Source organism: Gopherus evgoodei, chromosome 5, assembly GCF_007399415.2.
Source record: "Gopherus evgoodei ecotype Sinaloan lineage chromosome 5, rGopEvg1_v1.p, whole genome shotgun sequence".
Classification (NCBI taxonomy): Eukaryota; Metazoa; Chordata; order Testudines; family Testudinidae; genus Gopherus; species Gopherus evgoodei.
Genome location: NC_044326.1, coordinates 115,266,371 through 115,338,459, shown reverse-complemented (window position 1 = coordinate 115,338,459; position 72,089 = coordinate 115,266,371). Strand labels below are relative to the sequence as shown.

Sequence of the window (72,089 nt, the reverse complement as noted above, 5' to 3'; positions counted from 1 at the left end):
GCCCATAGAACTTAGGGACCTGCTAGAAGACAGAGCGATCTGGTTTTATCTCCTTGAAAGAGAATTCCCCAAATGCTGGCTGCCTGCACAATGCTCTCTGGGCAGGGTGTCTATATTGCTGAGGAAGGAGGTGAATGAGTAATTGCAGACTCTGTTTGCCATAATTTATGCTCTTTGCCCTGTGGCCTTCAGGTTTGTATATGGAGAATGTGCTCAAGAGGCTCTTACCTCACTTTCAAACTGCAAATTTGGAGTCCTTTTTATAAGACTTATCTTCACAAATCCTCTGTTCAAAACCTTCATCTTCAGGGATGGTGCTGGTGATGCAGCACTAGAATTGTTTTTACAACTTCTAAGCTGTAATAGCAGCTCTGGAGGAGCTGCAGTGGTGCTCCATGGTGGGAGCTTGACCGCTACAGAAAACCTCTGTTCAAGGCCTGTTTATTTTTTATTATTATTAGTGTGGTAATTGTGCCCCAAGGGCCTGATAGAGGCTGGTTCTCCATTGTGCTAAGCAATCTACAAACACAAGGTCAGAGAGCCCTAGCTGGAATAGTTCATAGTTTAACCAGGCAAGACTGATTATTGGAGGGGAAACAGAGTTGAAGAGAAAGTGACATGCCCAAGGTGACACAGAAGGTCAGTGGCAGAACTAGGACTAGCCCTCAGTTCTCCTAGCTGCTGCCCTATGAGGTCTTTGTAAAGGGTTCTAGGCTCCGGTCTTTAGAAATGTGTATGCTACTAGCTGCAATACAACTATAAAAATGACAAACTACATGTAATACCCTGATTCAATTAATAGAATGAACATTCTGATATTAGGGGCCAGTTCTGTAGAACTACTGATTTGAATGGGACTACTTCTGTGATGAAAGTTTGCTGGACTGGACCCTTGTTTTAAAAATATTTGTTTCAATAAAGCATAACTATTATGAAGTCCATGTTTTTACACTCAGAAAGGGATGGTTCCTGAACATAATCTTGGTATAACAGAGAATAATGAACTCACTTTTTAAAAGTTTGTGTGTATATAGAGTAACATTTTGTCACAGCTGCTACATTTTGAAAGAGGAAAAACCTGAGAGAACCATTAACTCTATGGCACATCAGCAATCTGAGATATCTTTGTCCTCTGCTAAATGATTAGCTCAAAGCAATGCCTATTCTTGCATTTCCATCCCAAGCAAACCCTACAGACAAACACTCTAATAGCTATTATAAAATAAAGAGTCCTTCATACATAACAATTTTACAACAGTGGAAAATCACTCATCTTTATTACCCACAAGAACAATGTTTATTTTTCATTCATTTTTTAAATGTTTTTATGGCAACATTTACCAAACAGTTGAAAGTAGTAGTGGAAGAGGGCATAAATCAGAGGAGAAAAGGAGTCAGAATACCTGAATTCTGTTCTTGCTCTGCCACTTATTTCCTTTATGATCTTAGGCATGAGGTTTAACAGCTCTGGGCCTCAGCTTACCCATGTGTAAAATGGCTATAATTCTTAACTCTCAGAGGAATGGATTCCCCCCCCCCCCCAAACAGCCATAGAAATCACATTGGGAGGAGCTCATGGGAAGGAATCTCCTTCTGATGACCTTACCATGTGGTTCCACTATGGGGCTTTTTCCCATCTATGATTCAGAATTAGACTCTGAGGCATTCCCACAAACCTGGAGAATGCCAAGGGATCAATAAAAAGCACAGTGTCTTCTACCTGGGGACCTGTGCTTCCATAGTTGTGTGGTCCCTGCAAGGCCCTTGCCCTTCCTTAACAGCACAGCTCGATTGGAGCTGCACTCCCAGGGCCTCTCCTGGTCATGGCTGCCCAGGTACTCTGTACAAATAAGTTCCTAGGTGTCTTGAATTGCACACCCAAAATTAGTGGAAACTTTTGACCTTAATCTCTTTTTGCCTCAGTTCTCCATCTTGTAATGAGGCTACTACCCCCTCCATTGACAAGGGTGTTGAGAAAATAAATCAATTTCATCTTTGTGAAATACTCTGATATGGTAGTGATAAGCACTGCAGTGTGCAGTAAAGGAGGTCTAATGCCACGCACTGAACATGAGGATAATGAGCAATTATTCAATATTTTGCTGTAAGTGAGCTCCATCCATTGTTGGCACTGAATGAGGCTGTGGTCCTGTAGGAAAAAAATAGTAATTAAAGACTATATCCTAATGCATATGCATAAGGGAGCTGAATTAAGATTGAACAGGCAACTTTAATTCTGGAATTTCCTAACTTTGTAAGTGTTTGTCTTTGTAACAATGTTCTTTTAACATAGTTGTTTTAATGTAATATATATGGGCTTTGAGAGGCCTGTTGATTTATGAAGTGCCAACAGTGTGGTCGGCATCTCATAAGAAAATATAGTTGCGGACCAAAAGAATTGATTTTAAGTTCAAATTAGAACTGGTCAAAATAAATTTCATTTTTCTTCATTTTTTGTAATGAAGGTTTTGGAAACAAAGGATTTGTTTATTCAGCATTTTTATGTGATTAAAAAAATCCTAAACCAAAATCTCCCAGTTCTTATGTTTTCTCCCTTCCTATCCTTCCCCCCACCTCCTGTGCTTTCTCCATTTCTCCTTATTCATTCATTTATCCACCAATTTTGCACTGAAAAGAGGAGGAGAAAACACAAAAAATCTTGGAAAAAACTGATTTTTTTTCTCATTTCTTCAAAAAATTCCTGAAAATGTTGAAAACCACTTTTCAAATTTATTAAAAAGCCTCTTTTTAATATAAAAGACTTTCAAACAAATTTTTGACTAGCTCTTGTTCAGCTTCAGATGTGAATACTACAAGCTGTACCAAACAGAGCTGTAGGTCACGCAAAAATATAGCAATGGTTATTTTTTTTTTAAAAAAAAAGGCTTTGTAGAGGTAGTGTGATTGAAGGAGCAGAGGTAGCTTGCTTGATCCATGAGAAGGGACATGATAAATAAAGTACAACCCCACTTAGCTGAACTGTTTCTGGATATCCAAAATATCCAGGGGAGCAGGAGAAATGTTGAATAAGTGCTGCACAGCAAATGTAACTAGGATTCAGATGAGATGGACTTCCAGATACATGGGGTTTTATAGTATAACATGTTTCAAATGAATACATTCAAGAAGGCACAAGTGTGTTAGCTTGGCACTTGACTTATTTTTAAACACTTATCTAGTCAGCCTGCGGAGTTTTCAGACGTGAGCTCAAACAAAATTCTTAAGCCCTGTACTTTATAACCGCAAAATATCTGTCTTTCTTGCGAAACATATTCATTAGGCCTTGCCTACACACAACAGTAGTACTGCTTTAACTACACTGTGAAAGTGGTACAACCTCCCTGTGGAGGCAGTTGTATTAGGATAGCTAATTTATCTACTGGAAGAGGAATAACTTGTATTATTATAAGTGTCTTTATACAGGGATGACTGCATCCACACTGGGAGTTGTGCTAGTATAACTATTTCAGGAAAAGTATTACAACCCTGACCAACATCGTTATACACTTACAAAAACTGCGTGCAGCCCAAGATGAAGTGGTCTATGGGTCTTTGTCCTTTTTTTAATCCAGTGGGATTAATACATGCAAACTGCGAATACATTCGGCCAAGGACAAAGGGCTCTCTAAACAGTCCTCTGCTCACACACAGTCTGAATCCTTCAGACCTGCACTATAGGCTTCCTATAAATACAAGCTGGTTATGCAAACTAGATGCATTTTTATATGGTGAATGTGAAAGATTTTTTATGTATACTTTTGAAGAGATGAGATACAGCCATTTTTCTTTATGGCCTATGATTTTATAAATACATTATCTGGATATACTGAACATCTTAAAGCAACTGAAAGGAGGATTCTATTAGCTTTTGTATAAACTCTTGGATGCAGGGAGGCACTTCTAAAAGCTCTAGCTGACAGGTTTTAACAGGATGGGGGGGTAAAGCCGTACTGTAAGCTCTTTGGGCCGGGGACTGTCTTCTTGGTCTGTTGTACAGCACCTAGCATGATGGCACCCAGGTATATAATGGGGGATCCTAGTCATTACTACAGTAATAACCCCAACTGAAATGCTAACATTACTTTGCCTACACTGTATCTTATACTAAATACAAAACTAGATCAGATCAAATTTCCCAGCTGAATTTGAACTGACAGAAATTTGGAATCGGGCTGTTTCTATTGTCTCAGTTTCCCTTGTTGTGCCACAGTACTGAAGCAGCTAACGTACTATGCATGCTGTTCTATGTGCTAGCATTTAGGGCCTGTTCCAAATCTCATTCAGATCAAGGGGATTCTTTCCATCAACTTCCGTGTGCTTTCGGTCAAGTCCATAGATAATACAAGAATTGATGCCACAAAAACACCTAAAATAGACAGAAAGATGTACATAAGAGGCTGGTAGAGCATGGACAGTTGAAAGTGACCTGAAGAGGAAAGATTGGGTTTGTTCCCTTTTTTTGATTCTTAATGATGCACAGAGAGCACCTGAGAGGGTTTATATATATATTTTTTTTAAAATCTCCCTTACTATTTAGTGTTCTCCTTCTTGCTGGCTGTATTTCTTGGAGCAACCCAGTGATATGGATCGGGAGCTTTCTCAGCACTTAACTGAAGGAGGAAATGTTTTGAATTTGTAACCAGACCCTGATTCAGCAAGGTACTTAGTTATGTGCTTAACTATGAGCACACAAATAATTCCATTGAAATCAATAGCACGACTCATGTATTTTAAGTTACGCTTGTGCTTGATTATCTTGCTCAAATGGGGGCTCCAAAGGGCTTTTCTTCCAACTATTTGTTCAGCAAATGAATTACGCAGATGTTTACAAAAAGTCTGATGTGGGCTGAATAAAAATTACATCCCCTCTCAATTTACTAGGTTTCAGTTCCTTGGTCTCTGTTGTCACAAACCTAGTAATTGTCCAGTCTCCATAGAGTCATCCAGAAAAAAATTGGGTGCCAATACCTCAACTTCATATATAAAATACAGACAATCTCAGGCCTTCTTTGTATATAACAGCAGAGAGCACAAATCCATTCTCTCCCCCTTTACCTTTAAGAACAGAGTGGATGCCTTAAATCTGCATTCCCTTGGGTTTGCTGCACATTTAAAATTCTTCCATAGTAGCAAAGAAAAGACCTTCACTCCAATTGGTAACAGCGTTAACTATTGCACTGCTGTCCTTTTCTTCTTTCCTTTCAGATGATTATATTTCAGTCCACGTCCACCTGTGATTAATGGCACTAAGTCCCAAGACACTGATACCACAGCTATGTATCTGTGAAGTACAATTTCCTGGATCTGACACAGTATATTCAATGAGCCCAGAAACAAGAAACATTATAGCCGTTCATACAATCAGTGTAATACCTTCTGAGGGGTAACAGGCATTTTGTACCAGCCCATCCTGTGGAGATGTAATATCAAAAAGTTCAATAACAATATTAAAAAGCTCTGATTTCTGTTCATACAGAGTATGCAGGCAACAACAAAACCAACAGCTGCTATGACTACTACCAACAATTATAAGTTAGCTCTTCTAAAATACCACATGCTCTGAAGAGATTATGTTAATATGTGTATAAAACATTAACTTTTCTGGGCTCTGATCCTGATCCTGCAAGCAGTTGCACATGGGTGGGGCCACATGGAGTCCCACTGATGTCAGTGGGGCTCTGTGTGAATGTAAGGATCTGCCTGTATCGGTTAGATTGCAGGACTGGGACCTTGCAGCCTTATTCAGACCCCATCGAAGTAAATGGAAAGACTCCCTTTGGCTTCAGTGAGCTTTGGCTCAGGTCTTTAATGAGCAGATAACCTGACAATTTCAGATCTTTAAAGGGCCTGGTTCACAATAATATTATTTGTAAGGCATTAGAACCTGGAGTCCTTGGTCTGGATCAGGACCCCACTGTGCCAGGTGCTGTACAAACGCAGAACAAAATAGCACTGAATATCTCTTTGAATAAAAGTTCCCATGTACTGTTTTGACTCATAATAGTTTTAAAAGACACTTTTTTTTAATTTTGAAAAGTAAATAAGCAACCATTCTTTTGAGCTGGGACCTTAAGTATCAAGGGGCAGCCACAAATGAGTGTTTATTGTTGAGTCATGAACTCTTACCATTAAATAGAGAGTTTATAATGAAAATGTTGACAGACCCTGAGCTCTGGTATCACTTCTAAGCATCTTGCCTGATACATCTTGGAATTTATTTCCATTTACAGCCTAAATGGGGGGGGGAAACAAATAATGTGTGGGTGTGTGTATGCACATGTGTGCACTTGTGCACATAAATCTGTGTTTTAAATAAAGATCAAACTTCCTGTCAAGTTTCAGCAGAGTGAATTTTTGTAGCAGTTTTGGAGTTTCTAATGGAAATAAGGACACATCTATGAACTGCATAAGTCTTAACAGGCCAGGAACACACACAATAATTTTCTTATTTTGTAAGTTCCTTTTCTATTTATAAGCAATTGTTTTAAAAGTTCTGAAATGTTTCTGACTAATGCTGCATTCACTGAGAGATTCCCTGTGTGCTGTTTGTCTTCCCCTAAGATGCGTGTTTGCCTTAGAAAGGTCTTCTGATGTTTGTCTCATCAGTCCCCTTGCTAAGCGTTGAGCTAAAACTGGTTAATATTTCAAAATAAATTGCTCCCTCTAGTGAGATTACAACAGTACTGATGTCCGGCAGCCATGATTAAACTGCTTGTGTTTTGCTATATGAGCTGATTACGTATTTTACTTGCTATGGACACAATCCTGCACACCTTATTCAGACAAAACTCACCGTGATTTCAATGAGAGTTTTGCTCAAGCAAGAAGTGTTTTTTTTATACATTTAAGATCATGCTATTTACAAGGCTTATTCCTCTCACCTAATCTCAATACATTAGGGCTTGTTTGAAACACCACTATAACCTTCCCTTAAATAACATGTCAATTAATTAGCAGACCTTTGAAGAACCGTAATAGCTCACACAGTGCTAAAGGCTTTGCTATGGATAAACTTCACAGTAGATATAAACAGCACAGTCATTAATATCCACTTTATTTCTTTTATCGCAGAGAAAAGTTAAAAAAATGTTTAGTTAGAATCTGGTCAAATTTAAGAGAAAATATGGTCTATACTTCCCATTCCTTTCTCTGCCCTTAATTTTTTTTAAAATAGAAAACTAATCTAGAATAATTATTTAAAAAATGTCCGAGCAAGACATTTAAATTAATCAGAACTACTACAACAACAAAATCAATTCGGTTTAGGTCCTTATTCCATACTCAGCATAGTGATATAAGAGTGCCTTCAGAATTAGGACACTTAACAAGGCAACTAATATCTATTATAATTTTAATAGTGTGTTGCCCTTTTGATTAGGCAGCACTAATCTGGAAATTCTCAGCAGCAGCTCTTAAATGCAAAAATGAGGGAGCTAGGCCTTTTGTCTGCCAATTCTTGTAAATGAATAATTAGCAGTATTGTTGGGCATAGAGTTGGGCATACAGTCAGTTATGGATGACATATAATCCCCTTCTCATGCAACCCTAACATAAGAGGCTACCTAGAGAGAGCCCCCTGAATGGGTGTCTCTTTGCTAAGAATCAGAGGGGTATCCATGTTAGGCTGGATCTGTAAAAGCAGCAAAGAATCCTGTGGCACCTTATAGACTAACAGACGTTTTGGAACATGAGCTTTCGTGGGTGAATACATGCATCTGACGAAGTGGGTATTCACCCACGAAAGCTCATGCTCCAAAACGTCTGTTAGTCTATAAGGTACCACAGGATTCTTTGCTGCTCTTTGCTAAGAGAACATGCAGATAACTCCCAGAGCTCCAGACTGTAAGGTGCAGGACTTCACCAGGGAAGGACAGTAATTACAAACTCACTGGCACTGATAACACCTCCCCCTCCTTCTTAATAGATCAGCTGCTCCGTGATTCTGGGTTCTGAAGGCTCTCCTTGCTTTCTAATTCAGGGCTTGAATGTGCACCATTTAAGTGAATGTTGAGCAGAATCAGACCCTTAGACTTCTCCTTGGCTAAAGCTGGCATTTTTCTCCTTGATTTCACCTCCTTTCTGCTGCTCCAGCCAGCCAGCACAGACCATTCTCAGCATGCAGGAGGAGAAAGGCATGTCTTTGTGAAGATATTTAGGTGATGTTCTGCTTAGCACTGTAAGGCCTGAATCCCATTTCTCCAGAAGTGACCCAAGCCTCAGGTGTGGACTGTGGAAAAGGGAGTCTGCTTCTCTGAGGAAGAGAGGATGAGGAAAAGGGGAACTAAGAGGGGATTTGGGGATGTGGAGAGGCAGCAATAAAGAGCCCAATAAGGGAAGTGGACCTGGGGTAGTTACTGGGAAAGGAGAGGGGGAAGGCAGGGAGGAGCCAGGAGAAGAAGGGAGTTAGAGGGACATGGAACCAGGGGGTGGGGAAGACAAAAGGGGATATTTGGAACAAGGAAATAATTCTATTTACATGTGTTTCTGGCGGGATAAACCTGTTTTTTTCTCTTTTTGTAGGTTGAATGGCTCATGAAGAGCAACTCGCATGATTTCATTGGGGAAAGGTCTCCCTCCTGTGTCATTCTCCACACCAGATGACACAGATGTGATGGCACTTGTGAAGCCACATCTCCAAAGACGATATGTGAAGAGCTGAAAATCAAAACTACCACCCTGTATTTTATCTGAGTACCATTTAAGGTTAGTGAGCATCATTGTAACTCTCTTTTTGCACATGTGTTAAAATCCTAGCTTCAGATGAGAGTGCTGAACAAGCTCTGCTCACCCTTTAACGTCTAACACAATATATGCATGATTCAATGATCATCTTATGTCAACCTTACTGCAGCTGGGCTAAAACTGACACCAGAAACTGTTGCTTCTTCCGTCCCCCGAGTTATTACCAGTCAGATCCCTGGATGTCAGGAGGAGGATAGTGCAACATTAAGGGGTTTCCCCAAATGGACTGTGGTCTGCTAAAAGCAGCAAAGAGTCCTGTGGCACCTTATAGACTAACAGACATTTTAGAGCACGAGAAGACGGTTACTCACCTTTGTAACTGTTGTTCTTCTTCGAGTGATTGCTCACATCCATTCCAGGTAGGCGTGCGCGCCGCGCGTGCACGTTCGTCGGAAACTTTTTACCCTAGCAACTCCAGTGGGCCGGCAGGTCGCCCCCTGGAGTGGCGCCGCCATGGTGCTCCATATATACCCCTGCCGGCCCACCCGCTCCTCAGTTCCTTCTTACCGCCGTGTTGGTCGTTGGAACTGTGGAGCGCGGCGTAGCTGTCCTCCACGTCCCTAGCTCTCCTTGTTAACTCTCGTTAATTGTTATAGTTGTTAGTCAGATTGTTAAGTGTAGTTAGTGAGTAATTAAGTGTCAGTAGTGTTGTAGATAGTTATTCGCCGGGGGCTGTAGCCCTTTCCGGCACCCGGCACCGGGCTCATGCCTGGTTCGCCGGGCTTCAAGCAGTGTGCGGCCTGTAGGAAGCCTATACCTACTAGCGACCCCCACGACGCGTGCCTGAAGTGCCTGGGGGAATCGCACAGATCGGACAAGTGCCGCATCTGCAAGGCTTTCAAGCCCAGGACAAAAAAGGAGAGGGATCAAAGACTTAGGACTCTCCTTATGGAAGCGGCACTTGACCCGGCGGCTTCGCAGGCCGTGATCTCGGCGCCGGCACCGGATCGCACCGGCACCGGGAAGACTCCCCGGCACCGACCTTCTCCGGCACCGGGTACAGAGCCGAGACAGTCAGCGTCTGCTACTCCAGCCAGGCAGACCCGACTGGAACGCCCTTGTGGTCTGCTAGGGTACCTAAAAGCTCCATTTAAACACTAATTGTAAAATTACAATGGTATCATTAGAGTTTAAGTTATGCCTGGATCCCATATCGCCTTATGCATGTGCTTAACGTTGTTTCCGTGAGTAGTCCTTCTAAGCAAATCATGTGTGTTTGCAGGATAGAGGCCATGGTTAGCAATGGGCTGAATTACCTGCCTACCTGATTGGGCACTGCAGGCAAAGTAGACACTCCTCTGCCTATTTTCTCCTTGTTTTTGGATCACATCAGGGGTTAGGTGAGGACACCTACAGTAAGGTAGCAGTATGTATGCCCAGAGGCAGAAACATAGGCCTCTAGGGAGCTTTTCTCATGAACATTTAGTTGTTTGAGTGTGGTTAGGCACCTACAGGGTTTGGCAGCAGCCAAGCGGGAGTTTTGTGGCTCACAGTGAAGCTTAAAACTGGGACTGAAGTGCCTAAGTACCTTTGAGGATATGAGCCTTAGGTGCTGTTTATAAAACCCACACGGCAGATATGTCTAGGACATTTTTTATCCTAAACATTTGAAGAAATATTAATACATAAACACAGGCAAATATAATTAACTGTAATGACTTCCGCTTGTCACTAGAGGCTGCTCTTAATACACAATGATGAAACATTAATAGGCGACAGTTCATTCTGCTTTTTTCATCACAAATATAGATTACTTACAATTTACTGAACATATTCTGATAAGAAGTTAGCAAAGTTTATTTGTATTTCCAAGATGCACTTGTGTGGTTATCTCTACTTATTTCCATTCCTCAAATCAGATCCATTCAGTATCTGTTGTAACTCTTAACTCCGATGGGACTATCAGTATCATAGGAAGTGATCCCATTTTCCAGACTAACATGCACACTTTTCTATAAGGCTTAAAATAAAATGGATCCTAATGTTCAAAATGCTGTGTAAGTGGTGGCTTCTCTGTTTTATCAGTAGCTGGGTGATATTTCCTCTAATTTACGGTGGGCAATGCAGTGCATTGTTACAAATTGTAGATATGCATTTCTGTTACTGAAAACTTAAATATACCAGTCATTTTTGCCATCTCCTTCTTCCATGTCACCCCCTGTTCCTGGAATCCTTTCCAAAATCTATTCAGTCCTCCACTCTAACATTTTGCAAGGAACGCCAGAGGATCACTTCTGTAGCATTGTTGACCAAAAAAAAGTGTGTGTTTATTTTTCAGCTGTGACTATTTGAGGTAGTTGCTGCGTATCTCTTCCCCCTGGTGATCTGATTTTTGAGTTAACTAGCTGTCATGGTACAATTCCCCACTCTGAACCTTAGCATCCAAGAGATGGGGTACCAGCATGAATTCCTCTAAGCTCAATTACCAGCTTAGAACCTGTAGTGCTGCCACCGACCAGGAATTCCAGTGCCTGGTACACTCTGGTCCCCCCAAAACCTTGCCCAGGGACCCCCAAGACCCAGACCCTCTGGATCTTAACACAAGGAAAGTAAACCCTTTCCCTCACTGTTGCCTCTCCCAGGCTTCCCCTCCCTGGGTTACCCTGGAAGATCACTGTGTGATTCAAACTCCTTGAATCACAAAACAGAGAGGACAATTCACCTTCCTCCCTCCTTCTCTTTCCCCCTCCCAGACTCTTCCTGAGAGAAAGTAATCCTGGCATAGAGAGAAATCAGCCTCTCTTTCCCTCTTCCCTCCTTTCTCCCCACCAATTCCCTGGTGAATCCAGACCCAGTCCCCTGGGGTCTCACCAGAATAAAAAAACAATCAGGTTCTTAAACAAGAAAAGCTTTTAATTAAAGAAAGAAAAAACAGTAAAAATTAGCTTTGTAAATTTTAAAAAATGGAATAGGTACAGGGTCTTTCAGCTATAGACACTGGGAACACTCTCCCAGCCTAAGTACACAAGTACAAATTAAAATCTTTTCAGCAAAATACCAATTTGAACTCCTTTCAGCCAAATGCACTTTTGATCTTCTTCCAACCAAATACACATTTGCAAATAAAGAAAACAACCATAATCCTACTTGCTTTATCTACCTAGTACTCACTATTCTGAATCTATAAGAACCTGTATCAGGGAGATTGGAGAGAAACCTGGTTGCACATCTGGTCACTCTGAGCTCCCAGAGTGAACAACAACCAAAACTAACAGCACACACAGAAAACTCCCTCCCTCAAGATTTGAAAGTATCCTGTCTCCTGATTGGTCCTCTGGTCAGGTGACAGCCAGGCTTACTGAACTTGTTAACCCTTTATAGTCAAAGAGATATAAAGTACTTCTGTGCTATTAACTTTTCTTATCTGTTTATTACACTAGCCTTTCCTCTAGTTATGTCAGGTTATGTTAGTTGTTTCACTTTTATTTTACTTCAGTCCCACTGCAAAGTCATGTTGTTGTCTGTGTTTCACCCCTGTGTCTATGGAGATGCACAAAGGCATAGCCTCAGCTCCCTGCACTAAGCCTGGCTTTCCCCTGTGGGACCCTGTGCCTGCAGCCTGCAGAGGGACTCCCTCTGCTGCCTTCTCTGGTGTGCAGCCAGCAGTTTTCTTCAGTTTCCCACAGCTGATCCCCGCCCCACGCATCCCCCTCTCCAGCATACTGTCACCATCATTCATTTGACTTAAAATGAGTTAATAATTTTAAGCACAGATCTGCACCTCTTGCAATTTACACCAGAATCTTAGTGTCTTCAAGAAAAGGACACTCACACAATATGCAGCCACCTGCAGCTTCTGGGTCTTGTGCTCCCCAGCCCATCCAAGCCTACTGAGAACATATAACTCATACGTTCCAGAGTCCTACAGGTGGGGTGAGACCTGCCCATTGACAGAACATAACCTCTTTCTATCCTGGGAGGCTGCTTCACTGGGCTCTATGGTTCCCTGAGTAAAGTGTGAGAGCAGCTGCCAGCATGAAATACAGGAGAGGAACTCTGCAGACACACTGACCTCTCGCCTTGCTTTGGTTGATACCCACCTTGGAGGAAACTATTTGGATGACTAGCCCTCCAGCCAATGACCATCAAACTCCTCTGTGCAAGTGGTAGAGTGGCTTCTAGTCCATGGGGGCGGCTTTCCCCTGGCTGCAGGTGACTGTAATATGCATAGGTGTAGCATGCCTTCCACATTGACTTACAACTCTTCACAAGTAGAGCAGTGTGAATTTTTTTCCAAACAGACCCCTTTTGGGTGGGGTGGGGGGGCTGTCAAGGGTATGATTCCCCACTCTGAACCTTAGCGTCCAAAAGATGGGGTACCTGCATGAACCCCTCTAAGTTTAATTACTAGCTTAGAAATGATAGAGCTGCCACCACCCAAAAATATAGTGTTTTGGGACACTTTCTGGCCCCCAAACCCTTCCCTGGGGACCCCAAGACCCAAAACCCCTTGGGTCTCACAACAAAGGGAAATAAACCATTCCCCTTCCTTTCTTCCTCCCAGATTCTCCCCTCCCTGGGTAACACTGGGAGATCCCTGTGATTCAACTCCTTGAATCTTAAAACAGAGAGGAAATTCACCTTCCCCCCTTCCCTCCCCCTCCCAGACTCTCCCTGAGAGAGAGACAGTGATCCTAACACAGAGAGAAATCAGGCTTTTCCTCCCCCCTTCTCTCCTTTCTCCCACCAATTCCCTGATGAGTGCAGACCTGCTCCCCTTGGGTCTTACACAAGAAATTAAAAAAAAAGAAACAATCAGGTTCTTAAAAAGAAAAGCTTTTAATAAAAGAAAGAAAAAAAGTAAAAATTGTCTCTGTAAAATCAAGATGGAAAATGTTACAGGGTCTTTCAGCTTATAGACACTAGAGAGGATCCTCCCCCAGCATAAATACAAGTTGCAGCAAACAGAGATACAATCCTTCCAGCAAAATACACATTTGCAAATAAAACAATCAAAAGACTAAACTGCCTTTCTAACTGGTCCTTACTAAATTGAACAAAAGAGGCTGTTTCAAAAAATTTGAGAGTTTGTATACATCTCTGGTCCCTCTCAAAACCCAGAGAGAACAAAGAACAGGACACAAAGCACAAAACAAAGACTTCCCTCCGCTGATATTTGAAAGTGTCTTGTCTCCTGATTGGTCCTCTGGTCAGGTGTTCCAGGTTTACTGAGCTAGTTAACTCTTTACAAGTAAAAGAGACATTAACCCTTAACCATCTGTTTATGACAGGGGCAAAAAAAGAAGATTCAGCAACACCAAAACATTTTGTGATTTTGTGTTTATTTTTGCCAAATGATTTCAGTCAAAGCACTTTAAAATTCAGAAAAAATCAAACTTGAAATTTCATTTCAAGACACTTGCAAAAGTTTCACTTTTTTTAATGCTGAATGGCTTTTTGTTCAGAAATTTCCTTTACTTTTATTTGAAAATACTTTCAAAAAGTAAAAATTCTCAACCTTAAAATACAACGTTTTGTTTGACCCTGAACAACTATTTTTGACTTTTTGATTCACTAAATATTTTTTTTAATTGTTTTCAGTTTGAGCTGAAATTTTGCTTTTTTGTGGGTGGGAGGAGGCAATTGTCAGCAAACAGAAAAATTGTTATTCACCCAGCTCTCCTTATGTGCTTTAAGGAGACTTCTGCTGTGCCCTGTAAATCCTGTTGTGGGGATGTGTTCACTTTTTTCACAGCCCTGAGACCAGTGGACCTTTTCTTGTCTGTCCTGAGCCTGAGATAGTCGCCAGTGTTATGTAGTCCCGTTGCAATACCAACTAGCCATAAACTGCTGTCAGGGGAATCTCTGTCTCTGGCATCCATCTGTAAATAAATGTGTGGTCAGTTAAGAAGGGAAAGGTGATGTAGGGCAGTTTTCTGGGGGCGAGGCATCATCGGCAGCAGTTTGTAGGTGCTACCTGTACACACCAGTGCTGCCTTTTTGATATATCATGGTGGGCATATTTTGCAAGCCACCCGCATCTCCCCTGCAACTTTGGGGCTAGAAACTAGAACTTCAGTGATGGTTACAGCCTCTTGTGTGGTTTTTTTTACTTTGTTTTTAAAATTAGGTACATTTCAGATACTTTTTTTATTTTTTTTTAAATAAATTAGACTGCAGTAACCCAGGGAGACTTATATCCAGACCACTTCCCACTAAGTCTCAGACACATCAACAGCAATGTGCTCCTGTGGCTGCTTCAGTGCTATTTTTTTTTACGGGGTGTGGGGGGGAATGTTTTTACACTTGTATCATATTTTTATACCATTTTTTTACCTCTTGGGACAGTTTCTTATCTTATGTATGTGGATGTAAATCTGGAGTAACTCCTGTAACTCCAGTGGGGAATGTAAAGTGGGGCCCTGTTACTGTTTCCCAATTAAAATATAACCTTCGCTTGGTTAATGTTTTCATAACCCAAAATGTACAATGGCTTTAAAGCCAAGACATAAACTGAGAGTGAGAGCTTGGTCCCTGTATACTTAACAGGAATTTTGCCATTGATTTCAATAGGGGTAGATTTAATCATTAGTACCTCTTTCCAATATATCTAGTACAACCTGTTGATATTTTTACCAATAACTGGTTAGCTTCTCCCATTTCACCCTGAGGCCAATGAGCTGTTACTGTACCGTTAGAAGACACAATATTCTAGGATAGTGGCAATTGCCAGTTAAGTTTTCATGCATGACCTATTTTAACATTGGGATCCTCTACTGGTGCAATTTTTAACTGCTTTGCAGTTCACTTCTCCAGTGCTGCTTCTGTTGTTTCAGCATCTGACTCAAGAACACTTACACAGCTGAGGTGCTATTCATTTCTTGTTCTCTTCTTCAGAGTAATATTTCCAATTGGCCCTTCAGCAGCAGCAGGAAGAGAAAGCATCTTCATATGCCTATATTTTCTGCAGCCTTCTGGGCCTGAAGTGTTCTCATTCTATGAGCACTCGCATCTGTGTTTAATATGAAAATTTCTCAGGCAAGAATAAGGCAACATTGAAACAGTCCCAAGTGCCTGTTTTAACTCCGCAAATGCCAAAGTACACTATGGTGATTACTCTAGGCATTTCTCTTACTCTTTGTATGCAATAGCTTTTCCTCTATTGGCAACCCAGAAAATGAACCTGGCGTAATAGGAACAGCAGAGTCCTAAAAAGCTTCATAGAGCTAAAAAGCCAGCCAGTTCTGCACTCCTTCACTTTATCAGTGGAAATTCCTTCCTCGCTGATCAAATGGTCAAGGGAAAATTATCTCTTTTTAAAACAGCTCACATTTCTTCGGATTTGGTTTCAAATTGTCATTCTTAACCTTATCACAGACTATTTATAAATGCACCAGTTCCTGACCAAAAGATTTAGCATGTACCAGATTTGTTATCCATGTATGACAAACAGTCTGAAAGAGGTGCATGCCACAGAGTACATTCTCCATGAGCTGTTTAAAGGTTCCAAGAGCATTGCATAATCTAAAAGACCTTACTTGAAATTGCCAGAGCCTTTATCCTGCTGTAAAAGCAGCCTTCTTCCTGGGTTTTTGGATCCATTTCCACCTTTGTAAAGCCAATTAAGATCAACATGGAAACCAAACGTACTCTATTACAGCACTAAATGTATCTGTTTCTGACCAAGGACAGAAATCCTCTGTGACTGTAACAGAGTAGCTGGCCCTTTAAATGAAATTGGGCTCATCACTCCTTTTCCAGTCCAGGTGTTCCCTAGTTTGGTGTAATGAACAGAGCTGGTCTGCCCTTGAGCATTATAAATGGGAGTTCAGAAGGGGCAGTTCAGAACTCCAGAGTCATCGAAGAGAGCTTAGAGGGTGAGCTTAGAAAGAGCGAACCCCCCCCCCCCCAGCACTGATAATAAAGAGAGCTCAGAGAAAGGGCAGAGCTGAACTCAGAGCTTCAGGGAGGGATCCCACTGAAGGGTGGGGTGGTAAGAAATCCCTGGCTGAGCAGTGGAGCCACAACAAGCTGATGAAAGCAGAAGCTAGGAAGGCAGTCAGAGAGTCCCCTGCAAACTTCTCCAGGCTGGAGAGCTAAGCATGGCCAGAGATAACTGGAGAGGTCTGAAGGCTCAGAGCAGCAGAGAGAAATACCTGCTGGCTCTCTGAGCTGGTGGGCAAGAGAAGGCTGAAAGCTGGGGAATAGATAGGGCTGAGCCCTCTGATGTCTCCAGGCAATAACTGGAACCATACTTGGGAAGGAAATAAGGCAGAGAAACACTCTAGTGAGAGGACCTGGCTTAGGCCTGGTGAGAGAGGCCAGAGCCGTACCTGGGAGCTGAGCTGGAGCCTGGTGAGAGACGCTGGAGCCATACTTGGGATTGGATGGTTAGGGACGAATGTACTGTCTGGACTGCTCTGGGGACAGGGGATTTTGGGTAATAAATTAAAACCACAAAAAGGGCTATTAAACTCACTGCACCCTTCAGAGTATTTAATCTGAGGAATTGAAAAGGAAACTGAGGCAAAGGACCACTTGCTGGGCTGCCATGGGGGGGCTCCCAGTGACCATTTAATTTTCTATCATCCACACAAAATCTGGTATCAATCATCCTTTTTCTCAACCAGAAAGTATGGCTGATGCTAGAGGTTCAATGATCTCTTCCTAACATTTCATTACTCGTCTGTAAAACTCTTCTCTGTCAGAAAATGAGAGTCAGTGAGGTACTTGCTTGAAAAACGTGCTTCTCCTAGTGTCTATCTTGGTATATTTACTAATGCAATAAAACTCTTTATTTTGGTTGATTGAGGGAATAAATTCAACCAGAAACACTTGTCAAACCTTGCTGCTGCTGCTGCTGCTTGTAAAAGTGTCCACTAGTGCACTGGCTCAAATGTAGTTAGAACTTTAGAAACTCATCATGTCCCCTCTTTTCCTGCTAAATGAGCTGCCTCACATTTTCTCATTATTGTTTTATTAATTAAAACATAAAAGTCTGTATCTTTTTCAGACTGATTTCACAAACTACCTAGAATGCCTGTCTTGAAGCTAATAGAGCTGAACCATCTTGTAAAAATACTTCTCTTCTCTTTTTGATAGGTGTGAATGTAAGCCATTTCTCAGTATATGAAATGGGTATTACTCTATGGCTGATCTACAGAGGATATGGATCTATTGCAATTCTCAGCTTGAGAGGTTGTCCCTTTAACTCATGCTTTTCACGGTAGAGGTCTCTGATTCAGTCCCAGATGAGACCTCACTTATGGGATAGCTGGTACACAAGGGATTGAATTGAGTACCTCCAAAGCTAAAAGAACAAAGTGGAGCTAAAATGCTCAGCTCTTAAGGTGAGAGCTGTAATAGAGCTCTATCTCTTTTGGCTCAGGTACAGAGGGGAATACATAGTAGGTATTGGCCAGATAGGATCAAAAACATTTGGCTAAAAATAGGCAGTGTGACTCTGAGGGGGGAAAACAGCCTGTGCCAGTGAGTATTACTATGTATTCTATATTCCAGGGGGCTAACATAAAATCAGCTCACAGGAGAAGAGCCACCATATTGATTTGCTTTATTCACCATATTGATTTGCTTTATTCAGTCATACAAATCTTTAAAGGTACAAACAAAAAATGATGGGGTCTAAGACACGTGATATGTACTTGTCCAGACAAGGGCTCATTATAAATACAGAATCATAGAATATTAGGGTTGGAAGAAATCTCAGGAGGTCATCTAGTCCAAACTGCTGCTCAAAGCAGGACCAACACCAACTAAATCATCCCAGCCAAGGCTTTGTCAAGCCGGGCCTTAAAAACCTCTAAGGATGGAGATTCCACCACAATATGAAATAGTTCTTCATACTGGGGGGAAAGTGAAAGATTTTCTTCAGGGTCTGTGCATATTTTGGTTCTGTACAATTGCCTCACTTTCATTGCTGGGCAAAGGTGAGAGCACTGAAGAAGTCACTTGGCTCTTTGCCATAGTCCCATCACAATTGGAAGCATATAACAGCAGTACGTTGTAACCATTTGCGGCATGCTGGCTGACACTTTTCTTTCACGTAGCAATTGACTAGCGATCACTAGAATTCTCTGACCTCAAGTAGAAGCTACCTGCACATCCTAGGGTGAATTTGGCCTGAAACATGTGTAAGGGGTCAATAGTGCATGAGGAAGCATCAGTTCTGATTCTCAAATCTCTGAAAGTGAAGAAACTGCTTATTTCTTTCACACTGGATCCAGAGTCACAGTTGTTCTGCATCCCCTTTTTGCACCCGCTAAGGTGGAACAAATGGGCTGGAGGAGTGGCATAAGGCAGGAGTAGCTGCACAGGAGCCACATGTTCCTAGGATATTTCTCTATTCCTGGTGCACAGCCAGCTCTGTGCCATCTCTTTAGCAGCCTCACACACCCTCTTGGCTGCTGACGGACATTCCAGGGCAAAAGGAGATGTGCTTTTACTCCCCATTGATTCTGCATTCCTGCAGTGGCCCATTGAAATAGTGGATAAGTTTGGCCAACTCTCAGTTCTACTCAGTAGCCTGCACTGGGAGGCAAACTGGCCCCCAGTTGTTCCTGGATAAAGGATGCACAATCTGTTTTCCCCATGTTCCTGGGCCAGCCGTAGCTCCAGCACAGGGATGAATTTGCCCCTCCTAGGGCTGGAGGTCTCAAAGTGATTGTCATATCTGAAATTCTTAAGAAGCAGTGGTTGATGTTTTTTCAAAAAGGCAGAGGTGGCCAATCTTTTATTTCCTAGTTAAGAATGAGCGTTTCCTAGTTCTTGTTTGTTTGTTTTGTTTTGTTTTTGCTCTTCTTATGGAAAGAGAGGAAACAGGTACCCATTTCCTTGTCTAAAATATACAGTGACTTCTATCCCTGGTGCTGGTTACACAGTGGTTTCCAAACTGAGGTTCATGAACACCTGGGGGTGTTCTTGGGAAAAAATTCCCTAATGGCAGACAGAGTTGTTCCTTAGGACCCTGGGCAGCACAGGGCCAGCAGCCCAGAGCCCCTAGACTTCTAAGTGCTAAGCAGATCAAAGCAAGCATATCTATCACACCGAGGAGATTTAAACTTCAAGACTCCTTATAAGAAATAGAAGGGGAGGTGGATATTTTTTGCTGTTTTTAAAATTAAATAGGCAGCTAGTATTGTTTTTTAAATTATTATGAAGAACAAGTTTAAGCTTTGTTGTAACGTGCGTTGTTTGCCTGGACTGCTCAAGACCTGAATGTTTGTGTAGGAGGAACTCTGAGTTGGCTTCTTAAATACCTTCATGCTGTTTCACATCTGATACTCCTTGATGAAACATAGGAGCCTTGTCTTATAACAGGCTTATTCAAAGTGATACAAGCTATGAAAGTGAGATCTTGGAAGAGTGTTGCCATTTGCATAACATAAAAATACTGTAATAATTAATACTAAATAGTGTGTAATAAGCATGTCACAAAAACCAATTTTATATTTCCAAGATCACTGCTTTAATAATTTATACTCAGGTGAAGGAGAAAATCCCTGGAAATATTCATTTTTAAGAGAGGGGTTCACATGACTTGACATTTTAGTGAAAGGGGTTCACAGGTTGTTAAAGTTTGAGAGCCACTGCTTTGACAGGATTTAGAGAGAGAAACAAAATATGAAAGTTACAGAATCCCAAATAATAAACTTAAACAGTAGGTTGATAATATTGATCCCTTGAATACCAGTAGTTACACTTTTAAAGAATCAATCAAGAAACAAAATTAACTGACATTTCTTTAGTACTAGTACTTTAGTAGGCAAAGCTAAATCCCACATGATGTCTTTTACAAGTATAAATATATACAATGATTTTAAAACAAGTTCAAATTACTGCTTAATTCCCTTGAAATAGACCACCTGTAAAATACAGTTGGAAGGGTATCCCTGAGTGTTTTAAATATTCTTAAATTGGTTTCTTTCTACATAAACAAAGGGGTACATTTTTCAAGGCAGAAGGTGAGAGGTACAAACAGAGCCCAATCCTGCAATTGCTTATAACATGAGGAACTTTACTCTTACAGGTAGTCTTGTTTATCTTACATGAGTAAAGTTATTCAAGTGCACAAGTGTTTGTGGGATTCAGAGACAGCATTTGTAAATGGATTCCCAAATCTTCATGGAAAAACAGTAAGTGCATAAAATTAAGACAATATGTTTTTAATTCTTTGTTACTTTGAAGTAAAATATTAGGTTGTTAGCCATGCTTCTATCTCTCCCTTGTTTTGTTTTAGCCATTCAATATTGTTCTTCACTGTTTCAAGAGCCTGTTTCCTGGGTGTTTCTCCTGCTCCAGCATTAGGGTATTTTTCAAAGAAATTTTCCATCTTGAAAAGAGAAAAAGAAAATGAATTCACAGGCAGCAAGTACTTCTGTTGTATTTAACATCAAGTAATTTTTATAAGGCCCAATTCTATGTTCTTGAAATCAGGGAAAGTTTTACTTGAGAAAGGACTTCAGGATTGGACTGGTGGTACTTGAATAATTATTTTATAGCATTCAAAATTGTGTCAGGCATCTTAGAGAATAAAAGGTCAAGTTTCCAGCAGAGGAAGATCTTATAACTTAGTGGCTTAAAATGACTCTAGGCATCATCTCCATACCTGCCAAAGCTGAAGGTCAGTGTTGAATGTTTGGGTTATTGATACTATTCGACCAAGATATCTATCATTGATAGTGTATCTGAAAAAAACAAATAGTAGTTGATTTAAAAATAATATTGCTTTTTTTGGAGTGTTTGTTCCTTTATTGTTAAACTATTTTAGTTTTTAATCTTTTAGCATCACGAAATAGATGTTGCCCCAGATTTCAATATATTACCAGAAATATTTGAAAAAGCATATTGTATGATTTTTGTACTATTCTGTAGTTTAGCTATACCTGGTGAGATCTCTGATGTAAACATATTCAAAGAATGGTGTCTTCTGCCTGGAATCAAGCCAACCCTTGAGAGAAATTTCCATTACAACGCCCTCTCATGTCTTTGTCCCTCTGTGGAGCTAAAATTTGTGTATGGCCAGAGGACCTCTGTAAATTGGCAGCCTTATTGTGATTCTATGCCCTCATGTGAGTTTCAATTAGATTCCCTTCCTAATGTCCTACTCTAGTAGTAGGAGTGAAAGAGCACCTCAGGAATCAGTGTGAATAGACAGGAGCAAAGCCGGAAGCTGATTACATTGTTATTACAAGAGGGTATAAGAAAATTACAAGACCCCTCATTGTAGATTGCTGTGAATAAAGAGAATATTCTGTATTAGGCCAGATTGGGAATTGACCACTGCAGACTCCATAGAAGAACATTCCCATAACTCTATGGAACTTGCTACAGTTCTCTCTTGGCATTGGCTGCTAATGATCATTTAGGGATAGAAATATACCTTGTAGAATAAGTCTTAACTGCTTTATCTACATCTTTTTATTCCTCAAATTCATATTGCAATTCTTTACCACACAGATATATGGTTCGTAAAGCCCAAACCATAATATAGCACACCTCTAGGAAACTGTCCTGTATTTTCTCTCTCCTTTTTCTAGAAAAATACTTGGCTTTTTATGAGTAAATATTAAAGCAAAAAGCTTCCTGACTGATTCTTCTGGTGCTGTCACAACTTAGTGTGGGAGAGATCACAATTCACTAAGGGTGACCATCAATATGTCTGCAGAAAACCAGAATGGGCAGTGTCTATGTGGGTGAAATGACTGGAAATTCTTTTTTGGAGGGATGGGCGGGGGGAGGGGAGGGGAATGCAAAATCTTCCTAGGGCACTGGGCTACAATGTATTTTCTCTGTAGCTGTTCAAGCCTATTGGTTGTCCCACCAGGTGCAGCCCTTTCAGACCACTTGCATGGGTGTTAATCACTGAATCCATGGAATTATTGCTAGCCTCTGCAACAGTTTCTGATGAGCTGGCGTGCCAGCTCCCTCTGAAGTTTGTTTAGTTATTCCACCAGTAGCTTAAGTGGTGTGGAGGGCCTTATATAGCCTTTAGTCTGCAAGGAGCTGAGTGTTGTGAAAGCTGTGGCAGATTAGGGTGCTCAGTATCTCTCAGGATCAAATGTTAATGGCTGGAGTCTCAGAAAAGCTGGTCTCCCATAAACCAATGGGATTATTCACATGCTAAAAACCTGCCTGACTTTAAAGTAACTTGCTGAACTAAGGCCATAAATGTGCTTCCTATGTTATGCAGTGTTTCAAAGATCTGACAGGTAGCTACTTCGTCCAAAAGAGAGGCAGGTAACTAACAATCAAACTGCACTGTGCTACTTAGCTCTCAGAAAGTTTTGATTCAGACTGGAACTTTAGTATAGGATTTTCAAGTTGGCAGAAACTCATTTTTTTTCACCACAGGCTGCAATAATATTTAAAACATTTTCAGCTCTCTCTGTCCAAAGGAGTTGCTTCTTAGAGCCGTTTGCTTCCACGGAAATGGGTAAACCCAAAGATATTTGCAAGTTTTGCTTCACATTAGGAGAAATGGATTAATGTATTTCTGCACCTAATGGTGACTGTGTGGAGAGACTAAAGTGAGGTGAGATAAGAAAATAAAGAGCAGGAGACTTGGAATTAAGTGTAAAACGTTCAAAGGATGTTAACATACCTGCTGACTAAGTATTCCCAGTTGAGCCGTATCCAGTCCCAAGCCATGGTTTTGCCATAGCTGTTATAGGAGATGTATGTCAGGACAGTGAATACATCCTGACTTTTAATAAGACTGGTGTTGTAAATATATTTTAGATACCTAGGAGAAACCATATGGGAAACAATTAAATAGACTTTTAAAAATCTTTCATTAAAGACTGTGAAAAGTGAGTTGTAAAGTAACTATTCAAGTTGCTAAGACCAACCTAAACCATCTGCAGAAATATTTGTATTTTACTATGGAAAATCTAATAGTAGAGGCTTATTTTTTCTAGACCATTTTAAGGATGAAATAGACTGGTCTAAAATGTGATTACCTAGTAAGAATAAGATTTTTTTCAAAAGCAACTGGCATGTAGACATTGCCAGTGTTTCCATTTTTTTTTAAAGGTGCCTGGGCTCAAGTAATAACTATGGCATCTTCCACATATTATGACCTTGTATGCACCATATTTGCAAAGTCATGCCTGGCACATATGCCTACCAGAAGAGATGCTGGAGCTGAGCCCCAGCATAAAGTAAGTCCCAGGCTTCTCACTGAAAATTAGCAGGGTTTACTACCCAGATCCTCGACGATATTGAGGCATCTACTTCCCATTGATTTCCTAGTTCACTTGAAAATTTTACCCTAAATCTGTCCGTTTTCTATCCCAGTGAGTGAGGTCAAAGTTCCTTTATCTAATAGGATGAAATCTTGTGAACTATAGAAGGTCTATAATGTGGTAGGTCAGGGGTGTGACCAATAGGTCCATAAAATGGGTGGACTCACTGTCACATAGACACGTTTAAGGACAATATTAGGAAGCTACTCCTAGCTGCAATGTACAGTAGCAGCTACTATAACTTGAGGCTGAAGGTTCTGTTCTTCAGCTCCATAAACAAGTGGCTGAGTGCACAGCCAGCTTTCTCAGTGGTGTGCGTTCTTTTTTTCCTTTATTTCACTAATAAAGTTGGTTCTGAGAAGGGCCAAAATCCACCTGTGAGTGCACCTACAGTGCAGATTTGTTGTCGTTGTTGTTGTTTTTTGCTCTGCAGATTTGGGTTTGTCTGAATAATCCATGTTTTAGTCATAGAAGCAATGACTGTGTAGGGTTAGTTACGAAATGACCTTAAATGATGTGTACCTGTGACGTTATACACAATGCTAACCTCGGTCACCACATATCCATATTACTGTTTCCTTCATCCCCTCTCTTCTAGTTCTTCCTATTGTTAATTACGCTCATTTGTTTAATCTTGTCCCCAATTGTAAACTTCTTGGGGCAAGGACTGTCATTTTATGTGCTAGGACAATAGTGCCCAGATCCCAACTGGGACCTTGGAGGATACTGCCCTGATAGAAGTAGTAATTATTAGGGTAGTTCTATGCTTGCAAGAACTATAAAAACCATCACCTGACCATATTCCTTCAAGCAAGAGAACAATCACTTTGCCTAGTTACTGGCAGTATAATTTCAGGGAGGGCTACTCAAGAGTGACAGCATTTGACAATCTGCTGTGTTCTATATCATACTTTATATATGCCAACAATGATAATGTGGGCGGGTGTATGGGGGAAGGAAAATAACTCTTTCAGCATATTTTCAGCAACCTGTCCAAAAGGGTGATGTTCTTCACTGATGCAAGACCATAGAGCAACTTTTCTTTTTCTTGAGCTAATGAAGTACTTTGGTATTTCTGAAACATATAGTTCCATGATGTCTCATTGCCGGAGTTCTGCATCCCATAGCGATATACCAAGAGCCGGAGATTTACAGGTGGACTAAGAAACATAAAAAAATATATTATGGTTGTCACCTTTTTTTGAGTTGCATTATAATACCATACACAGTACTTTTAACTCAATGCAAAAACCATGAATATTCACCTTGCTCCATTTAACCAGGAATCAAATAAGCTAGATGCATTGTTCAAAGCTTCCTGGTCATCCATGCTGCATGCAAATCCTAAAACAGCTGTACGAAGAAGCCTTTTAAAAAAAAAAAGAGAGAGACAGAGGGAGTTTTTCCTAGTGTTCTACAATCTCAGTCTATATATAATAAATTCTTACACAATAAATTCTTAACCTCGTCACATGGCTTCCAGTTTCATCATCGTTCCAACCCAGCTGACTTGCAATGGGTTTAACCAGACTGCGAAAGTATGCCTGAAATAAAGAGATTTTCTGATTACCCTTATGGGTTTCATGATGTAACAAGGTTTTCATCTTCATAGTTTGCCTTTTTTTTTAAATTCCAGTAACAACATACCCCCGAAAAAAAAACTTTCAGCAAAGTCACCTTGTCATGAAAGGATGTAAACATCATACTGCACCTTTGCTTTGCACTGTTATGATGCACTGACACAACATGAAGATGTCCCATCAGCCTCAAGCCTTGTCTACACTACGATAACATAACCACCAGTGTAAATTAGGACACGCTCTGCTCAACTTGGTTCCCTGACATAATGCTGACTACAGTTCGTGCTTATCTGTGCTGACTATTGAAGTATGTTCAACCCCCAGTCAGATATCATGATTGCTGACAACCTGACTGAGACACGGTTACCTTTCACGGTGTAGGTAAGGCATCAAAAGTTTTGCTATCTTCAACAATCCTGCTTATAATACACAGACAGCCCTGGCACAAAAATAACTGTACAGTGAGCAATCAAAATAGGTGGCAACTATAACTGGGAATACTCCAATTTTATTTCCAGTATATAGTCCCAGTCTGTGGATCTGTATAATTCATGGGGCTATATAAATCAGCTCGCAAAATATATGTTGAGTATTATAAATAATATACATCTTTTAAAGTTGAAATTAACTAAAACAGCTTCAGCAACTTTGAAAGTCACTCAGCCTTCAATCCTATCATTGTTATAGCCCTGAACTGGATTAATAGATTATAAGCAAGACTTTCATTGGTTGCGTCACCTTAAACCTGGGGTAGAGCTGTGTATCATCTCCAAGCATGTCTCTGAGGTAAGATACAGCTGATATAACTCTATGCCAAGGTAAATAGTCTCCTTCATCCTGTAGATATTTTGTTAGATTCAGTGGAACATCATAATTCAAAAGTTCAGCCCTAAAGAAGGATGAGAGACAATTGACACAACATTACACGTCCTGCCTCATTTGTAACTAGAACACACAGAGAAGTCTAATGTCCTGCGTGTTAATTGTAACCACTTTCCATGGCTGCATCATTCTTGTGAGAAGCTCTTTTCAAAAGGAATTCATTGTATGCAATTTTAAAACTTGCTTGTATATTTTGGAAATGGTCTAGTTTTTTTGAGGACGATGTACTGGTTCCATTGTACAATCTGTAGGAAGCAGAGGGACTTTCTTCAGGAGCATGTGCCTCTCTAGAAGCAAATTTGTTCAAATCTAAATTTCAGAAGAGTCAAGTTAGACATCAGCCTTCTACTTTTTTCAGTGTCTGTTTACCTTAGTTTAATTTCTTCTTCCCTCTCCATCAATCACTTTCCCTGCTCTCTCTCTGTCCTCTAAATCACTTATCATTTATTCCTCAATCATATACTACACCCAGTCTACCTCTTCTCTGATAGGAAGAGAGAAGGATGGGGAGTGGGCCCCCAAACAAGCAATGTCCTCTTTTCCAGTTTCTGTGAAAATGGTTGGGAGAAGTTTCCTTGTCTCCCTCTTCTCCCCACTGCCATGCTGACATGGGATAGGGCTGATTAGGGGTTCTGGAGAGCCAACCAACTGATCTCCTCTAGGAAGGAACAGGGGCAACATTTCCTCTCTCCTCCCCAAACAGTAGGAGTTGGGGGCTGCTGTGGCTTTCTTATTCCTTTCCTCCCTGGGAATGTGCTATATTATGGAACAGGCACTGGTCTAAAAATAGACTAGGCAGAGCAAGCACACCACCATTCAGCATGGTGCTGTTGGGAGAGCAGCAATTGTTCAGTTCATAAGGGGGTTAGACATCAGACAAATTCATTTCCGGTTGACCAGATTGATGCTTCAGACTTTTTTTCCAATCAAAACAATTTGGCAAATTCAGGTGAGCTGAAACATTTTGTGAATTCAGGTTGAATCTATTCCCTCTCCCCCCAGCACTGGAAAAAGTTTCTGTGAAAAAATAATTTCACTCAGCTTTAGTGATAACCTGATTGACTTCATAACCTATTCTGGAGAACCATCTCTCCCTCCCTATTACATGGTGAAACTGTCCAGGCCTGTATAAAAGTTTGCTTCTGTACACCTTCTTTTAATGTAGACTCTCGATTTTCCCCCCTCTCCTGCACTAGCATGTATTGGAGATTTTATGTTATGATGGGACAGCTGAAAATCACACACTTTTTTAATTGTATTGCAGTCATGGAAGTGTTGTAAATTTCATCCACAGTGCTGTGGGGCATATGTCCCAGCGGCACAATGGATACATAGCTCATCTAAGGATTAGCTTTCTCTGCTCAAAGTATTTGGCTATAGATTTATCAATTTACAGTAAAATGCAGAAGATCTGCTGAATATATTCTGAGTATGTGTTACTAGAGGAGGTTGTTTCAAATCAGAAAGTAATTACAATAATACCTAGGGCTAACAGTGCTTTTCATCAGTAAATCTCAACGTACTTTAAAAAAAGTCAGTAGCATTATCTACATATTGCAGCTGGAGAAACTGAGGCATAGAGTGGTTAAAGTCACTTGCCCAAGGTTAATCAGAAGGCTAGTGGCAGATCCAGGAATACAGACTGGCTTGCAAATCTTTTTATGACACAGAAATAAACACTGAAGATCTAAACATGGGGAAATAATTTTAATATTGGGGAAAAATCCAATGAGTTCAGTGGGACTGCTTTTGTAACTGTTCACCAGTGGGAGTAAGGGATTCATACTCTGGCTGTAAGTTTGTATTTGCCCAAGCAATGGGTATCTAGTGGTCTGATCACATGACTGAGAGCCAGAAAGCCATAAATTCTAATAGCATCAATTCACTGTTTGGTCTTTAGCAAATCCCTTAACACTTGTGTATCTCAGTTTCCTTATCTGCAAAATGGGGATGTTAATCCTTACCCACTTTAAAGGGTTGTTGTGAAGATAGCTAGTATTTGTAATGCAGAATATTAGTGACATAGAATATTTGGTAATGTGAGTCTCACAGAAGGGACAAACTAGCTCTAAATATCTAACTTATAAGATTTCATGATTATTAAACATACATGTTATGGGGGGGGGTTGTATTGTACATGGTATTGAACGTGAAGGGTTTGATTTTTAAACAAATTAGGTGTACAATTTGTGCACACTTGCTGTGACTATGTGTGCAATTCAGTCATGTGGGAACAAGTGATCATAAATAATCCCTTGCATGCACAATTGCAATAACTACAAGTAAATTGAATGCAAAATTGTGCATATATTTTGCTTATGCAATTGCATTCTTAATAGGTTTAGTAACCAGGCCCAAACCATCTCTATTTTCCTGACTTTTTATGGAACTCTGTTATCAACAGTCCTTCCAGTTCTCACAGTGTTTATCTCTTTTTATACACAGCTACTCAACTGCACTCCCACAAGAGCCCTTTACTTCATCCCAAGGCAAAACGAATTGTCTGTATTGTGTGATAGCAGCAATTAAAGTGCTAAAGAGATTATTATATCACCGTGCTCTTTAAAAGGGCTCAGATAATATACTTGGGGGAAAAGTTATGGAACATACACAGGAGGCACTTTCCAAAGAAAGTTCTGAAGGCTTATTATGATTAGATGTCACATACAAGAGCAGAGCAGCTCTGAAGGAGCTCTCATTACCATTCTAGGGCAATCAACATTGTGTAGTTACTTGCTTTTATTCACCAAATATATCTGGAAAAGGTACACGTAGTTGTGTGACCAAAAAAGAAGTTACGCCTCATTAACTGTCCTAATTCAAGATTCAGAAAGAAATCTGGTGGATTCTGGGATATCTGTGGAGACATATACACAGAGGGACACACTCTCTGTGACTCTCCTTAGACACCTGGTTTCTTCTGGGAACATGGCTTCAGCTGGAACACTTCGGTCATTGCCTTGCCATCCACACCCAGCTCAAAATACCAAGAATTCTGCAGGCAGAGAGAGAAAATAAATCCTTCTCCCATTGAAGTGAATGGCAAAACTCCCACTAACTTCAGTGATTCAGGATCAGACCCTAATACTGGACAGGTCAGGCCAACTCTAACTGGTATCAATAAGAGCTGTACACACATTTGAATTTGCTCCTTATAGAGGAAAATGTAAGAGAAGAAAAGGCTACTAAAGACAAACCAAGGCCTAATTCTTTCTGTAGTTTAGTTTAAAAATTCTCATTCTTACCATCCAAACCCAGAGAATGCCAATATAATAAGCAGTGTGAAGACATGAAAGCTATTTTGAAATGTCTATAAGGGGTGGGCAAACTTTTTGGCCCAAGGGCCACATCTGGGTATGGAAATTGTATGGTGGGCCATGAATGCCCATGAAATTGCAGTTGGGGTATAGGAGGCGGAGAGGGCTCTGGCTGTGGGTGCGGGAGGGGACGCCAGGCTGAAGCAGGGGTGTGGGAGGGATAAGGGTTCTGGCTGTAGGTGCGGGCTCTGGGGTGGGACTGGGGATGAGGGATTTGGAGTGTAGGAGGGTGCTTCAGGCTGGGACCAAGGGGTTCAGAGGGCCAGAGAGGGATCAGGGCTTGGGGTGGGGCCCGGGGGTGGCAGTGGGGGCTCTGGCTGGGGTGGCGGGCTCTGGAGAGGAGCCAGAAATTAGGAGTTCAGGGTGCAGGAGGGGGATCCAGGTTGGGGCAAGGGGTTGAGGTGTGTGTGGGGGATGCTCTGGGCTGGGATCAAGGGGTTCAGAGGGCGGGAGAGGGTTCAGGGCTGGCGCAGGGGATTGGGGCACAGGAGGGGCTCAGGGATGCAGGCTCTGGGCAGTGCTTACCTCAAGCAGCTCCCGGATGCAGCGGCATGTCTATCCTCTGGCTCCTACATGGAGGCGTGGCCAACAGAAGCTGTTGGAGCAGTGCTTGGGGCAGGGGCAGTATGCGGAGCTCCCCGGCTGCCTCTAAACGTAGGAGCCGAAGAGAGGACATGCCGCTGTTTCCGTGAGCCATGTGGAGCGGCCCCTAACCCCACTCCTTGGCTGGAGTGTGGGAGCAGGGCAAGCTCCAGACCCTGCTCCCCAGCAGGAGCTCAAGTGCTGGATTAAATTGACTGGTGGCCTGCGGGCCATAGTTTGCCTACCCCGGTCTATTATGTGCTAGTTTCACTATAAAACCTACCTTGCCAAAGAAAACGCATCATCCAGAAGGCCAGCACGATCAGTGGAAGAAAAAGACTGCACGAGGGGAGGAAGAAAAAGAGAGCAAAAAAAGTTTATATTTTGTAGAAGAAACAATTGTCAGTAGATCCCAGAAACCAACCAGTTTACAACCAAATCCAATTAATTTCATCAGACTCACCGTATGGTTGATAGCCAATAAGCTGCTTATGTCGTTCCAAGTTTGTGTTTCATAATTTACACGATAAAACCCAATGTGGTCTGGATTTATTTTCAGTAAAGAATCAGGGTTGCTGGGTGTTATAGTAATTCCTGTGGTTGTAAACAAATACTAATGAAAAATGTATGTGCATATAAATACATGCCTGGCGGGGGTGGGGGAGCGTGCTCATTGGAAATACATTCACTCCAAAAGTCATGTTTGATTTTTAACTCATATCCACAAAGGACCCGAAGCTTAATTCTAGGTTGGTTGCACTAAAATGGCAGAGAGTAAAGATATTGATGCAGCTGTTAGTTTAGAATAGGAAATAATTGTGGTAACAGTGTGAAATCTGTAGGCAAATGTTCATTATTAAGTGGAAACTACTGTACTTAGAATAAGCATAAAGGAAATAATTCTTTTTGAAGCAAACACTTAATCATAAAAATATTCCTATTAATATTTATTCCAAAAGTTTCTATCAGTTCTCAGTGTTATGGTTTGTATTAATCTGACTTTATATTTTACCTATTTATTCTCTGCATGTTTTTTCCATTTTATATCCATGCATCTCTTTTCCCTTCCTCTTTCTTGACTCAGTTCCTATAACTACAGATTAATTAAATCACAAAATAAACCAAACCCTTACTCAAATCTTGAGGTTCGTGGAAACTCAGAATGAAGCCTAACCCTTGAGGAGGAGGATCCATTCTCAAAAGTTAAACTTCTCCCACTGTGGTCAGCAGTTTTGAAAGTTCACTTAGTGCCTGTTCCAGTATCTGAAGCAGAAGCCTTTTACTTCAATGCGTATTGACTTAGCCCTTAGTAAATAGTATTTCTGACTATGGATGAACCGTGCAAGGTATTTCAAAAGACTGTTCTAATTCATTGGGACAACTCTCAGCCTCCTGCGTTGTGATGGGGAGAGTGGTGAGAGAAAATTCTTTCATGCAATTTTCTGTTATGCATCATAATATAATGGGTAGGTTTAATTTTCATCCTAGACTCTGATGCAAGTAAATTAAACACAAACTTTAAAGTAATTTAAAAAAAACTAAACTAAAAGGGGGAGGCAAGTGCTAAATGCAAAAAGAGAATAGAAGAGCTGGTGATATACTTCTGAATTTTGAAATTTTGTTGAGCAGTAGAAATTTTTTTTGAATTTTTGGGAAAAAAACCAAAACTTTCATGGACATCTCTTTGGATTTTTTGAGCAGCAAATAGCTTCAGCCAACTCCAAAATAACAGGGTACTGCAGCTCCCTCCACCTAAACTAAGTGAGTCCAGACTGCCACCTATCACAGCAAAAGATGTATTTATCAGCATACAGATCCAGCTTCTTCCTTAGGTTGAAATTCAGGAAAGCACATACTTAAGTCCCATTGCTATCAATGGGACAGCATGCTTAGAAAAGCACCTGCATGTGCTTAGCTATGAGTAGGGATGAATTTAAGCATATCTTAAATGTTTGAATATGCAGGCCTTGCACATACACATGCTATCATTAAAATTAAATGGAAATCTTTGTTTTGATGTGCCCAAAATTCCTCTAAACCAAGTGACCAATTTTATAATAGGCTGAGTGTCATATTGTGTGAATAAATAAAAATAGAGTTTACTTATAGGACTTAATTAGCATAATCCTATTTATGGGAGGGGCTTATTCTCATTCCAGGGAAGGACCTTAACTCCTTTATTCTCAAGCAGTGTGTTTCGAGCACTGAAGCGCATAAAAGTTAATTACTTTTCAGTTCTTACTAAGGATATTTTTAAAGCTTTGCGTGATTGTCACATTGAGCCTACTGTTATTCTTAAATGAAACATTACTGAAGTTTACCTGCAGATTCTGACTTATTGTAGAATGTGACATCTACTTCGGTCCCAGCACGCCATTTCACCGGGATATTCCATGTGTAACTGAAATGATTTTAAATGAAAATATAAACAACTTTTGAAAGAGAACCTAAAATACCACATTTAAAACATTTTATCAATTATTATTATGATTAATAAATACATGTACTGTGGCACCTATGGACTCCAGCTTTATTGTGCTAGGCACTGTGTAAACTTACTACTTCATAGTCAATTTATGAATATATACGTACTTGTGTAGCTATATCCAGACATCCACTAATATATGACTAAATACCCCAGATAACAAATTTTGGTCTTTTACCGACAGCTTGATTATTTAAATATATTAAAAACTTTTTAGTATATCTTCCTGGTAAAACCAGTTTATAAAAATTTTGGATACAGGCAAGGTAAAATAGATACTTGGTTATTTTTACTGGACAAATACTGCATATATGACAATATTCTGTTTCTAAGTTAAAATAAAAGGTTTGAAGTACCTGATAGCATTCCTTTTTTCAATATGGAGAATAGCAGCAGTTAGTCCCTAAAACTATGAAATATACATAATTTCTGCCATGACTCTGGCAGACTGAGCACAGGACTGGGAGCTATGAACTACTGAGTTTTTGTCATTGGCATTGACTGTGTGTGGTATTAAGCAAGTAACTTATGACTTGATTTAGCAAGGTATTTAGTCACATGCCAAACTTTAGCCATATGAATAGTTCCATTGACCACGCTATTTTTCAGAAATCCACGGAAGGAGTCACATGCTTGAAGTTAATATGTGCTTAAATATCTTTCTGAATGAGGGCCTTAATGTCTCTGTGCCTTGGTTTCCCCATCTATCAAATGGGAATGATATTTACCTAATATCAGAGGAGTGTTGTGTGGACTAGCTAAGTTCTGTGTACCATTATATACTGCAAATATGTTTATTGTAATTATACACAGTTGGAAATATATTCTTGTCAAGTAGTATTTCTGTATCATATCATGTTAATCTAGTAGATCACAAGGCATTTAATTTAATGAAGCATGATTATATGTGGATGGGTGACCTTAGCATTAATGTAGAGGTTTACATGTTCAAAGTTTTGTACAGACATTAACCAATTAACCTTCACAACACCCCTGTGTGGTAAATTGCTAAAGATTACTATGCCTGTTTTACAGATAAGGAAAACTGAAATAGAAAGTGTTTCTTTGAGGGCTATACAACGAATCTGTGTCAGAGGCAGAATTAGAATTCAGGACCTCTTGATTGTTCCAATCCTGTGTTTCTTCTCTTAGACCATATTGATTCGTCCCTCCCTCCCTCCCTGAGTGCCAGATTGTGATATACCTTTACCCACACTGAGTAGTATCTTACTCCTTGATAAGTCTAATTGAAATCAATGGGAGCAGTTGGGAAGTAAGGTACTATATAATGCAAGGGTATCAATATCCAGCCCAGAGATGTTTTTCTATCATCTTAGTTACCATGGCAACAAACACTATACAAAAACGCGTCATTCTTCTGACTCTACTGCATTAGAACCCAGAATCAAAGGAACAACAACTTCATTCTAGCAAGTAAGAAAATGAAGGAAGTCATATCTCTTTGCTACCTACCAGGAGAAAGGTCAGCTCTTGTTTTATATTTTTAAATAAAAATATTTTAACAGATTTGTACATTTCTTACTTTTATTAGCTATCTTTTGGAGAATTATTGTGATGGAGTTTAAAAGGGTTATTGCTTGGCCAAAAGCCTGGATGTTGCATTTCTCCAGGAGAAAGCTGATAAAAGAGTTTTTAATATTTGTTTTGTAAATGCACTTAGTGGAGTGATATTCCTTTAGTGTTTTTATATGTTCCTGAGATCATGTACCATACTTCCTTGGGCATTAAGTACAATGTCCATATCCTATTGAGGATGTGTTCCTGACATGCTATATTGCAGCCACATACTTGCCTAGCAGCACTATTTAAAAAACATGAGTTCTTGAAGTTGTATTTCTCTTTTGAGTGTTAATATCCAGGACAGGACTTTGTCAGAACAAGGGCACTGTAGCCATCTAGGGAGACATCCCTGCAGGCTTCAGAGAAAAAAACTTTTATTAGACTCTCTGTTTCACAGCTTAGTCACAACCCCAGACCTGGAGCTGAGCTGTCAAAGTTCCACTGGGGGGCGCAAGGCCCTAGTAGTCTCCTCTCCCACATCAATGCTGGCTGGGGGAGGGAGTACAGTTTTGCAGTACAGTACAGAGTGCGCTTGGATCTTTTGCAAGGGATAAAACCTATTCCAATGAAGATAATATCAGGGTTTTATTATATAAGTGCATTTTATCCCTAAGCACTTGATAAGTAAAATTTTATGTAGAACTAATTTCCCCCACCACTGAGATGCAACTGTTTCTGGAATGACTGGAGCAGTTCACTATGTACATGGCTGATTAGGGCAGGACTTGCTTTAGGATTTACATTAAAAGCATGAATAACACCAAGAACGTGGTGCTCTAATTCCTTTGATTATCTGAGGAAAGCTGGGTTGCTGGATTCACCCCCTTCTGAGCATAATGCAATGAGCCAACGTTGTGAACAGTAAGGAGCTGTTAATTGAATACCATCTTCTATATGGCACAGAGGTAGAATTTGCAAAAATGAATTTTTTTTTTCCGTTCAAATCCAGACCAGGTCACTAGTGACCATAAGTGGTTTTTCTGGTTGATGGCTGTTTGATCTGTGTGAAATTAGTTGGTGGCCAATGTCCAAGCCCCAGTGGTGCCCACTTCACAAAACCACCATCACAGTTGACACTGTTTGGCAGCCTTGTTGGCAGTCTCAAGCAGAAAAGGCAAGAATTGTATGGACATGGGGACAGAACTGCTCTTTTGCCTTTACTGATGGTGTTCTGGGGATTATTGTTGAGACACACTTGCGGGGCAGCATGGGGAAGGTTGCATTGTTCTGTCCGTGGTTGTACCTGTTTTGGTGGCTAAAGTCTCCAGGGCTGTAAATAGGGCATCTTCCACCATTATGAAATTCACTCAGAAATATTGAAAAAATATCCATATATAACTGAAACTGCTGTGATCTCCGTTATGCCCAGTCCTCCATATCATTTGTCCTCCCTTCCTCTTCTTCCTTTTGAATTTAGATATTTGGTGTTCTACACTGAGACACACATAGCTAATGCAGTAGTTGTCCTGGGTGTAGGGAGTTATTATACAGCATCTTGTTAAGTTTTCTTGTAATTTACTGGTTGTTGGGTTTCCCCTGAGACCTCTTCCACTTGGTCTCCCAAGAACTCAGTTCATTTCCAGTCTTGTCTGTTACTCAGATTACTTTATTTGGCATAAAGCAAAGTTATGCAGAGTTGATTAGACTCAAGCATGGGGTGGGTGGTGTGTACCACGCATCCAAAGTTACACCACATACCTCTTCCTTTAGACGTTACATTTACTATATGTTGCATTACATGTTTTGGGAGGTAACTGTAAATTCAAGATAGGGAGAAGTGTGTGTGTGTGTGTGTGAGAGAGAGAGAGAGAGAGAATCCATATGAGCATATCTATCTACAGCATCTCTCTTTCTGCTGTTTTTCTACAGGACAGGCATATACAGTAAAACCTTACCCTAGTGAAGAGGTCGGTTCAGAAGAATTTGCTGAGGGGTCCAACAGAAAACGTCTCTGTGTGACGTTCGAATTAGCTTCCACACTCAATACAGGGTATCCCATCTGCCTGGTCCAGGTGTCCATCACTTCCTTCACTGGCTTATCACTTGCCTAAGAATAATAGCAGATGGTCACACTGAGAAAGCTAAATCAGATTGAAGAGGGAATAAAACTCTCATGCTGAGAGGCTGGGAGACCAGAAAGGGAACAGGTTTCCCTCATTAATGTTAGGGCTTTGTTCCTAACAATTCAGCAAATAAGAGAGCAAGATTGGCTCAAAATATTTTACTTGTTAAACTCTTTCATGGTGCATGTAACAGAAGAAAAGTAATGAGCTGTCAACAGAGATATTTTAAATACTCTTAAAGCAAACAGAGTTAAACTAGGTCAGGGTTCAGGCAGTAGGAGGGGCAAAGAATATTCCCTGCCCTTGTGGCTTGCTCCTCTCTGCATACTTCAAGCTCAAACAATTTTCCTCTTCTGCTGCCTTCTGGGGAGGGAGTAGAACACAGGAAAGACTAGATGAGATTCTAGCACTACTGGTGACTCTCCTCTATAGCAGAATTCCCAAACTATGGTCTGCAAGCCAGTCCTTCCAGGTGCTCTGAAGAGAGCTGAGCTGCTGGCTCCATTCTCCAGACAGCTTCAGGTAGGTGCTGATGGAAGGAAGGAGGAGCAGCCAGCACTAGGGACTGCTGGTGGAGCTGCCCCCTCCTTTCCTCTTTACCCACAAACTCAAGTGCAGCTGCCTCTCAGACTGAGGCCATGGGACTTAACCAGTGCCCCTTCAACCCACCATGTGCTAGATGGAAAAGAGCCAGGTTTAAGGTGTTTTCCAGGGCCAGAAGGTACTGTGAGCAGCAGAGAGGGAGAAGAGAACAAGAAGAGAGCCAGTCTGGGCAAGCAAGAGCCTGGGACTAGGGGGAGAGCAGGATGAGACACTAATGCAGAACTTGGGTAAAATCGCTGTCAGGAACCTGGTCGGGGAGGGGGAGAGGAAGGCATATGGTGTCCAAGTAAGGAGCTGGGAACTTGCGGAGGCAGAAAACAGTTGGGCCTCAGGAGGCAATTGGGGAGCAGGGTGGGAGGAAAGAGCCAGAACTTGGGGAGAAGGAAGGAACCAAGGTCTGGTGGGAAATGAGGGAGCAGTAGGGATCCAGGGTAGTTAAACTGGCAGTCAGACTAAGTGCTTAGATCAGTGGTTCTTAACCAGGGGTATACATGCCCTTGGGAGTATGCAGAGGTCTTCCAGGGGTCACATCAATTCATATTTGCCTAGTTTTACAACAGGCTACATAAAAAGCACTAGTGAAATCAGTGCAAACTAAAACTTCATACAAACAATGACTTGTTTTTACTGCTCTATATACTATACACTGAAATGTAAGTACAATATTTATATTCCAATTGATTTATAATTAATGGTAAAAATGAGAAGGTAAGCAATTTTCCAATAATAGTCTGCTGTGATACTTTTGTAAGCAAGCAGTTTTTAAGTGAGATGAAAGATACATCAGACTTCTGAAAAGGGTACAGTAGTCTGCAAAGGTTGAGAGCCACTGGCTTAAATACTGTTGTGATGAGTGCTATAGAAAACCCTACTATAGAAAGAATCGTGTTAGGAGAGTGTGTGTGTGTGTGTGTGTGTGTGTGTACGTACATTTAAGTGAGACTGATGTGGTCAGATCGATAGGTTGGAAGGGCTGAAATTTCTTGTGTATGTGGATTGCTTTGCTTTGTCAGTTCCCCCTCACTTGCTTCCAGTTCCAACCCACACCTAAGCAATTTTTCCATGCAAAAAATGAGTATTATATTTATTAGAGGGGTGAGATTTGGAGTTTGCTGGGCTGGGGGAGGCTGCCTGGGATATGATCTCTCTACTAAAAAGGTTCACAATATGAAAAAGTTTGGGAAACCCTGCTCTGTAGGATGAGTACAGAAACCTTTAATAGCAACGGTGTTAATTGTTACAGGCAATACCTTTTCCAGGGATTCCCAGAAATCATCCGTCTTTGCATTCTGGAAATGGTATTTCTTTAGATAGTTCTAGGAAAAAAAGAGAAGAAAATGTTTTAAATATTTGCATATTCTTCCTCACCTATCAAAACAATGCACATATTGTAATGTTATCTGTAGTACTAATATGCAGAATAGCTTCCTAAGAATGGTGTTATTCTTAACGCGCAAAGGCTTTGAGAGAGATGTACATTTGTTTATTTCACTGCTTTCTGCACAGAAGAAAAGTAGAAACACTTTCCAAATGCAGGGTCCACAGGTTGTTCTAAAAAGGAGATCTCAGAGTATGTCTGCATTACCCGCCGGATCAGTGGGCAGCAATCGATCCAGCATCTAGTGTAGATGCGATAAATCAACCCACCATGAGAGGCCCAGGCAGAGTCAATGGGGAAGTGGCAGCAGTTGACTCACCATGCTGAAGAGACCACAGTAAGTCGATCAAGTACGTTGATTTCAGCTATGTTATTCACATAACTGCAGTTGCGTAACTTATATAAATTTCCTCCCCCCACCACCAGTGAGGACCAAGGCTTACAGATATCCCAACTCCTCCTGTATAAGTGCAGGGTGGGAGCAGTTGCTTCCACTCTTCTGCTTTTGGGAAAGCCAGAAACATTGAGAAATTATTGCACACTGAATTATAAGTGTCAAAATTTTAGTCCATATGACTTACAAACACTATTGCCTAGTAAAAATTTGGGGGGCATGAAAGAGCTTAATGTCAGCCAGGATGAAGTGTGATTTTAATTTATACACTGTCCATAAGAGAACCAGCTGCTTCTTCCTTCTGGAAGCTAAGCTGGGTCCATTGTTTTTATAAAAGTTTTATTAATTTATATGTCTCAATTTAAAAACAAACTGAATCAGCAAAAACACAGCTGCTCATTAATGAGATGTTTGAAAGGGTAGAATAAAGTTTCCCCATCATCCCAGTCGTGTGTGCCTTCAATAAATCAAATGGAACCATATTAATCCAAAAAACGTTTCAGTACTTCCCAAAGGACAGGCCTATTCTTAAGACAGGGAGTGGGTATTTTCCAACATGATACATTAATGTGCAATGTATTAATCCCTGGAGAGGGCCCTAGACTTTTCTTTGTTGTTTACTTGAGTGGACAAAATGTAGTTGTATTGTACATTTCTGTCTTATTAAATAGGTCACAAAAAGAGTTATATTGGGGGTGTCTAAAAGTGGAAATCAAAGTTAAACTATGAAAATTTGGATAACTGCATTGTGTGATCAAAATCTTCTTAAAGGCTTAACTGATAACTAAAAATTAGTTATTTAGTGATTTCTTGTTATGCTTAAATATTGAATGCTAAAATATGCTATCCCCCAGTTCAGTGCTACTGAGACTGCGACACATCAAGTAGTACGTGATATTTTCTTTCCTAGCCTGCCTACAGAATGGTGCTGTTTGTTTCAATCTCAGCCACAGCTATTTCTGTGCTTGTATAGGGATGTGGGTAAGCAGGAAGTATTTATCATAGCAGCTTGTGCCTATAATGTGGAGTGTGACTGAATATTCCTATCTTGTAGGACTGTCCTTGCTGATTGTACCAAAATGTGTTTGCTGTGGTTTCAATATAATCGGTCAGCTGGCCAGCTAGGATGTTCTCCCAGCCCCTCCATATCTAGCTTGGGAGCAGAGATGACAGCACTAGTGTAAACTGGGCTCAGGCATCTCGATCACCATATTCTGAAGATTCACTTTGAGGACTAGCTCCGTGGTGAAAGATTTCTTGAAAAATGCCAGTGTAGCAACTCAGAGATCTTGGGGGATGTGGGGGGGCGGGGGGAGGAGGTGGCTGTTTTGTGTGCAGGGGGGAGAGTTTGGCATGGGTGAGTGGGGATAAGAACATATTTAATAATCCAGGAAACAAAGGCATCATGGTTAATTATCTAAAGGTTTCAGAGCACAGCAGTTATGTCCTCTATTTTTGGAGAAGACTCCAAGTTCTGCAATTTTCTCTTTTGTGTGTATGGTACTTAGCATGTATCCTAGCCTCTTGGTAGGGTTAAAGTAAAAGAGGGCTCCCCCCTGCCCCCGGGAAAATTAGCACTATGCATCTGGATTGATAGATGCGGAGTAACTCTGTTTTCAGGCTCTGGCTTCCCTAATTGCTCTGAAAGAGGAGTTTTGTCTGTAGTGGCCTCAGGGCCAGCTTCAAGTTTTTGCAGTTGCCAAGTGAATCAAGATTTGTAAAGCTTTTCAGGTAGATTTCTGTAAACTACATAGCACAACTGAATGGTCTGGAGGTACTTGATGTTAGGAAGATGCAGGAGTGCTTTGGTAGCTGGATGACTAGGTTCTAGTTAACACAGATAAGAGCATGGGGATAGAGTATTAAGGAGGAATCAGGAGGGTATCATGTGCCTAGGGTCATCACTGGCTGGCCTTCAAACACATATACAACCTTGCAGTTCAAATTCCAATTCATTGTGAGAATTAATTTCCATTTAACATTGCTACCTATTCCCATTGCAAAAGATTCCATAACTTCTGTATCAATACCAAACTGTGCCATCATGCTGGGAATTCATGTAACCTAGCTTTTATTGTCTACACAGCTTTCTCAGATGTGGTTGAAGGAGATAGTGTATCTACATCCTGCAAAAAATAAAATTTAGATTATTTGGGCTAAATGTTAGTATAGAAATGTTGTTAGGAATGAGTTATATAGTTATCTGAAATCGTAATGAGAACAAAGAAAGCGAATGTATCACATTCACTCTTCTGAGTAAAATCTTTCCCTTTCCCACATGTGGTTTATTTTTGTTTCTGGCATGTTTTACTGTAGTACATACCTGACATCCATTTTGAAATTTTGCTGGTGTAATCCAATCTTGAAGCATTCTGAGAATTGATGCTCCCTACATACAAAAAGAAAGGGAATAAGGTCATTTCACACCCTTTTTAAAACTAGATTCTCATTACTTTAAAAGACTTTACTAGAGTGAATATTCCATCTAGCAAAAACAGAAGTAATCTATATGGATAAAAAATGAGTTCCTTATTTCTGCAGAGCATTCTCTCACTCACTCACTCCTGCCATGATTTCAGACCCTGTTGTGAGACGTTGACTAAGAAATTAGGAGCCTTAATAATGCTGTAAATCTGCAGTTTTAGATTGTACAATGACTCTTCTCAAGGCTTAAATTATGCTAGGATGCTGACTTGGCATAAAAATACCAGCATCTGAAGCAGGTTGACAAGCTCTGTGACACTTACTTCTGGGGGGCCAGGAGGAGATGAAGTGTGATAGGGACCTTGGGAAAGGAAGAGGGTGGGAGAAGACACCAAGGTAGAAGAAGAGAATTAAAAATGGACAGAGGATATAATAGACAGGTGGAAGTAAGGTGACCAGATAGCAACTGTGAAAAAATGGGATGCGGTGGGGGGTAATAGACACCTCTAAAAGAAAAAGTCCCAAAAAACAGGATTGTCTCTTTAAAAACGGGACATCTGGTCACCCTAGGTGGAAGAGATAAAATGGTATAGCCACAAAAAGAAGGAAAGGAAAATAAGTAAAACCCAACATACAGCTTCAAGGTTAGTAAATTTTATTTTCCTGGCAGAAAAGAAGGATAATTGAAAAAATGTTTTGAACTGTTTAAAAAAACAAAACAGAACTCACTGTCCCATGGGATTAGGCACTTATGTCAGTTCCTCAGTAAGCCTTGACTCCATTCTTTATATTACTAGAGATGACAATTTGGACACATCAGTGCGTCACTGGAGTGGTTGTTAACATTGAGTAGACATGCAGCAGTTAGGACTTGTCTACACTAAGACTTAGTGCACAGCAAGCCAGGGTATGAATATACAGTGCACTAGCCTGCAGCACGTTGACTGGCCACGTGGATGTGCTACCATACACTAAAAGTTCCATAGCATGGTTTGATATAGAGCAGTGGTTTCAAACAGCAATAGACAAACCCTTAATTTGGAGACTTTCTTTTCCAATTTATTGTTCTCAAACTGGCCAGCAGGTGTCTCTTTTCCAATGCAAAACTAGTTTTGTTATAAAAATTGGAGAGGTTGACAAGCTTCAGAACTGATAGTCTATAAGGTGCCACAAGACTCTTTGCTGCTTTTATAGACTATAAAGTCACTTTTATAAACAATGTAAAACTGTGTTTCTGATCCTCACAACACTCCTGATTGCCTTTTGCTATCCCCTTAGGATTGGGATGATGGAAAAGAAGAACACAAGTTATATAAACCCAGTTGTTTGCACAACTTCTCTCTTATTTGGGCCAGATCTTCATTTGGTGTAAATTGGAATAGCTCAGCTGAAGTCAATAAATTGACACTGATTTATACCAGCTGAGTAGCTTGCCCTATTTTATTTTTTGTAAACATACTTGCTACGAGCATATTCTTATAACTGTTAGCCAATGCCAGAGATATTGTGAGGTTACATGTGTGTAAATTTGGAAGTTTTGGTGCCTATAGTTCATTACCACAGGGTTCCAAAATATGGAGACTCTCAAGACTACTTCAAAAAGAGCTTATTTAAAATATTTCCTCTGGAAAAAAATGATCAATATTAGAGCTAAAAATATTATGAAAAATTCAATTGTTATCTGAAGACAATGCATTAAACTGACTGTTAAATTAAACTGTGAGAGAGATGGAGTGTAATAATTCAAGTGCAAATCTCAAAACAACTTTAACTGTGGAGTCACTAATTCCAGCTCTATTATGTGGTTAAACTGTCTTTTATCTAATGGGGAGACAAGTGGGTGAGGTAATACTTTTATTGGACCAACTTCTGTTGGTGAGAGAGACAAGCTTTTGAGCTCCCACAGAACTCTTCTTCAGGAGCCAGGAATTTAATTTATCTTGAATCTGAGTACCCTCACTTTGTGGATTTAACTTGACTATTCTTATTGTCTGTAGGTAAATCTCTGATAAGATTAGTTTGCTTCCTTTCAGGTAACACTCAAAATAATGAAGAAAGCCTCTTATGAAAGTGTGTGACAGCTGACAACTCACCATTTGGAACTCAATGTCCATTTAATCAGAACACATAAATATAACCTAAGAAGAGCTTTGTGGAAGCTCCAAAGCTTTTGTGTCTCACCACAGTCGCTGACTTTTGGTTTTACCAGTGGGTGCTCCTCTCCGCACCCTCTCCCGCATGCGAGTGGGGATGGGGCCTTGAGACGGAGCAGGCGGCGGGACCATGGTCTTGGCACTGGGGCACATGAAAGATTAATCTGCAGGTGCTGAGCACTCCCTATTTTTCTGGGGGGGGATGATTGAGCCCCAGTGCACCCACAGAGTCAGAGCCTATGTCTCTCACCAACAGGAGTTGGTCCAGTAAAAGATATTACCTCACCCACCTTGTCTCTCTGATACCCTGGAACTGACACGGCTGCGACAAAACTGCATTTTACCTAACTTGACTTTTCTACCTATGTTGTGCCCTGTCAATCAGATCCTGACCAGGTATGTAATTACAGAATGTGCTGTGATGACTCCATAGACCCTAAAAAAATTCATCGCATCTTTAGACTGTATAAACATTTTTAAACATTCTGATTAAGTTGATGCTGAGTTCCAAATTGCGTGTTCATTGTCAACTGTCATAGAATTTCATAAGAGGTTTTAATATTTAAAATATATCCCTAAACATTGCAAGTGTCTCCAGAATAGTGGTTTATCTTAAAATATTCAGTTTTGTGGCAACTATGTAAGCACAAAGGGGAGGGTGAATTAAATATGGGAGTTTTCTATCCAGTTTCTTATGCAGTATAGTACCATCTGGGTACCTTTTAAAAGTTGTAGAAAACAAGAAGGTGTCTCTTACTCATTGCATTGGTGAAACTTAAATCAGCTTTAGGTCCAGAGTGTCTGATTTTATTCTATATATCTTGGCTATTGTTGGTTTTACCAGGGCTGCTAGAATGGCAATTTATCTAATGGTTAATGGTTTGGCTACTGGACATTTAATGACGCAATAAATACTGACTTATATTGTTGGGTACAGGTGCTAACAGTGGGGAGGGAGGGGGAGGCTGTAAAAAAAAATAGCCTACTCAGGTGTAGGGCTAGCTAATAACTTAATTGGCCTTTCAGAGTTGGTAAGACAACTCCTACCTTTTCATGCTCTCTGTATGTGTATATATATATCTATCTCCTCACTATATGTTCCACTCTATGCATCCAGTGAAGTGGGCTGTAGTCCACGAAAACTTATGCTCAAATAAATTTGTTAGTCTCTAAGGTGCCACAAGTACTCCTGTTCTTTTTGCGGATACAGACTAACACGGCTGCTACTCTGAAACCTAATAAAAAGAGAGACCTAACACTCAAAAGAGGATTTTGTTCTAGTCATAGCTGAGGCTAAAATCAGTGAAGGATACATTTTTGCTTAGCATAATAATGGAAGCCTTGAGAGAAAGAATAGGTTGGATGTAACATTATCAGACACAACATTAGAATTTCTACATACAGGGTTCTGAAGGAAAGATACAAAAGCACAGTCTATAGTTTGTTCACTAAGGATTTAAGGAATTCAACTCAAAATCTTAAGCCTACTAAATTTTTTTGAAATCAGATTTTCGATTAATCATTGGGAATCTCTGAATTCTTTAACTGCTCTCTTGGAGTGTAGCGTGCTATGAAGAATTTGAATGATTAGAGGAAACCTTATCTATACCATCAAATAGGAAAGAGCTGTAGAGTTGTACAAGAAGTTGTTAACCTAAACAGTTTAAGTATACTAAAAACAGTAAATGTCAGGAATAATTTGCAGTAACAAGCCGCTGGGTCAAATCCTTGCCTTGCTCCCACTAAAAGCAGTGGCCTTGTCTAAAAAGTTCCCCACTGCCATTAACACTGTTTCAGCAACATTAGGTACCCTGGCTTAGATGGGCGGCTGGCTGCGGCCATTCTTACCACCACTACGTCAATTAGCTTCTCGTGCTCTGGTAATTCCATCATTGACAATGGGAACGGTAGGGTGGACAAGGTGCCAGAGGCTGCTAACATTTTAATCCCCACATTTCTACACATGCTGTGAGCAGATTTAGATGGCACAGTGGTCAGAACACTGATGTCTTCCTCGAGGCCTGGCTAAACTATTGTTCTCACAGTTGCTGTAACCTGAAACAGTGTTAGTAAGAACAACGAGGAGTCCTTGTGGCACCTTAGAGACTAACAAATTTATTTGGGCATAAGCTTTCGTGGGCTATAACTCACTTCATCAGATGCATGGAGTGAAAAATACAGTAAAAAAAGTACATCCACCATGATTGAATTGGTCTTGTTAGCACTGACCCCCACCCCCTACTTGGTAAGGCAACTCCCATCTTTTCATGTGCTGTATATTTACACCTGCCTACTGTATTTTTCACTCCAGGCATCTGATGAAGTGGGTTTTAGCCGACAAAAGCTCATGCCCAAATAAATTTGTTAGTCACTAAGGTGCCACAAAGACTCCTTGTTGTTTTTGCTGATGTAGGACTAACATGGCTACCCCTCTGAAACCTGTCACAGTATTAGTAAGGGTGGGGAACTTTTCAGAAAAAGGCTAGTGCAGATACAGGCTGATTGTCTGTGATCTACATTGTTTTTTGTCTCCTACTTAAACCCTCTTTGTCATCATTAAGATTATAATATGAGGCCTCTCCTACCTTGCTGTATGATATGCCATCAAATACAGATGTTATTTCAGCTGGAGATGACACACTGACCACAACAGGGTGAGAAGACAACAAGGAGTCATCCTTCATCACAGGCAGCACGTCGTCAATTAACACCTGATCAAGCTGGTAAACAGAAACAAAACCAGGACTGTAATTCTTATTCAAAGAAAAAATAGTTTATAACTTTTAATGGAAGCTTCAGATCTGCCTTTGGTACATGAGGATGTGGATGGAGGAGGCATGCAGAATGAAAATTCACCTCCTCTACAGAATGTCTTGTGCAATAGCACTATATTTCTAAGATGGGGACATTTTTCCCTCTTATGATAAAATTACCTCTTACAGAATCCTGTTTGAACATATGTGTCTCACAACACAAAAAGCTCAGCAAGGCAAAAAAGGGAGACTATTACCAATTTCAGCTTTGAGACATAGCACAGATGGCTATATAGAAGTTAAGTTGAGGAGTACATAGGCTTTCTTCTTCCCTGTTTTTTTTTCCCTTTTCCTTTGTCAGATCCAGTAACCTGTGATCCATATTTGCTTAATTCTTGATTAATAGATGAGTGCCACTAAAGTTTTGCATAACTTTGTTATGCCATTCACTGATATACAGCTCTATGCCTTAGTTATATACTGTGTCTAGATTTAAAAAGAGGCTACATAACTTCATGATCAATAATAACACGTAGTTATGTATGTTAAAGTAAGAATAATGGAATTTCATACTTCAGGTATTAAAGAGATTAATCCAGGGTAAGAAAGGATCCTTCCCCCACGTACAGCACAGCATTGCACGAATGAATATTGGTTTTTTTGCTTTGCTTTGAAGTATCAGATATGCTCTGGTCACTGCTAAAGTAAATGGGCCAGTGATCAGTATTTTGCTAGAAAGTATTTAATGTAATAAAAATTTAACAAACTAAAGTCCCCCCTCTATATACAAATGAAAGTAGGAATGCATGTGGTAGGTAGAGTCTCATATTAATTTGGGAGATATGGGCCACAGCATCCGGTTTTGGCAGACAACAAAAGCACCTAATTCAGACAAGCAGTTATTAATCCCCAGTGTGTAAAATAAGCTCCTGCTTTCCTTTTCTTGTGTAACACTGACAGACCCTGGTCATTGGCAGGTAGGATCTAACCTGGGACCCCTGGAGCTTAGTTGGCTTTTGGCTCATGCACTGTCTGTTAGCTAAGGCTGCAGAGCGAACTCATTAATCTCTCTCTAAGTGGTCTTGGTGCCACTAGATGGGAAGAACACCACACTCAGGAGATGTGTGGGTTTTACTTGCAGAATCATAAAGCTTCACTATTAGCAATGTTGGGAGCTTTAGGATAGACAGGCCACCTGCAGTCACTGCTGTTTTAAGCATTATTTTGATTAGACCTGCTCTGAGCATGGTTCTAAGTCACAGTGCTTAAAACGCTTACAGGAGTTGGATCTGGAGAACTGATTTCCCCCAATTGAACCAAAGCTGTAGAGAAAGGTTTGGATCTGAATAAATTCACCCTAAACCGGCATTTACCAATCCACCAGACTTCAAAGGGATTCACATTCCAGGTTGGATTGTGTTTCTGTAACCCCTCCCCCCTCCCAAACACACACTATTCAACTCTTCTTAATCAATAAATGGAGACTCTCCATCTCCATTTTTTAGGAAGGACTTATAGCCACTTTGCAAAATTGCCATGACCAGGCTCAGAATCCACTTATGATTCTTTACTATGATAAGTTTAATATTTTACTCATCAAAACATTACTCTCCTCAGGTGAGCAGAACTTTGCAAGTCTTATAGACCAGTTTCAGACCAAAACCTAGTTAGCAGGAACAATTTAGAAACCCAGCAAGTCCTTTCACAGTCCAACCAATAGAGATCTGTGGTATATAACCACACAAGTCAATTTGTTCAAGTCTCTCCTTTCTCTGTATATCTGTGTGCCACAATAATTAAGTGTACGTGCATCCACTATGTGTCCTTGTTTTCAGTGTCTGTGACATGACTCATATTTTCATTCTATTCCAAAATAAAAAACATAGTGGAGAAATAATTACCATTTGCCAACTAGTTTCTGCAGCATTTACTCCCAGGAACTCAAAGTAACTGGCAAATCCTTCATTTAGCCACAAGTCGTCCCACCAGTCCATGGTCACAATGTTTCCAAACCACTATAATTGTAAGCATTAAATATGAAGTGTTAGCCGCTGTAATAAGTGTATATTACAATTTTGCAAATCTTCATGCAGTACCTCCATTTGCTTACATTCTTCCTATTGCCATGAAGAAGAATTTGTCATAAAGCTAGATTTTTAATGGGAATTCAGATGATGACTCACATTAATCATTTGTATTATGAAATTACATATAACAGCGGTGATTTGGTACTGATTCATATACCACTGGAAGTATTTTTAGTTTCTTCCTCTTGATTTGATTTACCTTTATATAGACCAAATTTTCAAGCAGTTTCCAGAGTTTAGTTGCATCCGTTTGCAAGCTTAAATCACATATCTGCACATGTAAATGATGTGGGTGGGTGGATGTGAGAGAGATGATGTTGCTGGCAGATTTTTCAGAGGCTGTCTGAAAACCTGGTCCTAAGCATCTAATTTTCTGAGAAGAGTCCATTTGCAATAATTCCAGTACTGTAAAACTCTAACAGCAGAATTGCCTTTGTGCACTTATTTTAAAGTGAGGTTTAAACTTACTTAGAAGACCTGGAACCAAATGTATGGCTGATTATTTTCATAAATGAGGTACGGATACTGTGCGCTTCTAGTGCTTTAAAAACATTAAACATTTAATAAAATCTACCTGATGAACGAGCTCATGGGCAATCACAGTTGCCACTCTCTGTTTGTTGGATGAAGCAGATTCTTTGGGATCGTAAAGTAGGTTTGTTTCTCTGTAAGTGATCAGACCCCAGTTTTCCATAGCGCCAGTACCAAAATCTGGAATAGCTATTTTATCTATATTGAAAGAAAGACAGCTGGGTAAACATTGTGTTCTCTAAGATTCTTAAGTGATATTTCCTTTTTAGGTAGGAAGATATTCATCTGCTTATTCACAACATAAGATAATAACTTGTCTTGTTGCTCACCATTTGACAGTCTTCTATATTACATACTGCGATGACAGAGTGAACCCCAGGATCTCTGTTCCTATGTGTAGGGTGCTCAGTGATAAATGGGGTAGATCCTCAACTGACTGTAAATTGTCATAGCTGCATTGACTTTAATGTAGCTTTGACAGTTTACACTAGTCAAAAGATCTGTCCCCAGATAAAATGCTGTTCAAACTATGGAAATACGCATGTGATCCAACACTTAAATTTGGCTCCAGAAATTATTAGTGTTTTCTAGGGATATACTGTAGGCAATAAAGCATCTAAAACTGTCTGTAGCATAATGAGGCATGTCATTGTTTGTCACCCTCTTGAATAACAAATATTTATTGACTTATTAACTGAAGTTAATCCCCCATATGGTGAACAACATTTGCTTCTCCTTCAAACTGTGGAATCAATTCTTCATGTTTCGTAATCAGTACAAGTTAAAATGAGAATTATGGACTCACAGATGACAGAATAAGGAGCGATGGTCTCCAGCTGCAGTGGGGAAGGTCTAGATTGGATATTAGGAAAAACTATTTCACTAGGAGAGTGATGAAGCACTGGAATGGATTACCTAGGGAGGTGGTGGAATCTCCATCCTTATAAGTTTTTAAGGCCCGGCTTGATAAAGCCCTGGCTGAGATGATTTAGTTGGGGTTGGTTCTGCTTTGAGCAGGGGGTTGGACTAGATGACCTCCTGAGGTCCCTTCCAACCCTAATCTTCCATGATTCTATGATTGGCCATGCATTCTGTTCTGTGAGGATAAGGGAAAGGGTAAAATACAAATCAATTCAAAATTGGACAGAAAGCCTTACACACATCTCTAATTGCAAGTGTCTATTCTAGCCGCTAGGTCACTGGTCATAGCTCTCAACTTGGCAAGGTCTGCGGGACACGTTATACAATCTGTCAAAAGATCCAGAGTGAGGAACACAAGAAAAATAGTGATGCCAGAAGCTTTGATGTGATAGTAAATTAATTTCTTTAAAATAATAATTTTGTTAAAATCCTCTTTGATTCATTATTTCTGATTTAATCAATTTATAATAATGAAGGGACAATGTCATAAAGATATGAAGGGAAGATGGACTTCTAGTTCTGAACTGGAGAGTTGAGCTGTTTGTCTCCTACAACTTGGCACTTTGGGGAGCACAATATCAAATCTCTAAGTTGGTCTGCATTACAAATATTATTAATTCAGGGGACAGAGTTCCACTTTGCAATGTAGATGGGACCTTATCAGTGTTCTTTAACTGGGCATCAGATACGTTACAGAAACATGACTTGGTTATAGATAGTTAAGATCCAGTTTAAATGGATCCACAAATTGGAGCCAGCTTGTAGCCAGGTAAAGGGACAACTGTGTTGTTGCTAGGTCTCCTGACTTACTTGTAATTTTAGTGTAAATGGACATTTATAGCGACTCAGTTGATATTTAGGGGTGAGGAGAAGAGGAAGGTCAAAACTTTCAGAGAATTTAGCATGTTAGTTGCTTTACATGGGTAACCCATTAGACAACGGATAGCATGATTTCTTTTAAAAGAAATCCTCTGGCTACCTTAACTTTTTTTTTTTAAATGTCCATCCTTTTGAGTTAAGTTTATAAACCTTAACAAACTATACCTTTGGATTTTATAGCAGAGGTTACTTCTATAGCTTTTTCACAGTTCTAACTGTATCCTCGATTAGTTCAGATTTCACAAATCAGATCCAGATTTCAAACATCCAAATTTAGGGATGCTCAGATCCAATGTTTTGCTCTGGGACCTTAAAATATAAGGGCTACAGGCAAAATTTGGTTCAGTATCAAGGTTGGTTTTGTTTGAATCTGGGCTCTTCCTTCAACTTATCTATAGAAAATAAATTATAGTCTTGGATCCAAACTCCACCCTGGTGGAAATGGGTGCACAGAAATTGGAGCAAGTTACATAACTTGCATCATTTATGTCACCGGTAACTCTGGTCAAGAAGTTTCCTTGGGAGCTGAACCAGTTTATCTCAAGCTGCATCTGGCTGTATTTAGCCCATATTGTTTCTCTATTGATGTCACCAACATTTCTTGTTATTGAAAATTGGACACTCTAAAATAGCAGTGTTTAGTGCCAGTGTTTTGGATTCAAGCTGCCAGAATGAAGGGAGGAGAATGTCCTAATTGGGTCTGAGCCTCCCATCTTGACATACAAGAGCGTCTTGAACTATAAAGTCTTAATCTCAGCAGACTTCAGCATAGCTAGCAGCAAAATTTCTATATTCTCACTCTCCCATGAAATAACAATGACACAGAGCAGAAAACAAAACTGTGATAGTAAATTAAGAGAATGAAGAATATAAACGGTCGTAATCACCTAATTTTGGAAGAGAGTAATTCATATCAAAATACTGTTCAAAGTAGTCAAATACAATTTTAGTAACATTTGCTGCATATTCTGCTGTGTGTATTTGCTGTGGCTGTGCATATATCCTGAGCTGTAAAACAAAGTGGAGAAATACAATTAGAGCAGATTCCAGTTGGACAAAGCAAATCAAATTATATTTAGCACTGAGGCATCATTTAGCAAAGAGAAAGATAAAATGGTTGACTTTTCTTCTCTGGAAGATTAAACCTAACACTAAGACCCTTGTCTAAACCACTTATATGACGAGGCTTATGAAAGGTCAACTTTATATATAGATTAAATCCATGTGTAACCACCCCAAATCTGTGCAGGATTCATCCATGAAACATTGAGCTTATTTTCTTCATTCCTCCCAGCCACTCTCACTCCATCATTTCCTTTTTTTGGTCCAATCTTAGATTACAAGCTCTTTGGGTGGGAATTCTGTCTTTACTTGTTTTGTAAGGTACCATTCACATCTATGGTGTTATGCTATATAAGTAAAAAGTAACACAAGGGACAAACCTAAGCTATATTTTGCTAACCCCCATTTCTGTCTGCTCCTCTGCTTTCAACAAATTCTATCTGGACTTTTGACCATCACTTAAGTTAATTAGGATTTGACCTTTGACCTCATTTCCCAATAATTAGTGAAAGCCACCACATCAAATTTGAATAGATTTAGGAAACTTATTTGTTGGAAGACCAACTATGCTTTTGAGTGTTTTGAAGGGATAGCTTCCCCAAATTAGCACACTTAAGCTTTCCACTGTTACTGATAGACACCCTCTCAGGAGCAATAGGCATGCATGCTCTCCTAAGACTAGTGCATGAGACAGGAAGGGCTGCAACCCGCTATCAACAAAACAGCTTAACTAACCATATACACATACAAAGAAAACCAGCTGGAAAAAAGGGTGGTTTTTTCCCCTCTAGTTGTTTGCTATCTTAGAGTTTCCTTGTAACAAGAGTAGGTACACAATTGTATTTCACAACTCTGTGCTATAGAAGTGCACTGTACAGGGAAGAGGAGGTAGGGAACACCTTCCCCACACAGACCTATCAGTGCAGGATTGCAACCTAGCATTTCAGGGCATTGGATCAAGGAGCTGGCACATCCTGGGCCCAGGAGGTTATGGTCAAATGGTTATACTTCTGGAGCCAACAGAGGAGACAACAGAGACAGACTGACAGCTGCAGAGGGAACTGATAGACATACACTCGCTGCTGTGGTCACTTTATTGTTCTGGCAACAAAAGCTTTGCACTTGGGGATGGAGAGGGTGGGAGGGAGGAGAGTACAGAGTCCCCAGAACTTTTAAAGGCAGGACATCACACAGTCATTGGTCTCTCTATATGTTTCATTTAGTGGATAGATATTGTTCCTTTCTGAAGCAATAGTAAAGTGTGCTCTGCTGTATGTTTCCTTCACTTTCCTCCCCAGATCTGGTTACCCTTAGCATTCCAGTTCTGCATTGGCCGGACAGTTTCTCAACTTTTCATGGTTCAGGTAACTGTAGGAAACTGCCTTTAATAGAAGGGTTGCAGACTAAACTCTGTCTGACTATTAACATTAATATTATAAAAATAGACTGGCAGTGGAGTAAGGTAGGAATAGGCATGTGTGATAGCTGCTAAGCCATCTGCAAAGTATCGTGCTTAGAGCTTGGCTTGCGAGAGTGATATTTTAATAGAAAATTCCAAAGCTGGTATGAGGAGGATAGGCTCTTGGCTTTTATGAGGTAATATGCATGTTCTATGATATTTCTTGCTTGGATTTGTTTATTATAATCTGCAAACTACAGACTAGTCAATTAACTGTGCAGTATGTTTGGATATTAAGGTGTATGCATGCACATTTAAAATCTATAATTACATTTTTTAATGAAGAGGAGAAAAAGTGATATGTCAAGTGCTGATTTTTCATGCCTCCACTATCTGTGATCAGGAACTGCCACTACCACATGGTAATTCATTTTGTATTGCTATTTAGCAATGGAATATCCCCCAGGCTTAAGAGACCAGGGACCTTTTCCTTCAAAAAATGTACAATTAGAGCTGGATGAGCATTTTTTGGCAAAACAGTTTTCTTCAGAAAATGCCAATTTGTCAAAATAAAAACTTTTCTGAGAAAAGTATTTGTGCTGACAAAGCTTTCATCTGGAAGGTTTCTAGGGTCCAGGATGGAATTTATGGTCAAAAGTAAAAGAATGAGAATCCAGAATAGGCAGTAGTCCAGTGGTGAGGACACACACCTGGGATGTGGAAAATCTAGCTTCAAATTCCTGCTCTGAATCAGGCAGGGATTTGAACCTGGGTCTTCCATATCCCAGGGGTGTGCCCTTACTCTTTTGCAGTCTCACACACATACCATAAATTCCATCCTGGAGCCAAGAAACCTTCCAGATGAAAGTTTAGTCAAAAAAGATGGGTGTCCACAGAAAAGAATCTTCTGATGGAAAAAATGTTCCCTTGAAAAAAATCCTGACTAAGTCTAGGGTTTGAACTGGACAAAGGAGTTGGCCTGTGGTGAGGAGCCATGGTTGGCAGTTGATAGCTTAATTTCTTTGTACTGAAGTCTTTCTTCAAGAAAAAATGGTGAGGAAGATAACTGAAAGGAAAAAAGCAGCTTCTAAAATTTAATTGGGCTTTCATCAGGACCATGGGATTTCCACGAGGGTTGGTTTGAAATGACTGTCTGCAACTTTCCCTTCAGTAATCTCTTTACTCAGTTTAGTGTGATTCATTCCCCTAGCTGATCCATACTCAAAAATCTCTTGCACCTGTCAGAACCTACTTTTATGTTTTGATTTGTGTAATCTCCCTTTATGAAACTCAAAACATAGATTTAACATCTGACGTGAAGTAGTAATCGATTCCTTATGATCATTTAAAGCTGCAGGCATTTTATTCATTCTCTCTTCCACCCTTATCTCTGCCAGAACAACAAATCAGAAGGGATCCCAAAAGAGTTTCAAGAGCTTTTATTGTATATTGTGAGACTTCTGTGTAATTGCATTGTTTTGTTTTGATTAAAAAGCAATATATTGTGTTACAGAGTCTCACTATCTTATGCTGCTATGTAGTTAGTAGAGCTGGTCAAATGATTTATTGCCAATAATTAATCCAGTGAGCACTGGCATTTTCATTTGAATAAATTATTTGTCAGTTGATTTGTCCCATTGTTTGACTAGCAGTGCTGATCACTATGGTAAGGCTTGGTCTACGTTTCAAAGTTTTACCAGCATAACTATTTTGGTTAAGGGTGTTCCTATCTGAAATAGTTATACTGGTGAAAGGCCTAGGGTGGGCAAAATGATATTGGTAAAAAGGTGCATTACATTTGTATAATCTATTCTGCCTCCAGAACTGAAATAAGCAATACTAGTATTAGCACTTTTTTTTACCAGCATAATTGCATCCACATTAAGGGGGAGCTGCTGCTTTAGCTACATCTAATCAGCAAAACTTTCTAGTGTAGCCAAACCTTTAGGCATTTTTATTGACTAATGTAAATAAAATGTGTAAGAACTATAGCCCAAACTAGATGGGGATTTTTCATGCAAACTCTGTTCTGGTATTAACATCCTCTCCCCCCATACACACACTTTAAAGCGCTATATAAGAGTGAGGTATGTATGTATTTCTAACTTGTAGATATTTATTTTTATTCACAAAAGCTACAGTCATACTATAACTTTGCTTTAATATTCCCTTTTGAAACAACAAAGGTCAATCCCTAACTCACAACCCAGAGTGTGGTAGCGGAATGTAGAACGGGAGTGCTTTTGTATATACAAAACAATTACTTCGTGTGCGGTTGCAGCACTCCACTTTTTTCCCTGAATAAATTTTGCAAAAGACCCATGCAAATTCTGATCATGCAGATGATTAAGATCTAGAGAGACTGTGTCTAGGCTAGATAAACATAGTCCTGACACTGAAAACAAGTGGAGCAGCCTATCTGAGAACTACAGTAGCACCTTGCTCTAAAGGTTTGGAGTCATAGTTTATGACTTAGATTTGCAACTAAACAAACAAATACAAATTTAAAAAAAAATAAAGGATACTGCATCACATCGCAAAATGTACTCTGGTCACGTATTTAGACAAATGCGCAAAGGTGTACAAGTACATAAAGTTTTAGAGTAAGGAGACCTCAGCACAGTGCAATGCTATTAGATCTTTGCTAAGAAGTGAGGTGAGATTCTTGGATTTTTGTGAAAATCCTATAATTTTAGGAAGGGATTGAGTTGCAGATTGGGACACTTGAGGCAAAGTACTGATTTAGCCAGAGAAGGTCACATAGTAGGTCAATGGCAGTGTTGGGAATATGATCCAGAAATCTGGATTTCCAGTCATTAGACAGCATTTTCTCTAGAACAGTAATAAAATAGCTCGAGCAAATGGTTAAAACATCCTTACTGCAAAAGTGTGTTGTCTGATTCTAAGAAGAGTAAGAAGGGAACTAGCAACAGCACCACACTGGAAGAATTTTTCTGTCTTTCACTGAAAAACTTGGACGAATAACTAGTTAACAGAGGTTGAACATTCCAGATTATGTTCAGGCTCAGTAAGAGGTTGAGTGAAAGGCTAAATCATGTCTGGGGTTTCACGTCAGATTCAACAACTCTGGTAAAACCTTGTTTACTCAACCCACAAGATTTTGAATAATAAAAATCTCATGAGTTAGAGCCATTCTTATACGATTTTTGGCTGAATCCAAACCAAAATGGGAAAACAGACTCCTTACTCTTTTGGATACAATCTGGAGCCAAAATTGTAGGACCCCGTTCAGATTTGTGGATTCAAATCCAAACATACTCAGTTCAGAAGACCTGAGGTTTCAGCCCTTCAGGGCAGGGACTGTCTCTCTTTAACATGTGTCTGCAACATTCCTACTCTGATTGGGGCAGATAGGCACTACTGTAATATAATTAATAACTGTACACTATACATTTTTATATAACAATGCATTGCTATGACTCAAGGTTTTCAGTGTTGATTAATAAGCAAGAGAAACATGAGGTCCACATAGATTCATAGCGTTTAAGGCCAGAAGGGACTATTTTGATCATCTAGTTTGACTTCCTGCAGAACACAGGCCATAAGAATGAGAAGATTAAGCAATACAATATGAAAAGCTGATTTATGTTTTTTAAAACTCGCATCTGGAATGTATTCAGAATGAAAATTGGACTTACAGGAATTCCACTGGCAGACTTTCTTTCTACCCAGTCAAACTGATGCACAGCAAAGCACACCAAATATGTGCTCATTGGGACAGATTTCTGAAAAGTTGTCCTGTTCCAGCCATCACCCACTTGAACTGTTTGCTGAAGAAGGAGAAAAATAATTCTTACCTTGTGAAACTGCAAACGTGCATAAAAGAATAAAACATTCAGCTATAGGAACATAGAGCTGGAATGATGAATTGTCTCTCTGGCTTTACACAGCTCATGGGATGGGAACATGCAAAGTGATTTTTTTCTTAAAGGTGGAATGCATATGATGAGGCTTTGTTTTTATGCACTAAGAATGAGTTTTTTATTTCTAGCTGTTTGCATTAAGAAATCAAACCGTGCATGTCTGTGCTTATATACTCTTGTTAAAATGAGCTTTTCAATATGCTTGAGTCCCATTTAATGTATTTTCTAGCTAGCCTTCTTGAAATGGCTCCATAAAACCAAAATGTTGAAGAAATTAAAGATGGGGGCAAATTATGCCCTCCTTTAAACCTGCACAACTTTCCTGAAGCTAGTGAGGAAGTACAGATGTAACTGAGGGCAGAATTTAGTCCGCTGAATCCAATCCAGTGTCAGTAGTAATTAGTGCTATAAACCTTGGTGGGTTTGCTTTGCAAGGGATTGTTCAGACACCCTTTCGTTCTTAGAGCTGGCCAGATTTTTGGTTTGTTAATCCATTGCAAGCCAGTCCTGACTTTTTTTAGCAAATGTACTTGGTATTCTTAAATATTTGCTGAATAGTTTGGACAAATTACTTCAACTGTTCATTATTTGTTACTGGTCATGTGGTGTGTATATATATCCCTGGTTGGATGACTCTCTATAAAAGTAAAAAAAGCCAATGGCAAATAATAGATACTACACCTATAGTAGAAATACAATAAACTTCCTTTACATGAATAACAGATGTTTTGATACCACAAGCAAGAGTGAAACAAATTAAAGGAAATTATTTATATAGTCACAAATCTGTTTTTTCCCATTATTCGAGCAGCTCTATTCTCATATCTCTTGTCCCCAATATCCCTTTGAGTGTTTAAGACTGTGGAGGGGCGAATACCCCCCTAATCTCAAAGAAACATTCAAATGAAATCAGCATCTCCCCTGTTCTTTCAAAAGTATATTTCACACAATTTCAATGCAAAATAATTGATCAATCAAATTCTTTTGTAGAACCTTGCTTCAGTACTTTATGCTTTGAACATCTTTCCAAAATATGTTAACTGTGCTTCTACTTTCAACTTACTCAAATTGCTCTTAGAAACTCCATCAGCATTTCCTACAAAATGAAGTAGTCGATGAAAAACAACACTAAGTTTCTAAGCTATGTCTACACTAAGGAAAAAAAGGTGTATTGTTAGCATATAAAAACACAAGAGAGACCATACTGGGTCAGACCATGGTCCATTTTGCCCAGTTGCCTGTGTCTGACAGTAGACCATCCCAGAGTTTCAGGGAGAATGTACAGAACAGGGCAGTTAGGGGTGGATCACTCCATATCTTCCACTCCTAGCTTCTGGTAGTCAGAAGTTTTGGGTCACTCCAAAGCATGCAGTTGTGTCCCTGTCCATTCTGGTTAATAGCCATTGTTGGACCTATCCTCCATGAACTTATCTAGTTCTTTTCTGAACCCAGTTATACTTTTGGCCATCAAAACATCCTATGGCAACAGAATTCCACAGGTTAGTTGTGTGTGTATGAAAAAATACTTCCTCTTTTGTATAAAATCTGCCAACTATTAATTTTATCAGGTGACACTTGGTTTTTGTATTGTGGGAAAGAGTAAATAACAGTCTCTATTCACTTTTTTCACATCATTCATGATTTTATAGACTGCTATCATATCCCCACTTAGTTGTCTCTTTTCTCAGATGAACATTCCTAATCGTTTTAGTCTCTCCTCACAAATAAGTAGCCCAAACCCTTGCTCATCTTTGTTGCCCTTCTCTGAACCTTTTCCAGTTCCACTATATCCTTTTTGAGATAGGGCTACCAGAACTGGACACAGTATTCAAAGTGTGGGTGCACCGTGGGTTTGCATAGTAGCATTATGATATTTTCTGCCTTAATTTCTATCCCTTAGTTCTTAACGTTCTGTTAGCCTTTTTGACTGCTGCTGCACACTGAGTAGAAGTTTTCTGAGAACTATCCATGGTGATTCCAAGATTTTTCTTGAGTGATAATAGCTAATTTAGAACCCATCATTAAATATGTGTATTACTTTGCACTTATCAACACTATATTTGGTCCTGCTTTGAGCGGGGGATTGAACTAGATGACCTCCTGAGGTCCCTTCCAACCCTGATATTCTATGATTCTATGAATTTCATCTGCTATTTTGTTGCCCAGTCACCATTTTGAGAGATCCCTCTGTAGCTCTTTGTCAGCTCTGTGTAAGCTCGAAAGCTTTCTGTCGCACCAACAGCAGTTGGTCCAATAAAAGATATTACTCTTCGCACTTTGTGTCTTGAATATCCTGGTACCAACACAGCTACAACACCACTGTGTATCATTTATATATATCCAGTAAGGGAGGCAAGTCTACAATAACTGTGCATGTGGAAACCCAGGGATAGGCAGCTAACGAGAAAAAGTGATTCTCTCCTGCATTGGGATTGGCATTGCTGTGTTGTGTTCTACTGTTGAGCCTTGGTGGCCAGCAATACACAACTAGGAATGATAACTAAACAACCAGTCCTATTTTATATAAATCTTATTTAACCTTAAGCTGTATAGCTTCTGAGAAAACAAATGATCTGTTAACACTCAAGGGTGTTTTGATTTGAATTACTCTTACATTTGTTTTACAGAATCATTCTACTTATGTAGTACATTTGTGAAATACATACCTCTACCGGCATGTTTGCGAGTGCTTTGAATGGTTCTTTATGGATGATTGATATGTTGTAAGTTGCTTTTTTGTTGGGCTCATCAAAGCAAGGAAACGACTTCCGTGCGTCTGTTGGCTCATGATCAGTAGCTGCTATGCTCCTTTAAAATAAACAAAAAGATTGTTGCATTGTCCTACGCCTTCATAATAGCCATTCTTTGTTATTTCCATGTGTTAACATAATTGTTTGTTAGTACCGCAAACTGTGGGAGAACCAGAAAAAGTTTTATTGTCAGTGGTCTTTTTATAAAGATACAACTTAAATATTTACAACCCCCCAAATGTACTTCGGCTTCTAGAAGTCACGACCAGTAGGTGTTTTAACAAAACACAGGTAAAACTGCTAATCACAAATGGAGGATGTGCTTAAATATTTTTTAAGCGCAGGAAAAGTAAAACACAAGCGGTTCCTCCCCTAGTAATGGGAAAATTCTGCTCATGCTACCAATTTGAGTAATCCTATTGACTTCATATTAGTAAACATTAGTAATGTCCTTAACTAAAAGGAAACTAAGGCCCTGATCTAGTGATGAACTCTGAATGAATGGACTGTTCTGCCCATAGGAAGCACCACTGATTGAGTCTTCCTGGAGCTTATTACAGGATCGGGACCTGAGCTTCTTTTGGAAAGACATCTTCAAAAGTTTCTGAGTGATGGTTTAAAACCCACCCCCACAAAATACTGAAGCTGCCTGCACGGTACTTTCTTGTTCTAGGCATTTATCACTTAGAAGTTACCCTGTACATCTGCCTGCCAGTGCTGCTAAACTTTACTGACTCCAGCAATGAATTGTGCATTGACATGAAATGTTTGAAATAGGGTGGAACACCTAATGACAAATCAGTGCAAGTGCGTTTGCGGATTTTAGCTTGGAAGTGAAGTGGGCTCACTTAGACAGAAATGACTCAGGGATTTGTTGCAAAATGGTATCATTTAGAAAATGTTGCCAAGGTTTTTATGAAACATCCTCCTACATGAAATCAAGTTTTCCCCTATCAGCATGCTGTTCAGGGATGGAACATGCTCTCTGTTCTGATTGATGGGGGAATGCATCTCCGATATCTCTTCAATTAATTTGGAATGCAGTGCATTTTCAGACAGCATTTCTACAGCTGCTCAAGCTACATTAGGGTAAGGTGTGGTGGATTTTTTGTTCTTTCCCAAAAAAGTAATTAAAAATACTCATAATAAATTATAGATCTTTACTACCATCACAAGTTCACTTGACAACCAATTTTTCAGTGTTTCTGTTGTCTTTGGCTTTCCCCTGTGATGGTTAAATACTAAACTGGTCATTAAGAACCTGGAGTAGCAGCAAGGTTCATGCAGAAATCTGAGGAGGTAATACATCTCGATTTTTTAATATTCATATTCATTTGGACACTCACTCAAATGCCTTGAATTCACGGTCTTGGAGGAAGAAGTGTAATGAACATCACCTTATTTAAACCTCTCAAAATAGCTTAGACTTAATGGAGGTTCTTCTGCTTTGTAAGTTGTCTCGATCTCCTCTTTTTAGGATTTGGAAGATATTTCACAAGCAAGTTAACTTCAATCTCCAGGACAATGTTTTACAGCTGTTGCTTTAAAAAACTGTATATATTTGGACAGGGCTGGCTCCAGGCCCCAGCACACCAAGCGCATGCTTGGGGCAGCATGCCGTGGGGGGTGCTCTGCCGGTTGCCGGGAGGGTGGCAGGCGGCTCCAGTGGATCTCCCGCAGGCATGCCTGCGGGAGATCCACCGGAGCTGTGGGACCAGCAAACCCTCCGCAGGGATGCCTGCGGGAGGTCCACCAGAGCCGCAGAACCGGCGAGCGGCAGAGTGCCCCCCCGCAGCTTGCCGCCGTGCTTGGTGCGGCGAAATGGCTAGAACCGGCCCTGTATTTGGACACTCTTCTATCCATGTTCCTCAAGAACCTTTTCACTGATTTATACGGTGATAAACCATATATCCTCATGCATTTGTGGTGGGCAGAAACACCAGTGATGCAAAGTCTCAATCAACCCCCATGAATCGTGGCATTCAGAGACCTCTAGACCAGGCCATGCTCCTGTGCAGACAAGTGGTAATTAAAGAAAAAATGAAATATTGTATAACTTAGTTTTAAGATAAAAACTCTCTCTTTTTTATAAGGTGGATTCTGCCCCTGCAATTTCTGTTGATCTCTAGGTTTTTAAAACATGAACCAGAAGTGACAAAGTTGTAAATATACCAGGAATATTAAGAGGAGATCTGTCTGTGACCACATGCAGCTGTTGTTCCCAAAATAAAACATTGCTACATTTAGAGAGTTGATAAATTACCATTTTTTGCCAAGCATATACAGATTTTCATTAGAGAGAGAGAGAATCTTTTGTCTTCCTCAGATAAGTAATGGATTTTCATACCTTTTTTTTGCAAACATAGATTCATCACTTTCTCAGGGAAATTTTGGCACTTTAATAAGGATACAAAGTCCTGGCAAAATGTGTTTTCTGCCTGCCACAACTGCCTTGGCTTCCTTGTAAATAAAGAAAATTCAAGCAGAGAATGGAAAACGATTTCACATCTGTGCAACCAACAAAACCGGGAATACCAACTTCCTTATCAGTTGGAGATGTGCTCAAACTAGCACCATTTGAGCCCCCCTCCACAGCCACACAGTGCTTCACTCCAGTGGTTTGAATAAAGGGGAACTCAGATCTGAACCAGATTTTAGTTATGCAAAGCCAAGACACAGCTGCCTTGCCCATCTGTATCCTCAGTAATACCAGAAGAAAAGAAACTGGAGTTATTTCACGTCTCTTGATGGCAGCTGAGGACAAAAAAAATCTGTCATGCTCTAGGCTGATGCTTATTTGGCACTTTTATAGGCCTCGTTATCCTCACATCTGAGCACTTCACATTCTGTTTGTTGTATTTATCCTCACTACGACCCTGTGAGGTAGGGAAGCACTATTATCCTCATTTCACAGATGAAGCGCAGAGAAACTGATTGTCCAGTGTCATAGTGGAACTCTGTGACAAAGAAGAGCATTAAACCCCAGTTTCCCAAGTCCCAGGCTAGTCCCCAAACCACTGACTCATCCTTCCTCTGGGACCTAACATTGTATTCTGGTGAATGTATAAAATCAGAGGTGGATCCAAGGGACAGTGAAGTCTGGACCCGTGCCCAGTGTATAAAGAAAAGGGGCTGCAGCAATGCTTAAGCAATCCTTTGCCCGGGCAGAAGCAGCTTTCCAACGGGCTTTTTCCACTCCACCTCCTTTTCCCTGCCATTCTTCCTCTTCTCCATCAGCAGCCAGGTTCCACAGCTTCTGAGGCTGTTTAAGAGGAAAGCTAATTGCCAACTGGCTCAGTAGCCTCCCAGGTCCCCCCCCCACTCAGAATATAGGCTGGGCTGGTAGCACTGCCTATTGTTAATGCCACCCAATTCTTCCCATGATAAGACTGTTTTCACATGTTTCTAACATTGCCAAACTTTTATCATTTGGGCTAAAATCTCCCACACCAGGCATCTACCTCAGGTTGAAGTTTACTGAAAAATTTCAGTCAAAATAGTTTAGTTGCTTGCTTCTGAGAGCAAGGAGAGGGGAAAATAAGTTGTCTGCCCATGTTAAAAAATTCTGGTGCTTTTTCCTTCATGAATCTCTAATGGCTGCATGCTCTGGAGGAGGCATTTGAAATTTTGGTAGGGGGTGGGTGACTTTTGTGTCAGGACTGTGCTACGCCCATGAAAATCTGCCCAAATTTGGTCAAGTTTATAAACCTTTGAAATATCACAGTTTGCATATGCTCCATGTCAACTGTGCCCAGGGGTGGCTTGCTAGAGTTTGGCCTCTAAATTCACCGAAGATTTCATTTGTATTGAGTATGCTGTAGCCTAAGGCTGAGTAGAACTTTCCCTGTAATTACAGCTCTGGGCTACTGAGGTCCACGTGGAGGCTGGATACCTGAACTTAGAGTAGGAAGCCTATTTTTCATGTGCTCTCAATGCCCACCTAAACCCTTGACCCCACCCACCCCTGGGCACAATTGACATGGAAGAGGAAGCAGCCTGATTTGAATGCAGAGGGGACAAGAGCTGGACCTGAGGGGAAATCTGGGAATTATATTGGGCCAAGGAATCTTTTGTGGGGAGACAGGGACTGTAGGTTGATGGTGAGGGGAGCAGAGAAAGAAACTGGGAGTTGGGTGGGTAGACAGGGACTGGCTGGGCAAGAAGAATGGTACTAGGAGCCAAGGAGGGAAATGTGTGTGGGGGAGGGAGGAAGACTGATATCAGATGAAGAGCCGGGGAGGATTGGGACTGGCAAGTAGTAAAGCTGGTGGGAGAAAGTCAGAGTAGGGAAGGCAGATCTGACTAGAAACCAGGATCGGGGGGGAAGATGACTGGGGCAAGGAGAAAGGGAGATATGAGTGGAGGGACACGGAGCTTGAACTAGGAGCCCAGGAAGGGAGACTGGGACTGAGAGCTAATGGAGAGGAGAAAAACAGATTAGATGAGGAACCAGAAGGGGGAAGTGGAGAATTGTTGGGTGAGGAGACTGGGAATGTGCATGCTGTGAGGAAGACTGGGAGTGGAGGTGGAGAGACTGGGACGAGCAGTGCAAAGAGAAACTAGGACTGGCTTGGCAAGACGACTGGGACTGAATAGGTGAGGAGAATGAGATTGGTACAAGGGGCCATGGAGAGGGGGAGAGACAGCATTGGGACAGGGACAAATTGAAGAGGACAGGACAGAAGAAATCTAGCTAGGGAGAGAGAAACAAAAGATGGTTTGCCCACTTGAGCACGCTCCCCTCCAGAGCCTGGAATGAAACTCAGGATCCGTGAGCCTCATCATTCCTCTGCCATGAGCAAATATCTGTGAAAGCCAGTGGTAAAATGTGTGTCTCATCCCCTTCTAGTGCTGGTCCACATAAAGGAGGACAGTCTACTACTTCTATCAGTTATTCAGTTAGCCTAAGTGGCAGACATCTGTGTGGTAGATCTAAAGCTTCCAACCCTGCTGATGAAACATGTGAGTGCCAATATGATTCCACATGTTGGAATTTCTGTTTACTTGCTTTTCAGTTTGCTTTTTTGAAAACTTAGGAGATTAAACACACAAAGCTACATTAAAGAAATGTTATTAAGGTTGCAAAGTCAAGTACTCAAAAGTTAGGAAATGCCAGAAGTAAGATTGCCTGTGCAACCTTAATTCAGATGTCTTGTTTATATGCATTATGATCATCATAAATTACATGCTCAGATACTATTTTTTCCAGAGGACCTTTGCCTCATTCAGAGCACAGAACAGATCTGTTTGGGGAATGAACTGGGGTTGTGTAATGAAGGAGTCTTGTCCGTAGGATCCCTGCCTGATTTATTGCCGATGTTGGAAGGCACGTAATGATTCAGGCAGGGAGATTGTAAGAAGAGAATGGATGGTCTCGTGGTTAGGGCATGCTGTCCTAGAGAACTGGAATGTATCCCTTCCTCTTCCACAGAGTTCCTGGTCATGCTGGGAAAATCAGTTAAAGCAAACTTTTCACAGGTGGTCAATAATGGTGCTTTACTTGAAACTCTGGTATCTAATTTGCAGAAGTGCTGAGAACTCCCAGCTGCAGCTGAGGTCACTGGGAGCTGTGCTTAAATATATAAAATACTATGTAATGCTACACACACTGCAAAAAAATCAGATACTGGTATCACCTCAAAACAGTGGGTACTTTTGACCTTAATTTCTATGTGCCTCAGTTCCTCATCTGTAAAATGAGAATAGCAACATCCCTTCATTTACAGGGGTGTTGTGAAGGTAAACTCATTAATGTTTGTGAAGCACATGGATACAATAATAAGTGCCACAGAAATACCCAGGAGGAAATTTAATAATTCCATCTCCAGAGCAGGGTTTGAATAGTGTCCAGTAAATTACACCTGGAATGATGAAAAGACAACAAAATAATGAATAACTGCTCATTAATTGAGCACTATCCCCACCATCTACCGAATGAGACAATGGTCCTGTGGGAAACTAGTATCCAATGCTGTAATTAAAGACTGTATCATAGTGTATACAAACAAGGGCCAGAATTAAGGTTACGCAGGCATTTTTAGTTTAGGCATTTCCTAACATGTTAGTGTTTGACTTTGCAACCTTAATAATGTCCTTTTAACAGAGTCTCTAATATCCATACACACACACATCCCCTTCCCACCGTTTGCTACACACACTTGCTATGAAGACAGGATGCCTCCTGCTTCCACCTTTGAGCTGCTGTTCCACCTTTCCCTCTTACTTCTGAAACTGAGGCCTGGTGGCTGAGAGAGGGGTGGGATGAAAGATGAGTTTGTGGGTAAGACCTGGAACTGGGTTTTAGGAAATTGGAGTTCTGTCCCTGAGTCGCTGACAGATTTCTTTGCGTTACCTTGGGCAAGTCATCTCTCTCTCTCTCTCCTTCAATAAACTAGAAATAATAACTTCCTACTTTACAGGGGTGTTGTGAGACCAAATGTGTTAATGATTATGAGGCTGTTAGATGCTAGGGCCATAAGTACTTTATCTAGATTGATAACAGAGGAGCTGTATAGGGATGGTAGTGAGAGAATACAGCTGACAAGCCAGCTAGGGGCTCAGATGCTCCCTATATGGCTTCCTCTTAGATCAAATTGCTGCTGCATCCCATTTGTATACATATGGGGAGGGGAGCCAGTTGCCCTTTGCTCTTTTCTCTGCCCTTGCATCCTCCCTTGCCAGTGCCTGCCTCTGCTTTTGCTCATGGTATTGCCAGTCAGCACAGAGTGAAGCTGACATAACTCTTGCCTGTTGCACCACCGGGTTGTACATACAAGTCTGTTGCATCTTAGGCGCATTTAACATGCAGGATTTCAGCTTTACGCAGTCGGCAAAAACAAGAAAAAAACAAAAAAAGAGAAAAATAATAATTTAAATATTGTTTCTATAGTGCGGGTGATTCCGCTCGCCATTACACTCAATGTAATTTTGTCACTTTATGCGCTAACTGCGGAACGTAACCCCAGCTTAAGATGAGACAGACCTGTAGCAACAATGAAAACTGACTAGAGTTGTTAATTTCACTCTGTTGCTGTTCAGGAAAGCTAGAGGTATTCCAATGGCCTGTCTGCTGATTCCAGGTTACTGTCTAAATATCAGGACTGGAAATGTCACTTTTAAATCATAAATGTAACAAAAAGTGATGGTTTTAGTGCCCCTCTCCTAACACATACCAGGGAAAGTTTGCCACTTTAGCACTGGCTAACAGATTTTTCAAACCCTGCCTTTGAGGTAGTGGAGATCTGAGGCAGGGAAAGGGTTAATTGAACCATCAAAAGCACATACATTTGGGTTCTTTAACTGGGGCTAAACCTTTGCAACATTTTAATAATCATTGATCTGATTACAAGGGATGAGCTGGAGCAGAAATATGTCAAATCATAGATATCCTCCAAATTTCAAACCTTCCCGTGTGTACTTTAAACCAGCTGGGGAAGGAAAAGTGGAGCTCTAATTCTGACATTCCTTTTGCTTACAGCATCAAAGCAGTTATGTCAAGAAAGCTGCCACAATGCTAGTTAGCTGGCATTTCACTGAACAGTTCTTACTTTGGGGAGTGATAGAAAACAACATACAGAGCTGCATGTTATGTACCAAACTACACACAAAGCAACAAATAGGACTCAGTCTCCATGTACAACTCCCAGATGTGAGTTTGCAAAGATCAGGGATAGACTATGGCCAATAGAGTTCCAAAATATTTTTCAGAATAAAAACTCAAACCCACAATTCCTTATAAGCTGCCACCCGGAGACTGCTTTGGCATTCTTAATACTGTACCTTTCTGAGGGAACCAGGAAAATTAAAAGAGAGCCCAGAAATGTATGTAATTTGGTGACAGAGAGAAGGCGAGAGAGGGAGAGAGCAGGTCTGAGCAAATAGAAGTAGATGTGCAAGTCGAAGTTTAAAAAAAATGGGTTTACTTGGTCACTCCATTCTCAGTGTAGGTGGTTTTATAAAATCCAACGAGGGAGCCATTCAGCCAGCCTTGGAACTTCAGGGTTAGTAGATAGTTGTCATTTGCAGTAGTGGCAGAGAGCACCTCTTTTGCCTCCATCACCACATATTCGTGTTGTTCATATTCAAAACACTCAATCAGTGCAATCTGCTCCCCTGAGGATTTCTGGAGCATGGGCATCTCTGTGATCTTGGTCTCTCGGAGGTGAAGCCACAAGTACTTGGTAGGTTTACTCAAGTTGATGGAGATGTTGACTGTCCCTGTGTATATATCTGCATCCATCACAGGCTTCATTTCCAAATCATAGTGTTCTGGGTTAATGTAAGTGGGTAGCCTGAAATCTGTCCATTCTCCACTTGCATCATTTTTGGGAGGGCAGTGGCTTGCCTCCACTGTCCCAGGAGTAGTGGTTGCTAGCTGTTCTGTGCCTCCGGAAGGTTGGCAAGGCTCAGGTCTGCTTAATCCCACGCCTAGTCCCACAGCTAAACCTACCGCAGCCACTACAGCACAGATGATGGCCACATGCTTTTTCTTCATGCAATACCTCTTGGACTTCTTATCCTCAAAATCCATTCTCTGCATCTTTGCTCCTCTGTCTTCTTTCAAAGCTAAACATTAACCTTAAAAAGACTTATTAAGCACCTCGCACTGCTTGTTTTTTTAGTAAACCCAGCAGATTGTTTGTATTTTAATGGTGTAGTTATAGCCTTTTTGTCTCTCCCACCTCTCCTTCCACTATGCACTCAAATAATTAAAGGTAGCACTCATCTGAACCGGAGGAAAAGTGGCTGATCTAGAGGAGTGCAGCTGTGAAGAAAGACAGAGGAAACTGGCACAGAAGAACACTGTTACTACTCTACTCTCCTTATAAGCAGTTCAACCCCACCCCCTACTCCTCCTGCTCTGCTGTGAGTTAAATATAAAACAGCACTATGTTAATCAGCAGTTAGGAGATTATATGCCAAAGCTCTGTCAGCAGCTTTCAGAAAGTTCACAGATAGTGGTGTAACTGCTAGGAAGCCTCAACTTTTGCCACTACCTCTAAGTTTTAATACTGTTGTTGTTTTGACAATCAATGATTTCCTTGAACTTCCACCACAGTTTTTGTGCAATAAAATTTCCAAGGTTTTAAAGAAAAATCTTTGTCATTTGTCAGTTTTTTCCCCTCAGTTATAGAGTCATTGTTTTACTGTGTGATTATAGGTGGAAGAATTGGCAATAAAATTATATAGCTTCACTTTTGTTTCAAGCCTTAAAACTTTGCTCATTTCACACATACAGGACTAATTTTCCAAGAGATCTTTTAGAACTGCACATACGAACAGGTAGCCAGGGATGTATTTACTTCCTTAGCCAATGCAATTAGTGTTTTGTGTTGTATGAGCCATTTGAGACACTTCTAAAAATGTGGCTCACAATATGATTTAGACGCTAGACAACCTTTATTTCCATAACCAAATATCAGGTAACATGAATCAAGTAGAACCTGATCCTGCAAGGGCAATTTTTGAGAGTAAGGTCTACTTCTGTGAGTAAGGATTCCAGTTTCAGGCTCAATGAATAATCTATCAAGGTAGATTAGAACTGAACACAGAAATCTCCAATTTGTTTTATGCTCATAGTGGAGGAATTTAAAGAGTGGAAGAGGCGCATTCAGTTTTCAGCTGCTGTGACTCTCCTGTTTTTCACTTGGTCCAGAGGCAGAACTTGTGTCCCCAGTGTTTACTTATTTCAGTATGACAGCGTCTGTATTCAGAATAAGGTGCAGCAGTTTGGCTTCATGACTCCTGTTTAAATTGATGAGGAGTTGTATGGCTTAACTCTTGCTTGTTACAGTGGATACACTTCAGTGTTTTTTAAGAGAATTGGATACAGTTTCACCTGGATGGCTAGCCCTCAGGCCTAAATGCAGTTGTTACGTGCTCCAAAAGCCAGCCCGCGGAGGCTCACTGTGTGGCCCGCGGGTGGATTCTAAATCCCCCGCACACGGCGCTCTGCCGGCAACCCAGAGCCCTTTGAATCCTGGCCGTGGGCTGTGATTTAAAGGGCTCTGGGCTCCCCACAGCCAGGATTTAAAGGGCTCAGGGCTTCCCGGGGCTCCCAGCAGCCCAGAGCCCTTTGAATCCCAGCCATGGGCTGGGATTTAAAGGGCTCTGGGCTCCGCACAGCCGGGATTTAAAGGGCTCAGAGCTCCCCGCAGCTGCAGGCAGCCCAGAGCCCTTTGAATGTCACCCAAGCTCCGGCGGCCGGGCTGGGGCTGGGATTTAAAGGGATCAGGCTCCCCTCAGCTGTTGGAGCTCTGGGCCCTTTAAATCCCTGCCCCAGCCCCACAAAGCTCCAGTTCCCCCAGCCACCGGAGCCCCGGGCCCTTTAATTTGCCCCTGGGGGCTCCCACCCACGTTTTCAGCTGGGAGCCCCTGGCTGATTTAAAATAAAATATCACCTCCCCAGCCCCAACCTTCCTTTTTGGCCCACAGCTGTTTTGATGGGGCAGTGCTGGGGAAGGAGAGTTTGTTTCTGCAGGGCTGGGCGGCGCTGGGGTGGGGTGTTTCCACAGGGCCTGGAGGTGCTGGGGAGGTGTGTTTCCACGGGGCTAGGGGGTTTCGGCCCTCAGCTGTTTTCTTTGGAGTAATGTGGCCCTCGCCACTTTACAAGTTGTGCAGGCCTGATATACACACAGTGCTGTGCAAGGGGTTCTTGTGGAGTAATCTTTCCTCACCCTATTTAGAGATGGCTCTGACCACAACTTTACAAGTCACTTTTGTCTACTTGCTTTCAAATGTCAGCAACCTCAGACGCAAGCTTGTGTTAGATTCCTAGCCACAAGATCAACAAAACCGGCTGGGGTTGAAGTAACTTAATATCTTGTGTCCAAATCAAAGATTTCAAATAGAAGTCAAAGAAAGAGAAGGTTTGTGTGTTGGAGAGCTCCAAGTTATTTCTTACTCAGATGTTTTCAGATGGCTCTAAAGGAATGAAACCAATGTAATAATCAAGTGTACAACTGGAATCTGTTTCCCATTATGTCTCGTTCTCTTTTTTTTTCTTTTCTTTTTTGTCTCTTGATCAAAATTAGACATGATTTGTGAAAACAGTGCCTTTGAATGAACTTGGTCAGAGAATAAGCTCTGGTTATAGGGGCCAACATTGCAGATCATCGTGGTCTTAACATTTACAATTTACTTTCTCTTTTTGTTCTGGTTTAAAGATACAAGGAGAGAGAGCAAATATAAAATAAGATGCCTTGAAACAGAGTGGCTCATTAAACATTTATAAAATGATAGATTAAATGCATCTCACTTTTTCTTTGCTTCTTTAGCCAAAAAGAAGTGTTATGATTTCAGCCCACTCTGAGTGTTTTTTTTAATTTCAAGGTAAAAAAGTGCTATTAGTTGAACTTATTGAAGATGTAGCAGAGAGAATTAGTTATTGTAATTATGAGAAGATTTGCAGCTTTCTCTATGGGAAGTGAAAGTATGAGTATTTGTACCTTTACAGGGAAGGGTGGGGGGTGAGGGGAAAGCATATTTGGGTGAGGTGGTTCCAGAAGTTGATATTTGTGCTAAGGCTTGAAAACAAGAGCATCAGCAAACACTGTAAAAAACAAACAAATGATCAATGGCATATTTATTAACATGGCACATAGCATAGATCATTATTTTCTATAAAGCAAATACGGTAAAGCCATTACACTCAATTATGCTTGAGCACTGCTATGTCACTGATCATCTCTTTACTGAAAAGTGAATGTCAGGTGGTGTTATGGCCCAATATGAGTGTAAATTGTTCTGATGGTTTTAGGTAAAGGATTTAGGGCTTCTGGACAGGCCCATCCCTCCCATACCAAAAATAAGCTTTGTGCCTTGTTGACATCTGAGGGGAAAATCTATGTTGGAAATAGCAGGAGATGGCTGAGCTAGCCAGTGACAAATAACCAGATGCCTCTCCATCTGTCTGAGGCAGAGAGGGATATTACAGGGGGACCTCTGGCTGCTGTGAATGAAGTAGTGTGCTGCTTCACACATTGCACAGACAACCTATGCAACTCATTCCCAAATCCCAGGGGATGTTGTAAAAGCCCAAGGTATGACTGAGTTAAAAGAGGAATGAGTTAAATTTGAGGATAGGTCCATCAAAGGCTATTAGCCAAGATAGTCAGGGATGCAACCCCATGATCTGAATGTCCCTAAACCTCTGACTGCCAACTGCTGGGACTGGAGGACGGGGACGAATCACTCAAAATTGACCTGTTCTGTTCATTCGCTCTGAAGCATGTGGCACTGGCTGGTGTCGGAGGAGAGAATGCTGGGATAGACTGTTGATCTGACCCAATATGGCCATTCGTATGTTCTAAGATTTATTTTTTATTTCACCTTAATTTGGGATTCAATCTACATTGGGATTTAATCTACACTGAGAAGCAGCACAAAAGCCCCAGCACTAGTTAGCCACCCCGCCCCTCCAACTGCCCCAATGTGG

General features: G+C 40.6%; 1 protein-coding gene across 1 annotated transcript; it reads right to left on the bottom strand.

The window, feature by feature from the left end:
• Positions 1–20,893: 20,893 nt before the first annotated feature.
• ENPEP (glutamyl aminopeptidase) lies at positions 20,894–68,192 on the bottom strand. Its single transcript, XM_030563825.1, has 20 exons — positions 67,576–68,192; positions 59,570–59,711; positions 56,679–56,810; positions 51,446–51,566; positions 48,802–48,956; positions 48,042–48,155; positions 45,973–46,107; positions 41,134–41,199; positions 38,289–38,354; positions 36,268–36,419; positions 32,628–32,707; positions 30,770–30,900; positions 30,590–30,645; positions 26,264–26,414; positions 25,410–25,489; positions 25,211–25,312; positions 24,935–25,105; positions 23,303–23,443; positions 21,308–21,386; positions 20,894–21,031 (listed from the first exon to the last, which is right to left on the bottom strand). Exons 1-20 carry the CDS (start codon positions 68,190–68,192, stop codon positions 20,894–20,896), a joined length of 2,829 nt encoding a protein of 942 aa, XP_030419685.1.
• Positions 68,193–72,089: the final 3,897 nt, after the last annotated feature.

What these genes read in the sequence shown, in the direction of transcription:
- ENPEP (XM_030563825.1), bottom strand. Translation starts at nt 68,192, where the DNA reads ATGCAGAGAATGGATTTTGAGGATAAGAAGTCCAAGAGGTATTGCATG. An exon ending in CCCATGAGCTCGTTCATCAG is followed by an intron (nt 48,156 to 48,801) that starts GTAGATTTTATT and finishes TTACAATTATAG; the next exon opens with TGGTTTGGAAACATTGTGAC. An exon ending in ACTGGAAGCCATGTGACGAG is followed by an intron (nt 25,313 to 25,409) that starts GTTAAGAATTTA and finishes TTTTTTTAAAAG; the next exon opens with GCTTCTTCGTACAGCTGTTT.